Source organism: Schistocerca gregaria, chromosome 6 (genome assembly GCF_023897955.1).
Source record: "Schistocerca gregaria isolate iqSchGreg1 chromosome 6, iqSchGreg1.2, whole genome shotgun sequence".
Taxonomy (NCBI): Eukaryota; Metazoa; Arthropoda; class Insecta; order Orthoptera; family Acrididae; genus Schistocerca; species Schistocerca gregaria.
This window is the reverse complement of record NC_064925.1, coordinates 269,988,673-270,060,761: the sequence shown is the minus strand read 5'-3', so window position 1 is coordinate 270,060,761 and position 72,089 is coordinate 269,988,673. Positions and strand designations below refer to the sequence as shown.

At 41.5% G+C, this 72,089-nt stretch overlaps 1 protein-coding gene across 1 annotated transcript; it reads right to left on the bottom strand.

The window, feature by feature from the left end:
* Positions 1-25,680: 25,680 nt before the first annotated feature.
* Positions 25,681-66,735, bottom strand: LOC126278829 (odorant receptor Or2-like). The gene is made up of 6 exons (XM_049979105.1): positions 66,385-66,735; positions 55,945-56,393; positions 43,794-43,893; positions 41,384-41,488; positions 30,824-30,985; positions 25,681-25,743 (listed from the first exon to the last, which is right to left on the bottom strand). The coding sequence occupies exons 1-6, from the start codon at positions 66,733-66,735 to the stop codon at positions 25,681-25,683; spliced, it is 1,230 nt and encodes a 409-aa protein (XP_049835062.1).
* Positions 66,736-72,089: the final 5,354 nt, after the last annotated feature.

The following is a 72,089-nucleotide window of genomic DNA, read 5'->3' as shown; positions in this document are numbered from 1 at the left end:
TATCAACACTGTGCACTGCTATCGCCGATTTAGTAAAAGCCGGGTGTACCTACTGTGGCCTGCGCATCTCTCATGGACTGTACGTGTGGTCAGTCCGATGTATGAACAACCACACTCACGGGGATCTTGTAAACACTAGGCTTCCAAAGCACCAGATCATCTTTAACAGAACCCATTAGCCCCGCTGTCTTTGGTCGACGACGAAAAATCACTTCCGCTTTGTGCTTCTGAAGATGCTTCCAATTTTTGACCCTATGCTTCCCGCGTATGGGAGAAAAGCCATAAATTTTAAACTTTCCGTGTCTCCTTCTGCATTCTTTATGCATTGTGTCGTTGGTAACACGCTCTTGTGGTTAACATTTGTATGCTATATAAATGCTTTTATGCCATATGAATGCTTTCCCGCCTGCGTTAGTTTCCATTCATCCGTTATCAACAAGGCATTACAGTCCAACGCCAGAAACACAGAGATGATGACAAACTATGGCACTGAGAGAGATCGTGCAGCAGTTACGGCACTGGACTCACATTCTCAGGAACTGGAATTAGTTCCCCTTCCAGCTATCCTAATTTAGATTTAATGTTTCTCTTATTTATGTAAGGGTTAATTACAGTGAAACGGAAATGGTCGTGTCGCTTATCCAGCATGGCACAGGTCGATGTATCGCTCTGTCTCGAAAAGTCTAGTAGTTAGCGAGATGTTAAACATCAAATTTTCTTTCTCCCCTCGTTGGGAGTGTTGGAAATACACGCGTGAATCTAGTGTTAGGAACTAATATCAGGACTAGTGTGCGTTTCATCTTATCAGAGGGATAGAGATTTTATCGTTGGTAAAACACTCATGTTGTCGACATTTTTATGCCATATAATGAGACACGTGGATACATTTGATGTCCGTCGCACCCAGAAAAATGTAGACAGTTGTTAGCAGATTGTGTACAAGCGCTTCTCAGTCGGCAATGTTCCACAGGAAATTGGAATATTCAGAAAGATAGTGCACTAAACAGCGCCCCCTCCCCTCCCAGATTGTATTTCAGTTCTTCGGCGATCTCCCACTATTCCAACATTGTGTTTCACTTCTTCTATCATTTGTTGATGGAAATTTAGTCAACCTCTGATCATCGTCTTAAGCTAAATGTGAAAGATCTTGTCGAGGCTCCTATCTGCACACGGATTCTCCACGAACATTTTCCAAGAAATGAGATTGGCGGCCTTCACTTCAGCAACTATTGTGCTTCTAAGGAGATTTCTGTAGCTGAATCGATAATTAGTGTATGTCTATCCTAAAGCAGTGTTCCGCTTGGTATGATTCAAAGCTATATGACCGGAACGAACTCTATCATATCGTTATTATCAAACATGTATAAGATGTCCTTTATGATCTGGCCTTAAACGATAAACGTAAAAAATTTACCATACATGTTTGTCTGAAAAAACATTCAGTGCTTATATACAAAAATGTACGGCCAAACTTTTAGGAAACATTCCTCACACACAAATAAAGAAAAGATGTTATGTAGACATGTGTCCGGAAACGCTTAATTTCCATGTTAGAGCTCATTTTAGTTTCGTGAGTATGTACTGTACTTCCTCGATTCACCGTCAGTTGGCCCAGTTGAGGGAACGTAATGTTGACTTCGGTGACAGCTATTAAGTTGTAGTCCTACAGCGGGGCCGGTAGTTCACACAGTCGGAGGGTGCAATCCAGACAGAAGTCAGAGACTTCTAATCATCCTTGAAGTTACGAAGAATGGCGAAGAACGAATATTAGTCGTTCAAAACCTGTAAGAAAATAAAGATGTGTTAGAAACAATGTATTGTGTAATTTGGATTAATCATGAAATAGTGATATACCTTACTGCATATTTAAATCTGAAATTCTACACAGTTAAAAGAAACAGAAACGTAATCTTCTTAACATGGAGTATTTCTCGATACTTGTTACGTGGAGCTTCGTTATTTGCAAATTACCACCATAAAATTTTTCTTAACGCTTTAACTGCACTGGAGATGTTTACGCGCGCCTTTATATCTGTCCGCGTGTTCTCTGAACGTGTTTACGCATGCCACCAATCCTTCTACCTGGTACTCTGAACGTGTCTACATGCGCCGCCTTCGTGTCACCCGTGTTCTCCTGGCGTGTTGAGACGCGTTGCCGCGTCTTCCCCTGTGCCCTCTGGCCGCGTTAACGCGCCCAGCCGTATATTCGTGCCGAGCGCGTAGTAGCTGTTTAGCATTCCGCCGCCACAGTTGATGTCTCGTGAGCGTTTGCTTTTGTGTTCTTGTGTTGCTGTTTCGTCTGTGATTTTACTCTCTGTTGACGCCGTTAACGTTTTGAGAAGAAAATGGGACGCCGTCGTGGTTGTACAGACGAAGAAATTGTCGAAACTCTCACTAGAAGCGACAGTGAGAATGAAATTTTCGAAAGCGATGGGACTGATCACTCTTCGACTAAGTCTTGAAGTAATAGTCCTGTGCCGTGTACTTCAGCTGGAACAACGCATCTGTCAACAGGGGAAGGATGTCATTCAGAGTATGATGGGTCTGAGAGTGATAGTGAAGTGTCCGTGAAAAGAGCTCGCTTTACCGACACGTTTGACTGGAAGAATGATTTTCGTCGTTTGTGCAAGTGCTCGATGCTTTAGCTTCTTGACACAAGTGTGGTTTAGGGGCATATTCAAGTGTTTTCTCATATTTCCTGATGTTTTCAATGGATGAACTGATGAAATTTGTAGCACATGAAACAATCACATTTTCGTATGTACGAAAGAAAATACGTCAGAATCAGAGCATTGTCGTTTGTCCAGATCGAAAGAAACAGGTTTCGAGGAACTGCACTCCTCGTGTGAAAAAGCTGAAAGTTAGTGACTATTTGTCCACAGACATAGTCTTAAACACCAGTGTTTTCGACAAAATTATGTCCAGAGACCGTTCCCTGTTAATTTAAAAAACGCTTCATTTCAGTCATAATTCTGTCAGCAATGAAAGAGACAGGTTATTTAAAATCAGGTATATTGTTGATAAAACTCGCGCAACATTTCGTAGCACATTTCATCAATACCGAAAGCTCTGCATTGACGAAAGCCTGTTGTTGTTCAGAGGGCTATTATCGTTCAGACGGTACATTCCCTCCTAAAGCAGTAGGTTTGGAATAAAAACATTTGTGCTGTGCGACTACCAGACGGGTTACTTCCTGGATTTCATTGTTTACAAGAGCACAAGTGGTGACATACTAGCAACATTGATGAAACCATTTTTACGAAGGGGACTTACGCTCTATGTCGATAATTACTATTCAAGCCCAGACCTGTTACTGTGGATTCATAACCATGGAACAAACGCATGTGGTATTGTTCGCAAAAACAGAAGCAACATGCCAAAGTTACAGAACAAACTAAAACAAGGGAAAATACAGTTTATGTCCACTGACACAATCCTTGCGATGAAATGGTGTGACGAAAGAGAAGTTTGGATGCTTACCACTTGTAATACTGCAGAAATGGTTGACATGGAAGGGACAAACAGAAAGACAGGTAAGACAGGTGAAAGATTAATGTGTTCCATATTACAACAGGAGTGTGGGTGCTGCTGACTGCTGTGACATGCTGCTGAGTTCAGTGCAATCAGTACGAAAGACTGTCAAGTGCTACAAAATATTCTTTATCCACGTACTGCATCTGTGCATTTTAAATTCCTATGCTCTCCACAGAGTAGTAACAGGAGGAAACATGCAACTAGCGGAATTTCATTTGTGTGTGCTAAGAGAACTTGTTGAAGCTTACGTAAAAGAACGGAGGAAATTTGGCAGAGGAAGGCGCTCTGGAGACGAGAATCATCTAACATTTATTGGGAGGCGTTTTCCAAAGGTCATTGAGATGAAAAACTCGAAGAAACGTACGCCAATGCGTCGGTGCGCAGTATGCTCGAAGCAGAAATAGCGTCAGTTCAGAGGTATGTTGTCAATTCATGTGTGACTTGATGAGGCAACAACACCTTTTATTCGAGATTAAATGTTTGCTAGTCAAATTGTAGTTTTATTCAGTTAGTCGATTACGAATTAGTTACTCCAGAGTTTTGATTGGTTCAAATGGCTCTGAGCACTATGGGACTTAACATCTATGGTCATCAGTCCCCTAGAACTTAGAACTACTTAAACCTAACTAACCTAACGACAACACACAACACCCAGCCATCACGAGACAGAGAAAATCCCTGACCCAGCCGGGAATCGAACCCGGGAACCCGGGCGCGGGAAGCGAGAACGCTGCCGCACGACCACGAGCTGCGGACTGTCAGTAGTGCACAGCATCGGTGCACACCTGTAAAGTTGTTCACATTTGGGTCTATGGCTGTAACATCTTACGGCTAGGCTGAAGAAACGCTCACCGCCACAAAAGACTCCCTGGAGGGTGCGAAGAAGCCTCCAGCAGTGATGCGTAACGGCCGCTGGGCTCTGAGCATCAGAAGCATCAGCGATCGTTTGGTGGACGTCGGGCATTCCTGCAGGGAAGTCGAGAGCGCCAGCTTTTCGCTCTGGAAGGAATGGCCAGCGTCACCAACAAATAAAGTCGAGGCATATAACGATTTCAATCAGAGAGCTATTTCTGGGATCAAAGACAAGAAAAATTACAGATGAATGATGAATAGCTTCTCCAAGATTAGTTTAATTTTATCACTTCAGCACAGTTAATCTGTTGCTCAGTTTCAGAATGGCATTACTTTTAGTCATATGTCTAAGACGTTGACAGGGAGGAAACGCCCCTGTAAGGGACTAGTATCTCCTTCTTACGTGTATTTTTTGAGATAGGAGCTTATACGTTCCTATAGTATAGGAATGCTGAATGTTACGGAAATGTATAAAACGTAGTAAAGCTTTCACTGCAGAAGTTATACAGTATTACAACACGAACGTAGCTATTTTTTTATACTACGCTTAATAGTAAATACTGTACGACACGAAACTGTAATTATTTAGGTACTTTATAGTGGACTGCGGAAATAACTTCGTACCATCATGCAAAACTTGCTGTCCTATTACACTCACGTAGAGCGCAAAGGATAAATGAGTGTCTACATATGTCGGTATCCCTCCCAAGCTCTCGTTCCATATTCTCACACGATGCGGTGCTAGCTGAATGTTCACACAGTCAGTATCGACTAGAGGTTCTCTAAACTTACACAACAGGACTACACGAGATAAATGTCACCTTTAATTTTATAAAGATTATCACTTTTGTGTATGAAGATGGTATCTATTCTTTCGGACATGACCATGCAGCTCTATTAGAATGAAATGATAATTAAATCAAGACCCTAAGCTGTTGACATGTGTTGATACGCACCAACGGGGACAGTTGAAAAAGCCTTCGCCGACAGGGACTCGAATACGGGGTCTCCTGCTTACATGGCAGACGTTCTATGCATCTGAGCCACCGAGGGCACAGCGGACTTGTCCGAAAGAACAGATACAATCTTTATATAGTTAAGGCTAACCGGCCATTGATCTTCTTCTTCTGTGCGGGATGCACACGCATTGCCAAAACTCTTACGGGCTAAGGTAACATTGTCTGCCGCGAGTAACCAGTGTAATGGGCAGGTGCACTACGAATGTAGTGTGTCGACATTAAACTGGGTATGTGGGTCTCACGGGGAGCGTGCAAGGGATAAATCCCTGCAGTCGTAAATCCTCTGTGCCCTCGCTGGCTCAGTTGGATAGAGCGTTCGCCATGTAAGCAGGAGATCACGGGTTCGATTCCCATTTACAACTGTTCCCGTTGATGTATATCAATGACTGTCGACAGCTTAGGGTATTGACCTAATTATCATATAAACGTTGGAGTTTGGTCCCTGTAGCACTTTAGAATACCTTGCCATGGCCTTTGAGAATCCTATTATTGCGTCTCTGAATTCACTTGACATCTGTGGTAATTACGACTGAGTACGTGCTTCAAACGCTTGAGCTGTCTCGTAGAATTCGTGGTCCTAGTGTCCTGGATGCAGTTGCTTTAAAAGAACAACCCAAATTGTTTCAAACAAATCTTTTCAGTCGTCTTCTCTGTTACTGACTTCACGTGTACTTTCTCTTTCATAGCGGATTCCTACACAGTACAATGATCCGACAGGCTCCAGACATTTATCATTTACTTTTTAATAAGCCAATATCTAAATCACTTACTACTGTGTGCATTATCGTACAGTTACCTATTTTTAGGCACTTCTAGCATCAAGCATACCAATTGGAAGTAGTGTATAAGCCATTAATGTTTCGCTATCACTGTGGTTTGATTATACTTCCTTAGGAAGCGCAGACGTTTACCGGTAGTGGCGCACGAATGTTATAACTGATACACAGAACACAGCAGTGGGACTTGTGCTACTAAATTTCGTTGACTTGTTACCGCAGCTGATGTGAGAACGCTAAGATATCCACAGTACTGCTGGCAACAAGTTAGGGAATTAAGGTACCATCATCAACACACTGTTCTGTTCTACCATATCAATAACTGAATCTAGTATTCGAGAGAGACAAGCAGTTAAAATTTCTGCCACATTTGAAGACTGATAGTACGCGAACGATTTTCCATTTGTAGTCTCAATAATACACACCACATACACACGTAGAACAGCTACAAAATGAAATAAACAGCTTACACCCAAACATTAACTTCACATTAGAAACAGAAACTAACCACACACTACACTTTCTAGATCTCACCATACATAAAACAAACAACACACACAACTTCACATATTCAGGAAACCGACAGCCACAAGCACCACCATTCACTACCTATCAAATCACCCATTGACACATACGCATGAAAAATTCAGATTCATCCGCCACAGATTAAACAGAACACCCATGAACAAACTACACACAAGAACTAAACACAATAAAACTAATAGCAGTAGAAAATGGTTATACTACCCATATGGTAGACAATTTAAATCAAAAAAATTGCAAACAGTACAGAAATGACCACACCATACACACGCAAATCATCACCCAGCACAGAACAACACAAACACAAACATTGACCACACACAAGACACTACAGAGATACAGCACACGCACATAACTAAATGGCACATACTCACCTACAGTAAAAAGATTGTTCAGAGAATAAGCAATATATTAAAGAAACAATGACTCCAAATGGAATACAGGACATAGAACACAGCACAGAGAAAGATCAGAACACAAGGAACACCCATGGATAAATTTAACAGATCAGCAATGTATAAACTCACATGTAACACTTGCCAGTCAGTGTACATAGGACAAACATGCAGAAAGTTCAGAAAAAGATATACAGAACATCTAAGAGATTTAAAAAGCAACATCTCCCATAGCACATTTGCTGACTACCTTATAGCCAACAATCACCACCCATCCACTACAGAAACCGACTCAAGAATACTAAACCCCAGTCACAGTCTATACAACAAACTGACCATTGAGGAAAATTTCCTTATACACAAACCAATACCTTGTATACCTTGTAACCAACAATCACCACCCATCCACTACAGAAACCGACTTAAGAATACTAAACCCCAGCCACAGTCTATACAGCAAACTGACCATTGAGGAAAATTTCCTTATACACAAACCAATAGCAGAAGGAACACAGATCTTAAAAGAATACAGTACACTCGCAAGGGTACGCTATGTAACACATTAAAGTAACTTTACAAAAAAAAAAACAGCACAAACAGATAAAATCTACACACGCACACACACACACATACATGCACGCACACAAAGATCAAATGCAAACGAAATTCAAATTTGGCGCCGAACTCTCTGGTGAACAATCAGGACTGACTGGACTGGGACACATAACAAACAACAATCACACTGTGTTCTGGTGAAGTGAAATGTGTTTTACTACGTTATTTGTGGAACATATGTGTTATAGTTACGTGCACATCACAACACCTCAGCATGATGCGGAGAATGGAAGTACTTGCCACACGAAAACGTAAATAAAAACGAATATGGGCGCGAAAACATCGCGAAAAACTAAATTACACTGTAGAAGATACGTTAACTCCCAGAAAAAAACTTTCTCATCAACATCGTGTGATTGCATAGGACAAGCTACCTGCAGTAATTAACACACAAGTGATCCAGAAAATTAACGCTCACTAAATGTAAAGGTGATGATTTGTTGTTTAACTAAAAATGTACATAATTTTATAACCATTTAACCAAAATGTTCAAATTTCAGGATAAATAAAAAATGAAAACACACTGATGATGCCACAGTGGTGCCGAAACATGTTTGGGTACTGAGAAAAACTGTGTTTTGCATATCTGGTGGACTTCACATCCAACAATTTTAACTGCAAACACGGCGAATACAAAGAGCTACAAATCAAAATGTCAATGTCACACCCCCATGAACATGTCAGTGGAGGACCTTAAACAGGAACATTGGAAAAGTGTAGGAACACTTTGCTCCTTTGGATCACGTAAAATTTTCGTTGAATTGTTTTGAATGGTCGTAGATGATTCCAACCTCTATAAGAGTAGAAACCGTGGTCGCCCTGCTCTCCAAAGGGATGAGATCAAATTCTGTGAGGTTAGTAGCCCGCGATGTCTCTAGGGAAGGGCTGAAGTGTTTAGCGACATATCAGCAGTTATGCAAAGAGAGTGGTGGAGGGGAAGGTGGGTGAAGTGGTTAGCAGAAATGTCGGAACGTTATTGACCGTCTTACTACAAAATTTTACAAGATGCTCTTAGTAAGCATTCAGTTAGGTGTAGACTATATATATTTTTAAACGACAGTTTAGAGAATGTTTGTAAAAACCGTCTGTGTTAGAGTGAAAATCTGTAATTTGGTTCCATTTCTGTGAGAAAGTATAAACTAAACACAGCCCTTAAACCAGTGGACAAATTGTTTTTTCCTTATAATCCTTTTCTCATTATATATCATTTTAAACAAAACTTGGATACACAACAATATCCTCACTACTGGTTTTAACAGAAAACAGGACCATACGTCGGTGTCGCACAGAGAGGATGGTCCGCTTGTGAGATCCATTAGGAAGGATGGTGGCACGACACTTTGGAAACATTTCAGAATAATGCTGAGATTGACAGTAACTCACCATAAGGTATAAACTTTGTCTCCTGATAAACCACAAAACTCCTCCATTCACAGGCTAACAGGTGATGAGTACAGATCCTCGGACCTGCAGCTACAATTATGCTACTGAATCATCATTACCTATTGATGTGTTCTTTTTAACTTAATTTAAGTTGTGTTATATAGTTTATCAACATATATACAAGTCAAGATATTATACCCACCGCTCTAAAAAAGTCAATCAAGCAGCTCAGGGAACAAAATCCAATTTTTTAACGATTTTTAAAACTGGGAGTCGTTTTTCCAGAGACAAGCAATATACTATTTATAGGACAGTACAAATATTTATTCATTAATCTAGAAATAGTTATAATTTTCTTACTATTGCTAATTCTAACGCAGATTAGTTGAACAACAGTTACTGAAACACGAGTCCGTGCCTAGAAAACGCAAGCGAAACACGCAAAGAATGTATCAACTAACCTGTACAAATGCCTAACGACTGCGCTACAATCGGCTGAATTTACGATTACAGTAACTAAAACTCGAAATTGCACCTCCTATACGAAACTCACACGCAATTTAAATAAGAATCTACCAAGTAAACACTAAAGCGCGATGCTACAACTGTCAAATACTATAATACGCCCGAAATATGAATGAAACAATACAAGTACCCAAAAACACGCAAAGAAATTAATTAAACTATCTAACAAATAAGTAAGCTAGGATTATACGACTTGCTGCTGCAGCTGCTTATCCAACGGCGGCAGAGGGCACACTGGCTATGAGCAACCGACACTGGCTGTTCAAAACAAAAACAGAAGACAGACGACTACGTGAATTTACACTATTCAGGTACTAAGGCGCGATGCTACAACCCTCAAATACTATAATACGCCCGAAATACATGAATTAAACAATGCAAGTACCCAAAAACACGCAAAGAAATTAATTAAACTATCTAACAAAAAAGTAAGCTAGAGTTATACGACTTGCTGCTGGCAGCTGCTTATCCAACGGCGGCAGGGAGCACCTCTTCCTCTTTCGCTAGTAATATGACGATCAAAAAGCTTCAAATGTTTCCAACGCCTGCGTAGAATATTTATGCAGCCATGGACTACATCTATGGCTCAATTTTTTTCTTTTCTTTATTACCTATAATTACCTTTTCAGCTAAGAAGATCTCACAATGCAAATGTGCCTTTAAATACTCTGCATTAACCACAGTATTGGTTGTGATGTATTTTTAGTATGTTGCTGATCACACAACTGTAGCGGCAATACAAGGTATGTTGCCTGTTGGGTACAGGTTCATTAAAGAACGATTGTTAAGTATTGTTAGAGAATATTTTAAAACTCGCAGTCAGATTCTTGAGAACTGATTTCATTATGATTTGTAGTAAGAGTAATTTATTCCTGTTTCTCTTTTGTTGTCAATCAGAATTCTATCATTTTCATAGATGCAACGTTACATACTGCCATATGTATTTCAGCAGAACAAACGATAATTACAGATGTACACGATTCATTGAAATAATTACGATTCAGTTTCACCTGGCGGCTCTACCAAGATTCGAACCTGGAACGTTCGGATCTATGATCTGTGTTGTGTGAAGAAATGTACTTTTGAATTTGCTAAGCATAGTCTCAGAAGATGACAAGACAGTGGAAATAGACAGTTTAAGCTATAGGGTTAATTGTAATCTGGTAAACATACGCTATGGTGAGCATATGTGCCCTAGCTGTTGCATTGTTAATGTATGCTAGTGGGTTTACTGTAGTTTGGTGAACATAAGTAACGGTGAGCACAAGTGCACGAGCTGTTTCAGTGACAATTTATCCTGGGGTGTTTACTGTAGTTTGGTAATCATATGCAATGGTGAGCATAGGTGCCCCAGCTGTTGCAGTGGGTTTTTGTACCTTAGCTTTCAGCGCTGTTTCATACCCTTCAACGAATCTGTACATCTGTTAATGTATCTCTTCCTGTCAGTCTACTTAACAGGAATTTTCATGAACAGATGTGAAGAAAAGTACTTTGAATTTGCTAAGCATAGTCTGACAAGGTGATAATACAGTGGAAATAAACAATTTTTTTCATCTATATTTGCATTATGACAATAGGGAATTGTAAGCCACCTGTGAACAGTTTGTATTCACCTGGTATTGTTCTGAGGTTGCTGGTGGTGTATCTAGTTGAAATGTACTACTGTTATTTCATTTCATGAGTATGGAATTTCTCTTTTGATGTTTTCGTGTAGCAGAGTAGGCTTGGTTTTGAGGTTCTAAGATACCATTTTTTCTTCAGGGACTTGCACATATAGTGAAGCTTCTTTTGTGTTGTGGTAACTTCTGATAAGCATTTTGCTTTACTTTTATCAAAGAGAACACTGTGTTATTTTTTAAGGAAAGTGCATGAGATGGCTTTTTCTCTAAGAACGTATTCTGTAAAGCTGGTCATGAATTATAGAGATATAACTGCTGACTTATTTTGAATAAGAGACTGTATAAGTGGCTCTAAATTGAGGAAGACATTTCTGACGGGCAGTAGAGGACTAGGAATATTCCTCAGTGATTCCTCAGAGATAATTTCAGAGTTGTATGCATACACATGATGAATCTAGGGAATGCAGCGCTATATAAATATGGAATATCATGAGGAATTTTGCTTTAGCATTACCATGTAAGGCATATGATGTTATAATGGTTTATTATGTTGCAACTATGGTATGTTATGGTACAATTAAGGTATATTGTATAAAATGGATTACGATTCATAGGATATTATGCTGAAAATTAATGAAATGAGTTTTTCTGAGGAAGACAGGCCAGGCATTATAATCGATTTAATTAGGAAGCGTTTTTTTCCAGCTGTTTATGGAGCAAGACAAGGCACATTCTTTGAAAGAAGCAACCCACAGCTACACTACATACATGGAGGTTCTGTTTGTGCATAATTTATTGGAAGGTAGAATCACAAAAGAGATGTATTTTGTAATGAAAGGATTTCAGAGGGGATAGCGCTATTGAAGTTTTATTGCTACTGACGATAGGTATTGTGACGTTAATAGCTACCGATGTTGGTGTAAGAACATGAATTACCGTTTGAGTTAACCGGTGACACATGGTATACACATTGAAAATTCCAGAAAACACTAATCTTTTACCAGTATGAAACACCAACACTTGTAGATGAAACATTTTGAGATAAGAGTGCATGTGTGGATGTATCTGTCGAGTATTGAGCATGGATGGTTTTACAAACAAAGAAACTCCTGAACTATGTGAAGTATGTGTAAAATGAATTTCTAGCTTCACAAAGTTGTAAAATGAAACTGTCTTATGTGAGAAATTTTGTTTCTCTACTTGTTACTATTTACAGATACTATACTTCATTTTTGTGAGTAATGTGGATATAGTCCAGCTTTCTCGATCGCGGAAGTAATAAAAAACACCAAACTGTATGCATTATTATGAAGTAAACAGTATTTTAAGATCGGAGAGTAACATACGCAGTGAGCGGGTTACATTCTAACAATACGAATGTCGCAATGGTCTGTTATGGAGAACTAGACATTTCTGAAGTTAGAAACATTGATTCGTGACTTGTATATAAAGATGTTAAGTATTTTGACCACTTCTTTTCTTTTCAGCTTATAGTACTTTTACGCCTTGATGCAAGTAGAGCAGCTACATTTTTATGTGTGTCGTAAATAATTGTATAAAATTCAATACTTTGGTACCTTTCTGCTTTAATTATTTTAAACTCTGTAATATAGTTCTGCTATAGCTGTGATGTCATGCCGATTCTATTATGTTAAATTAATAATTGCAGGATGATGATTTTTTTCCTCTTGTCATAAAGCAACACTATAACTAACGAGAAGTTACTTGCTTCATTTTCGGTTAATAAACCATTTCTTTCCACTACTACTACACACTTCGAGAATAAATATTTTCTGTTTTGCCTCTTAGTATAAGTTATGTCATTATTATCTGCTTTAAAAGACATGTCTTTTAAATTTTGCATTTCTTCTCTCTTTTGATTAACTGTGCATGGCTGTACAATTAAGGCTCCATGAGATTATGGCTACATTCGATTCTCACTCCATATAATGCTGACCACATAGAAACAAGAGATTTAACATCTGACAATACTGATCTTGTGATGCTACAAACTACTTTCTATTCAATTATTATCATGTAAACATTACCATGATTTTCAAAATAATTAAGTAATTTTGTTGTAATAATAATGAAGTCTTTGTAATAATCACAAGCCCATATTCAGTGATTGAACGTGTACTAGGTTATGAGAACAAAACTGAATTTACAGTTATAAGAAATGACATTCTTTGCTAGTGTACGTTGACTGGAACGGAAGTAACTTATATTACATAAGAAGGAATTGCATATGAACTCACATACGTATTTTTTTAATATCTATCACAGAAATCCAATTATATGAACTTCACATTTTGATTATTTACCAGTTTTTTTACTGTGTATCGGAATGTATCTACGAGTAATGCTAATTTTCTGTTGTATGATAAATTAAATCACATGTAATTACTATGTATATTTCAAGTCTGGAACCTATAAGTAACTCTAACATTTAAAAAAAATATCACCAGTAATGTCTCTGGGCAAATCTGCAAATCAGTAAGTCATGTTATATGTCACACATTTTACATGTTCTGGATTAAAACATGTTTTTTATGGTACACTGCGTATTGTATTATCAGAAAGTGAAATTATGTGATTCGCCTAGTTCACAACTGTTAATAATGTGTGTGAAATCTTATGGGACTTAACTGCTAAGGTCATCAGTTCCTAAGCTTACACACTACTTAACCTAAATCATCCTAAGGTCAAACACACACATCCATGCCCGAGGGAGGACTCGAACCTCCGCTGGGACCAGCTGCACAGTCCATGACTGCACCGACTTAGACCGCTCGGCTAATCCCATTAGGCTTTACAACTGTACCTCAACAAACTTACTGCACAATACTTACTGCACTTATCTCATTGTCTGTGCTCATACTTATTTTAAGTCATTTACTGAACAGTCAGCACATGCACCTATGTACATAATATTACCATTTATATTCAAGCATATAGAACTTACTATTATCCATTTATATTCTAATGTTCATTTCTGTTATTGTGTCACAAATGACACTTTTGATCATCTGTGTCAGTTGTGGGAACCCATTTTCTCAAAGGGATACATTGTCAATCCTTTTTTTGATCTTCACGATTTCTTTGACACTCAACAAGATATATTAGTTCCTTATACTATTACTACTGATTCTGTACAATATCTTTATCTGAATATGAAATGGAATGATACACTAAAAGATTTTGGTGTGATTTTCAGTGGACATAATTACGTAATGACTATCTGAGTCTCCTTACACCTCAAACTTGTGTCTTCAAAATGAATGTTAGCATTATGCACTGAAAATCAGTGGACATAATGTATCTAACTAGTCTCTGACTCTACTTACAACTCAGACTTGTTTGTTGCCAAATGAATATGTTAACATTTCAGTGTGGTTGTCAGTATACATAGTGTGAATTGGATCTGAGCCTGCTGCACTTAAGACATATTCCCTTACCTGGTTTCCGATTGCCAGATCATTTTTACTCTCTCTAAGAACTGTAAACAACGTTTTGTTACCTTTTCAAATGAACTACAACCAATGTCGTGCAGATATGACTGCATACCTCCACAAGAATACTTGCATTTTTATTTTCTCTCTCTTTGCACTGTTTGCAATTCTATGTAATATTTGTATCTACACAGCTTACAAACGATTTTACACTCTTGGAGGACTACAAATAACAGCTTGTTATCCTGTCCAATGAAGTACTATTAATTTCAGGAGGAGACGAGTGCTTGTATGCACAAGATGATACCTGTATTTTTTTTTACTACATCACGCATTTAATCAGATTCCTGTTAGATACATAACTTATGCAATCTTATGATTATGTTTGTGTATTCTATCACATTTGTAAAACATCTGACGTTATTTTTCACAGTTTTGTTATGTAAGAATTTTGAGTTTGCTCCTTGACAACACGTTAGGCAAGAATCACCCTACAACATTCTTAAAAGTGAGGGTGAGGGTTCTGAATGTTGGACGTTAATACTTCCTTGTTATGAATCTTGGACATTAATACTCCTTTGACAAATTGATCAATGATTGTGTTTGTGTGCAGACACAAACTCTGAGTCTGAGATATTATTATTATGAGTAATAGCGAGCAAACAGTTGTTGAGGTGACTCACAAGTGGTCGGCCATAGCATGCAGTGGGAGAAACCACACATCATGAGAGACTGTGGCCTGTAGTGATTGTGATAGCAGCACCGGGGACAGTTTGGTATTAATTGAGGAGTTTTGGTAACTAACTCCTTTGTTGCATGCAGTTGTTGCTTGCACGCTCACTGGAGAGATTTTGACAGATTTGTGTATGCATACATTGAGAATAATACTCGTATATTTGCTGTAGCCTAGGTCTTGTTTATTCAGTAGATACATTGTGGAATAATTGAAACGTGTGTAAAGTTTGTCAGTGATTAATTAACCTATCTAGCAAATGTAGTAAAATTAAAGTCTTTATTGGTTACTTTCATTTTTTACACAGCTTAAGGGTTGACTAAACCGCACCTCATCATTCTATATATACAGGGTGAGTCACCTAACATTACCGCTGGATATATTTCGTAAACCAGATCAAATATTTACGAGTCGATTCCACAGACCGAACGTGAGGAGAGCGGCTATTGTAATTGGTTAAGACAAACCATAAAAAAATGCACGGAAGTATGCTTTTTTTTAAATGGAACCCCGTTAGTTTTGTTAGCACATCTGAACATATAAACAAATACGTAATCAGTGCCGTTTGTTGCATTGTAAAATATTAATTACATCCGGAGATATTGTAACCTAAAGTTGACGCTTGAGTACCACTCCTCCGCTGCTCGATCGTGTGTATCGGAGAGCACCGAATTACGTAGGGATTCAAAGGAAACGGTGTAGGACCTTGGGTACAGAAGAGACTGGAACAGCACATTACGTTCACATGCTAACACCTATTTATTGGTCTTTTTCACTGACGCACATGTACATTACCATGAGGGGTGAGCTACACGTACACACATGGTTTCCGTTTTCAATTACGGAGTGGAATAGAGTGTGTCCCAACATGTCAGGCCAATAGATGTTCAGTATGGTGGCCATAATTTGCTGCACACAATTTCAATGTCTTGCGTAATGAATGTCGTACACGCCGCAGTACATCTGGTGTAATGGCGCAGCAGGCTGCCACAATCCGTTGTTTCATATCCTCTGTGGTTGTAGGCACATCACGGGGCACATTCTCCTTTAACGTACACCACAGAAAGTAGTCCAGAGGTGTAAGACCAGGAGAACGGGATGGCCAATTTATGCGTCCTCCACGTCCTATGAAACGACCTTCGAACATCCTCTCAAGGGTCAGCCTAGTGTTAATTGCTGAATGTGCAGGTGCACAATCATGCTGATACCACATACGTCGACGCGTTTCCAGTGGGACACTTTCGACCAACGTTGGCAGATCATTCTGTAGAAACGCGATGTATGTTGCAGCTGTTTGGGCCCCTGCAATGAAGTGAGGACCAATGACGTGGTCGCCAATGATTCCGCACCATACATTTACAGTCCACAGTCGCTGTCGCTCTACCTGTCTGAGCCAGCGAGGATTGTCCACGGACCAATAATGCATTTTCCGTAGATTCACTGCCCCGTGGTTTGTGAAACCCGCTTCATCGGTAAACAGGTAGAACTGCAACGCATTCTCTGTTAATGCCCATTGACAGAATTGCACTCGATGATTAAAGTCATAACCATGTAATTGCTGATGTAGCGACACATGAGACGGGTGAAAGCGGTGAAGATGCAGTATGTGTATGACACTACTTTGACTCAGTCCACAGGCTCTCACAATGTCCCTTGTACTCGTGTGTTGGTTCATGGCAACAGCAGCTAACACATCAACTGCACCCGCTTCTCCTGTGGCGGGCCTGTTACGGACCCGTTTGCATGCTACGACCATACCTGTTGCATGCAGTTGGTGGTAGATGTTTTGCAATGTGCGGCACGTTGGATGCTCTCTGTCCGGGTACCGTTCTGCATACACCCTGCAGGCTTCAGCTGCATTTCGTCCACACTCGACATAGATGACTATCATCTCCGCCTTTTCAGAGTTCGATTACACCATGGTCACAGTTCCTACAACACTACACTATCACAGACGTCTGGTAACACGGTGTACTACAGTTGGTCTGCGTGCGGAGACGAATGCAGAATAACAATAGCAGCAAGCGCTACATGCGGACACTGCGACAGCTAGACCAAACCACAACAGTGCACTACAGCCACACTCGTAAACACGGTCGTCATCGTAAACATGTCCCTGCAGATGCAGCTCGCCGATCGTGGCCCGTGTTTGTTACAACACGCAACTGAACGTCGGAGGTGTCAAGCGTCAACTTTAGGTTACAATATCTCCGGATGTAATTAACATTTTACAATGCAAGAAACGGCACTGATTACGTATTTGTTTATATGTTCAGATGTGCTAACAAAACTAACATGGTTCCATTTAAAAAAACGTAGGTTTGTGTTATTAAACATACTTCTGTGCATTTTTGTATGGTTTGTATTAAACAATTACACTAGCCCCTCTCCTCACGTAGTCTGTGGAATCGGTACCTCAGTATTTGATGTGGTTTACGAAATATATCCAGCGGTAACGTTAGGTGACTCACCCTGTATGTATATACACGGTGTCCCAGCTGTCTTGTCCACCCAAAATATCTCTGGAACAATAACAGCTATTGGAAAAAGACTTTCACCGGTCTCAATGTAGTGCTGGGGCCCATGAATGTACATATTTGGGAACATTCTAAAACGAACGCATATATGTTTTCTAGCACAAACTTATGTTTTTTTAAATGGACCTCCTATATGTTTTCTTCAGCAATCCATAGCATGACGAAGCACATACACAATGGCGTTGATTGCATCGCAATATTACCATTACATCCCGAGATTTTGAGACGTGAAGTTGACGCTTGAAACACCGGACACGCGCTGCTAGCGCACGTTCTGAGGCTCAGGCGTGAACCCCATGCTGCCCGTAATCGCAGCAAGATGGCAGCAGAGCGTATTATTCGTTTCGGACCTCTTGATAAGTATGGAAGTGTGATTACGTACGTCAATCACATCGCGATTACGGGCAGCATAGGGTTCTCGCCTGAGCCTCAGGACGTGCGCTAGCAGCGCATGTCGGATGTTTCAAGCGTCAACTTCGCGTCTTAATATCTCGGGATGTAATGGGAATATTCCGATGCAATCAACGCCATTGTGTATGTGCTTTGTCATGCTATAGATTGATGAACGAAAAATATAGGAGGTCCATTTACAAAAGTATACGTTTGTGTTAAAAAAACACATATGCTTTCGTTTTAGAATGTTTCCAAATATGTACATTCATGGGCCCCAGCCCTACATTGATACCGGTGAAAGTCGTTTTCCAATGGCTGTTATTGTTCCAGAGATATTTTGAGTGGACAAGATAGCTGGGACACCCTGCATATACAGGCTGTTACAAAAAGGTACGGCCAAACTTTCAGCAAACATTCCTCACACACAAAGAAAGAAAATATGTTTTGTGTAAATGTGTCCAGAAACGCTTACATTCCATGTTAGAGCTAATTTTATTACTTCTCTTCAAATAACATTAATCATGGAATGGAAACACACAGTAACAGAACGTACCAGCGTGACTTCAAACACTTTGTTACAGGAAATGTTCAAAATGTCCTCCGTTAGCGAGGATACATGCATCCACCCTCTGCCGCACGGAATCCCTGATGTGCTGATGCAGCCCTTGAGAATGGCGTATTGTATCACAGCCGTCCACAATACGAGCACCAAGAGAATCCACATTTGGTACCGGGGTTGCGTAGACAAGAGCTTTCAAATGCCCCCATAAATGAAAGTCAAGGGGCTTGAGGTCAGGAGAGCCTGGAGGCCATGGAATTGGTCCGCCTCTACCAATCCATCGGTCACCGAATCTGTTGTCGTGAAGCGTACGAACACTTTGACTGAAATGCGCAGGAGCTCCATCGTGCATAAAGCACATGTTGTGTCGTACTTGTAAAGGCACATGTTCTAGCAGCACAGGTTGAGTATCCCGCATGAAATCATGATAACGTGCTCCATTGTGCGTAGGTGGAAGAACTTGGGGCCCAATCAAGACAACACTAACAATGCCTGCCCAAAAGTTCACACAAAATATGTGTTGATGACGTGATTGAACAATTGCGTGCGGATTCTCGTCAGCCCACACATGTTGATTGTGAAAATTTACAATTTGATCACGTTGATCGAGGAAGTACAGTACATAATGACGAAACTAAAATGAGCTCTAACTTGGAAATTAAGCGTTTCCCGACACATGTCCACATAACATGTTTTCTTTATTTGTGTGTGAGGAATGTTTCTTGAAAGTTTGGCCGTACCTTCTTATAACACCCTGTATATGAAAGTGTGTGTGTGTGTGTGTGTGTGTGTGTGTGTGTGTGTGTGTGTGTGTGTGTGTTTGTGTGTGTGTGTGTATAACTAGTTGTTCCAGTTATTATGACCATGCATTGCACTGCGCATAGATCTCAGTATTGCATTTGACATATTTTTAGCATTTTGCTGATCACACAGTTACACCAGACAAATTTGGTAATTTTTCTGTTGTGAACAGGAGCGCCACAGAGCAGCTGTTAGGAGTTGTTGAACAATACTTTTAATTTCACAGTCAGATACTTGAGAACTGATTTCTTTATGATTCCCAGAAAGAGTAGTTAATATATGTTTCGCATTTGTACACAATCAGAATTCTATTATTGTCAGAGATGTCAAGTCACATATTTCTGTGTGTCTTTCAACAGACTAAACAATCAATTCAAATGTACAAAAGTTTAAAAAAAATTACTTCCAGTTTGACGTCCTAACACTTAAATCTATACTGGATGTTAACAAATATCTTCTGTTCAGCAATGTTTTTCCTTACGTTGCTAGTCCATATTTATCCTCTCAACTTCGGCCACCATCAGTTATTTTCCTGCCGAAAAAGCGAAACCCACCTACTACTTAGTCTCGATGCCTAATGTGATTCTCTTAGCATCACCTGGTTTAATTTCATCCCATTTCATTAGACCTGTTTTGCTTTGATTGAAGTTCATCGTTTATACTGCTTTCGAGACGCTCTCCACTCCGTTCACTGCTTTTATAAGTCCTTGGTTGTTTGTGACGGAATTATAATGACATCGGCTAATGTCGAAGTTTTTATTTCTTGTCTCTGAACATTAATTCTTATTCTAATTTTTTCTGTAATTTCCTTTACTACCATTCTAAGCTACATGTGAATAACATCATGGATCGGCATCAATCTTGCCTCAGTCAATTTCCAACCACTGCCTCTCTTTCATATCCCTCCACTCTTAGAAGTGGACTCTGGTTTTTTTAAAGGTTGTAAATATATTTTTCTTCCATGTATTGTACCACTGCTACCTTCTGAATTTAAAAGAGAATATTCCCGTCAGAGCGTAGTCAAAAGCTTTCTTTACGTTTACAGATGTTATCAATGTAGGTGTGCCTTTCCTTACCTAGCTTCACTCCCAGCTCAACGGCGTTGTGTGGAGTGTGGCGCGGGTGGGAGTCGGGGGCTAGGGGTGGGGGGTCAAACAGGAGTACCTGCCGCTGGAAGCAAGTTCATTAGCAGCCGAACTCATAATCTTGAAGAGTGAAACCTTGCTTCGCAATGCGCCTAGCATCCAACGCACTTTCATCTATTGAGTATTCATACGATTTTGAAATTCATCCGTGTTGGTTTTCGAACATTTTTAAACACATTCTAAATTGTCTTTTGAATGAATCGTAAGTTGATTTTTGCATAAGTTCATAGTACACGTGATGTTTCTGCTAGGGTACCTCTGTCACATGTAGAAATAAGACTTTCCCACATACATCACGTGACGGGGGTATACGAGATGGGCTGAGTAAACTCGAATGGATGAATGAACGCGAATAGCTGTTGACTTACGTGGTTGATGTGGTGTGTCAATGGTCATCGTGGTTATAATTACTAGCGAAATCCATAGATTCAGACTACCAGAGTGAATATAAATAAACTAACAGGAATAACAGGTAAAAAGATCACATTATTATCTTCTCAGTGTAGCCAAGGAAATGAAATTTTGACAGAAAGTTTTTAGCAGACCTCTACACTACTAAGTGTCCATTGCACAGTCCCCTATTAGCAGCTGCTTAGATGTGGGTCTAGCAATGCCTTTTTTGCTTTCAATTTTGCCCATGTTCTGCGTAGTCAGTGCATACACAACTTTATTACTATAGCGCGCCCCGCTAAGCACAACAGCGCAGGCGCAGCGCTCGTCCATCTCCGCACTACGAGTTGGCACTGTCTTAGAGACGGACCAAATTCTGCTTCCGCCTATCCGCGTATTAATATGTAACGCAGCCAATGAGATTGCTGCTAACGTAGAACCTTTTCTCCTCGCGGATCACACTTGCGCAGTGATACCTGAACGCTCGTGGTATTATAACAAGTGTACAGACCTCCGATTAGTCAATCTGCATTAGTCTGTACCAGTCTATAGTCAAGTAAGTTTCAGTCTGTGCCTAATACGATTATCATATTCCTGTACATAGCCATGAAGAGAAATGTATAGACACTTTGTCAAGTATCAGAGATATGTGAGAATACGATTAACGTACCAAGACCAAAGGAACTTCAGATTGTCAATTGTACATAGCATCCAGAACCAAGTTAAGTTATTTTTATGCTTGTTATTATTTTAATAAATGTGTGTGAAAATGAATCAAGTTCTGTTTAAAGTTGGTCACCATCAATCTGCTACTCTAAGCGTGCAGGTGGCATTTCTATCATCTGACCAAACGGCAGAAGATAAACACGCCACGATAAGGCCACGAGACATATTGCTGACATTAGCCTACTTCGTTAGAGCGACAAGTCAAATAATCTGATGGTGTGTGTACCGTAGGTCTTACAGTACGCACACCACAGCGCAACTATGCATATGCTTTTTTGAATGCGTAATATCCTGGAAATGAAGGCCGTGAGTTAAACTTATTACTATTCACCTTCTGTGGGAGTCTTTGAGTTACTTAGCACACCACAGGCAGCCAGGTATCGTGAACGTGGTAGAGTAGTGTGTTGAGGTTATTCTGTGAAGTGATTTATGTGCAATACTGTCTGTTGACTGTGACGGAAGCACGCCGATGTTTATCGATGACCACAGACAAAAGTGAAAAGTATCGTATGGAATGCCGCTTCTGAAGATTATTTGAACAAACGTCCGAGATGTGTTACCGTGATCGCCACATATTGGATAATAAGCATGCGATAATATTTCTGTAACGCATAAGATACAGTAAGTTTTGAAGTAGAAAAACTGAGAAGCATAAACCACAAATTTATGAAAAGTGTACATAAAAACTGTGGACGAACATTCATGTTATGGCGATTTAAAAGCCCAACTAAGGACACTGAAATCTGAAGAAAAGGAGTGTTGGGGTAATTGTAACTCCTCTTCAATGTACTAAAATGGAAATGAAGCCTTCTTTCAAGTGGATTCTAGTGTCTATGAAATTTCCTAATTTCTCGAGTCTGAGGTCATTAATCTTCGTATTATATTTCATGATTAAATGCAAATGGTACATTAAAAGTAAATTAACCTTCACATAAAGACTAAGAAGCTCCCTTAAGCATTTACAGTTTCAGCAATAATCACTTTTAATTTAATTTATTCATTCTCTTTCCGTTAATCTAGTATATAAGCGAATTGCTTGGATATTGAATGAATCATAAAAATACATGAGAACATTACTTGTAGCCGTTAACAGATACAAATTGTAAAATTATGTACGAAGAAAATCTGTTAATAATTAGGACCTTATGCATTTGCTGCAGTGAAAAGAGGTATAAAGCAATCAAATACGAGGTTTAGAATTTTAATAGGGGCCACTATTTATTTTCAGCTCGTACAAAACAGAAACGTGTTTCAAAGTTTTACTGACCTTCAAACTAGTCACCACCATTGTGTATAACTCGTAACCAGCGATGTGGAAGTCGTAAGATACTCTTAGCAGTGCCAGTTACTTTGACAGTTGAGCGGAGCGGTGCGAATGCCGTCAAGTGGTTCCTTCAATTCAGAAATCGAGATGAACTCACGATGACTTACGTTAGGAATGCAGTAGGTGATATAACACTTAGCAGTACCATCAGTCAAACAAATCAGTAACAGCTTGCACTGTACTTGCTTGAGCATTGTCCTGCAACATGATTAGGTCCTGCAGAAATTGTCGTCACTTCAGTCCCAATGCTGTTCATTTATGGAACACAACCTACGACCAGATTAGAGACAGAAGTGATGGCGCTTTCTGCAGGACCTGACCATTTTGCAGGACAATGCTGAAGCACGTACAGTGCAAGCTGTTATTGATTTGTTTGACTGATGGGGCTGCTAAGTGCTGCACCAGCGACTGCACTCCTCTGACGTACGACCTCGTAAGTTGAATTCGATTTCTAAACTGAGGGAAACACTTCACGGCATTCGCTTCAGAACTGCTGCAACTTCGTCGGGAAATAGACTGCGCCGCTCGAACTGTCAACACACCTGTCACTGCTAAGAGTGTCCTACGACTTCAGCATCGCTGGCAACGGGTTATCCACAATGCTGGTGACTACTTTGAAGGTCAGTAAAACTTTGAAACACGTATCTACTTTGTACAAGCTGTATACAAATAGTTGCCACTATTAAAGTTCCAACCCTCGTAATTAATTTTATTTCACATTATAAGTTACAAATTTTATAGCACTGAAATTCTATGGTTTGAAACTAAGAATAAATAATTCAGGTGTGTATAAGTGTCTAGTTATTAGCTAACAAAATTTTACTGCCACCTTTATCGCTGCAGTTTTCCAAGCAGAAAAACGTTGTCGTCACTTTGTATTTCTCGTACCTCTGGTGTTTACATAATGCAAACGCAACACCAAGTTCCAAGCCAATGAGGCGATTTATAGCAGACTGCTTGCGTGATGAGGAACGTTTGAACACGCGAACGTCCGAGCGTACATACGTTCATTCCACAAATTTTTGTGCTTGCCCTGTTCTTTCCTTGCGTCCGCGACTACTCATGACGAGAGAGGGATCCTTTGAACATATCTTCCGTTCTATCTCTGAATAGTGCGAAAACGCGTTGTACGATCACGTAGTAACGCGTAACCGGAGAGTAAACGTAGGATAATTAAAGCGGTGATTCAGCTAGGGTTTGTGAAGTTCACCGGAGAATACGTTTTGACAATGGTAGAAATAGTTATAGGATTAGCGAAGACAAGATTGTTTATTAGAACAAGGAAAGAGATGAAATGGAGACATCACAGAAATTACATGGAAGAATATAACGATTTCAATATATATAAACTATTCGTACTACCACTTTCGATCTCATGCTTGAGAAACTGGAGCGTTTTTATGAAATGTGAACATAAAAACTTTTGCTTGTCGTAGACCTAATAGACATTTGATATTGGTATTTCGTGAATTATATTCTGTCAGCTACCTTTGTAGCGCAGCACAATATTCCAACTAGGAGCGAACTTTGAGAAGTAACTGCTAAGTGCTTTCGTGTTTGAGAACATTCCCCTGATCATTGGAAGCAGTCTGTTAAAAAACGCCTTTCCACGAAAAATATCATATATGAGCACTACTCACTGAATACGTTCCGCCTTAAGCGGAACTGCTATTACGATACATTTTCGTTTCTTTACATTCAAGTTACAGCCATTAAAATGCTGGGAAGCTCGAGACACATAATGCTGTTATGAAGACACCGAGATTAGTTACTCTGTGAATCATACTCTCCATAAGTATTAGGAAATGCACGCTATGATTTACACGCGCATGGGACGTCTTATCTCAACAAGAGAAGAAGCATCCACACATTTTAGTTTGCACTAGCATCATTGCACATCTTTATTATAATTGTGAACTACGTTAACACATGACAGATGTCACTTCATATCGTTCGTTGCGCTATGAAAGATTGATTGCTACCTAATATTCCGGAAGTCCAAGTCATATCAAGTTCCTATAGATTCGTAGGCCAAAATTTGGTATCATAAGTGGATTATTTTTGGGGCATTAATAATGATAACATAATGATAGGTACTTGGGCTGTGGTCAGACAGGTAATAGGCGGATTTCACTATTCGCAGAATTATTTAATAAATAAAGTCTGATTCTCAAACTGTGCAGACCAATACCCACTGTATCTGCTAAATGCTGCCCTTCTTGTTTTGAAACATACGTCTTATTTTTATTCATGCAAATATGCCCCAACTACCAGATTATTTTATAACATTACATAATGAAACAGATAATTTCATATGCATCTGTAACAGAACAGAATGTTGGAGAAGGGTTCAAAGACGCTACTGCTCTTCTTCCTTGAAATTTCGTAGAATGGCGAAGAATGAGTAAGACACATTAAGAACCTGTAAAAGAAGAAAATTGTCATAAGAGAATAGCTCCCACGTTTACTTGATTATTTGCTAGTACCTACAACAGAGGCTATTTTTATGTGTCGCATGTCTGTACTAGCTTAAAGTTATGTATACTGGGAACCAAACAACGAAAACGTAATGAAAATTCTAAACCAAAGTGGCGCTGATGCTGAAATTAACAGTTTATAAATCCTGGAGGAAAAAAGCACACATAAAATATCGGTGCTCTGACATTATATCCTACATCCGATGACCATACTGCCACACAATCATGGAATGATTCACTACATTAAAATATTAACTAATAAATAATAATTCATGTTGTGGCAAAGTTTTCTGTCAACATATTTACGCCCAGACGATTATAGAGAATAATGTAAAATAAGAAATTTATGATGGATGTATGTTCCGTCTTTGCATCTAAATGAGAGGCAGTGTGCTTCCTGATACACACCTTTCTCTTGATGAAGCATCTTCAGTGGCCCATAATACGTATTTGTTCTCACACATGTAACAAATGCATTATGCAGCAGTTACAAGTATGTTAATATGATACGTTTTCTCATCTCACTCACTTGCATTTCAGGTTAGAAACAACATTTGAAGCACAAATTATGAGAGTTTGGTATTGGTATTACTTACGACTTCCAATGTTGTTAGTTCATGCGTGTCTTCCTGCAAATGTGTTTATTCGGCCTCCATACTCCAGATGACCGGTATTCAGTGTCTTGCCACGCATATTGATTACAATACTTCACTTGCCGTTCTCACTGTATACCCGTATGTGTGTTTACAGATTGCAGTGTTGCCCACCGTCGTTATGTTTTTATCTTTCATCTTCTGTTTGAGTTGTGGCTTAATGTTTTACCATTTCTTGCCTGTGCATGTATGCGCGCGCATGTGTGTGTGTGTGTGTGTGTGTGTGTGTGTGTGTGTGTGTGTGTGTGTGTGTGTGAGAGAGAGAGAGAGAGAGAGAGAGAGAGAGAAAGAGCGAGAGAGATTGAGGGAGTTTTGGTATGTGTTAGTTATTCTTTGATTCTTTGTGAAAATGGTTTCTTCTGTATGTGTGTGTGTGTGTGTGTGTGTGTGTGAGAGAGAGAGAGAGAGAGAGAGAGAGAGTGAGAGAGAGAGGGGGGGGGGGAAAGATAGTTATTAATTATTTAGTCTCATTATGCTTTACATTTACTTTTGTTATTGTCTTAGTGCTTAACATGATCAATTACTTTCTTCCGTATTGCAAGGGCTTTGTAAAGTGTGGAGTTTATGTTGTAATTGCTCTCACTAGGAATTTTCTTGTCCTCCCCATGCTGTGTGGTTGATGGCCATGTCGTTTTAGGCGTTCAGCAATCGCAGAAAGGTTATTTTCGTACTATCAGCTTCTCGTATGTTCTTTACGCCTGATTTTGAAGTTCCTGCCTGTCATTCCCAGATACACTAACATTCTCAACAAACCTGCTTCTTGGTATTTACCTGGTTTGTATATTGCTGTTTCTAATTGTGACAGTAGTGTGTTTGCTGGTTCTGTAACAATGTGTAACACTAGTATATTCCCAATCTGTATGTTGATTCTTGGTTGTATGTTACAGTGATCCATTCATTTCTGTTAGTCATGTCAGCAGTGTTACTGTTTTGTGTTTTTGTGTGTATTATGGCGTCTCTATTGTTTTTGGGGTTCTGTGGTGTTTGCGTTCTCCCCTTGTTTTCATTTTTCTTTACTTTTGTTTTAAATTTTTTCTCAAGTATTTGTACTGTGTGCGTGTTACAACCATTAATCGTGGCTATTAGTTTTATTGGTTGTAATTGTTTCTCGTATTTCTCTTTGCTGAGTGGAGTATTATTTCGTCTGGATAACCTGTGACATACAGTTGCCAATTTGTGATTTTGTGGGTGGCTGAATGAGGCTTGCATAATTGTGACAGTGGCTGCTAGCTTATGCTATTTAACATATACAAAACATGTCATCACACAGAATAGCAATTTTACTAAAGAGACAACGGTTACACATTGCTTGCAGAACAAGAAAGACATTCCAATCACATTTGCAAACAACAGTAGATAAACTAGATAAATATCAGAGAGCAAGTATATTCAATTTAGAATTTCAAGAAACTGAATCAGTGCATCAGGGAATGACAAGCTAGTACTTTAGAATTATGTATAAAGGAGCTGGAAGTACGAAAATAGCCATACAGAAGGTGCTGAATGTCTAATATGGACATGAACCACCCAACATGAAACAGAACATGAAAATTATTAGAATTAACAACTGCTACCAAATACTTCTGACAATACAGGAAAACTTGCAAATACAAAGAGCTCTAGCAATAAAAAGGAATTTATTAATGACCAAATCAAGACAAGCAATAGTTCACTAATCACATTAGCCACTAAAAAAATAACAGACATAAATGTAAAACACAACCAGACTAAATAATTAATTATTCCACCCCCTCCTCTCTCTCTCAATATCTCTCTCTTTCACACACACAAACGCACGCACAGCAAATGAGCACACAAACCAATATCGGAAGATAAACATACAGCACAGTTGTTAACACTATACACTGTAAACACATAAAAATTCAATACACGGTGAACAGTGCAAGCGCAGTGTTGTAGTAAGTGATGGCCACAAAACACCGATAACTGGTCATCTGACACAACTTTATCTCCAGATGACACATATGAACTAACATTATTGGAACTCATGAGTAATACCTAACAACACTTAATGTCATGACACTTTTGCTGCAGAATTTGTTTCTAGCCTGAAAAACAAGAAAGGAAAAGAGAAAAAAGTTATACAGCAACAGTCTTGCAACTACTACATAATGTACTTATTATATACATAAAAACAATGATTTATTAGAGGCTACTGAAAACGTTTCATAAAAAACTGCAAAATGTGTAAGGCAAAAAACAATCTGCGTTTCATTTACTTGCCAAGATGGATCTTATATCCATGACTTTTAAAGCAACTAGGAACGATGTAATATGGAAAAAATGACAATAAAACATTTGTGGTCAAGTTATTAATATCATTTCATACCTTTAGATTTAAAAGCACATATTTGTTAAAAGAATTATGGGTACTCAGTGACTCTCTGTGAAATGCGTAAGAGAGAGCTGTTACTTTTGATATAAAATGTTGAAGGGGTCAGAATTAGTTTATCGAGATCTATAGTGCCTAATGTTGGAGAAATACGTATCATAACGTTTCCGACTTTGATAAAGGTTGGATTGTAGCCTATCGCGATTGCGGTTTATCGTATCACGACATTGCTGCTCGCGTTGGTCGAGATCCCATTACTGGTAGCAGAATATGGAATCGGTGGGTTCAGGAGGGTAATAAGGAACGCCGTTCTGGATCCCAACGGCCTCGTATCACTAGCAGTCGAGATGACAGGCTTCTTATCCGCATTGCTGTAACGGATCGTGCAGCCACGTCTCGATCCCTGAGTAAAGAGATTGGGACGTTTGCAAGACAATAACCATCTGCACGAGTAGTTGGACGACGTTTGCAGCAGCATGGGAAATCAGCTCGGAGACCATGGCTGCGGTTATCCTTGCCGCTGCATCACAGACATGAGCGCCTGCGATGGTGTACTCAACGACGAACCTGGGTGCACGAATAGCAAAACGTCACGTTTTCGGATGAATTCACGTTCTCTTTACAGCATCATGATGGTCGCATCCGTGGTTGGCGACATCGCGGTGAACGCAGATTGGAGGTGTGTATTCGTCATCGCCATACTGGCATATCACCCGGCGTGATGGTCGTTACATTTCAGATGTGTTACGACCCCTGGCTCTAGCCTTCATTCTATCTCTGCGAAACGCTACATTTCAGCTGGATAATGCACGACTGCATTTTGCAAGTCCTGCACGGGCCTTTCTAGAAACAAAATATGTTCGATTGTTGCCCTGGCCAGCACATTCCCAGATCTCTCACCAACTGAAAACATCTGGTCGATGGTGGCCGAGCAACTGGCTCCTCACAATACGCCGGTCAGTACTCTTGATGAACTGTCACATCGTGTTGAAGGTACATGGGCTGCTCTACCTGTACACGCCATCCAATCTCTGTTTGACTAGATGCCAAGGCATATTAAGGCCGTTATTACGGCCAGAGGTGGTTGTTCTGGGTACTGATTTCTCAGGATCTATGCACCCAAATTGCGTGAAAATGTAATCACATGTCAGATCTAGTATAATATATTTCTCCAATGAATACCCGTTTTTCATATGCATTTCGTCTTGGTGCAGTAATTTTAATCGCCAGTAGCGCACTGTATAGGGGTTCTGAGTATCTCCAGGCCTACCAATGCTTCTACTTGTCATCTTGTAGGCATCTTTTTAAGGAGTTAGGCAGTTTGATTTTGGATTCATGGTATATTTAATTCTCAATGAAGTTTGTTCTAAATGAAGCACTACAGGCCAAAGGAAAAGATGATGTACATATTTACAACAGTAGAAGAAAACATTACTTTCATTATTCCACATTAATGTTTTACTCAGCACAGATACAGGCGCATAATGGTACCGCATAACGTTTGATCACCTACTGAATAGTGTAAAATGTGTGGCAGAGAACGCAATAAAATCTCAAACAAAACTGAATAATTTTCCCCTCATCAAATCTTCCAATTCAAGGGACAAATTTCTGTTTATGTTAAATGTAAAATGTAATGTGTAGGAAATACTAAAGGAAAAATAAAAATAGCATCCAAATGGTGAGCATGCAGCCATATTTACACACGAATATATTTTGTCATGATAAAATGACACATTCCACATTACACTGATTAATCTTATAACTGATCCATGCAACACAGAACTAACTAGCTACAGAACCAATTTCTCTGTGAGGTGGAAGGAAAACAAAATAACGTCTCTTGTTCTCTAACTATCATTAGTTGTCACACGTCAAGGATACCTAAGTAAATGAAGTTGTTTGGAAGTGTTTGTGATAGAGTTATGTCTGCTGTACACCGAACCACGCCGTTGCCACCGCCGTTCTGCTATAGGGCAGTTAAACAACGTTCCTGAAACAAAGAGTGACTCTACTCACCGCGACAAAGGACTCCCTGGAGAGGGGGAAGAACCCACCGGCCGTGATGCACAGCGGTCGCTGAGCGCGGTGCATGAGCAGCAGCAGTGACCGTTTGATGGGGAGAGGACACCCCTGCAGTGACGTCACAGCGCTGTACGCCGCCATGGCTAGGTTCTCGCTCTGTACAGGACAACAGCACCCACAGGTACGTTATTGTGACTATCCACGACAATCGTATGGAATAGCTTCACACATTTAAATATCCTAAACCAGTTCATAACTATTTCACATTATGGTTTAAGCATTAGTAGCTACTATTTCACATCGTCAGAAACACAAAAACAGATTTTAAAAATCGTCATCTCGTCACTACATTACTACTACTCTTGTTCAAACAATTGAATTTGTGTCTGATGATATACCTTGTGGCAGACTACGAATGTTGAAGAGAAAGGTTCCCATATAGGTCATGTGGTTTGTAGTTGACCTGAATAAGACCCCATTTCCGTCTGAATCAGTTGGTAGAACGAGTTATTTTTCCAGTTGGCACATGTACTTCTGACTTATTCATTGTGCAGCAAGGAGTATTCTCATATTAATCTTTCCTGAAGATCAAAAATAGTTTGCTGGCCAGAGGCTTGAATCCATACCTTTTGCAGTTCTCATGCATTAACTAACCTATTCATGTCACAAGCCTACAATCTATCCATGTAAGAAGGTGGAGGGGGAATAGTGAGACAGATGGAGTTCTGACGGGAGCTCTGAAGTGTTGTTTTGAGGACAAAGTTCCAGTAACATGGAGTTCATCCCACTCTGACTCAAACTCAAGAAGAAGCATCAACAAAACAAGCTGATTATAGTGACTTAATTTTCAAATTTCCGTTCATTAATATAGAGTGATGGCTATTCACTCAAGAGGTAATGATTCACCGAATTATAGCCAGTCTATTTTTCCCCTGCCTTGTCCAACGTATTCAGAGGAACGAGTTGTTATTCTGGATCTAGCAGTGTTAATGATAGAAACCCATCCTCTTCCCCCTCCCAACCAACAACAGACAAAATTTCTGTACCTCATCTGTCTACTTCCAGTGTTATCCCATGTGATAGTGCGAGAATTTTTTAGGAAGGTTTGCGATTCGTGTATGTGAGGAGAGACGTGTGTGCCACCTGATATTCACCGGATATGGGAAAATGCCTAAGGCTACATCTATATTGGATCAATATTTTCCTGATGCGGTGTACAGGGGTTCTGCGCCCCACGGATGTTTTTAAGTTGGCCTCTGCTGGAGAGGAGCATTCTCCTCAATAAGAGACTTCATCTACAACTGCATCTACGTGCGTACATTGCTATTCACAATAAAGTGCCTGGCAGAGTATTCAATGAATTTACAGCCTTCAGATATGTATGACTTACCGCGTAATCGAAATTTAGCGGATTTCTTTAAGTAATCATGTGAATAACTTCACACTTTTCTTTATTCAGGGTTAATTGCCACTTTTCGCACCACACAGATATCTTATCTAAATAATTGTGCTATTCTTTTTGGTCACCTGATGATTTTACAAGACGGTAAAGGACAGCATCATCCGCAAACAATCTAAGATGACTACTAAGATTGTCTCCTATGTCGGTTAAATAGATTAAGAACAATAGGGGGCCATGACACTTCCTTGGGGAAGTTTCTGTTTTAATCGATGACTTTCCGTCTATCACTACGAACTGTGACCTTTCTGACAGGAAATCACGAATCCAGTCGCACAACTGATGCGATTTTCCAGAGGCACACAGTTTGGTTAGAAGACGCTTGTGAGGAACGGTGTTGAAAGCCTTCTGGATATCTAAAAACATGGAATCAATTTGACGTCCCCTGTCGGTAGCACTCATTACTTCAAGAGTATAAAGAGCTAGTTGTGTTTCGTAAGAACGATATTTTCTGAATGAGTGCTGACAACGTGTCAATAAATCGATTTCTTTGACGTACTTCATAATGTCCGAACAGAGCATGCGTTCCAAAACCCTACAGTATATCGACGTTAGTTATATGGGACTGTAATTTAACGGATTACGCCTACTTCCCTTTTTGGGCACTGGTGTGACATGAGATATTTTCCAGTCTTTAGGTACAGATCTTTCTGTGAGGAAGCAACTGTATATAATTGCTAAATACGAAGCCATTGTATTAGCATACTCTTAGACGAATTTGACTGGTATACAATCTGGACTGGAAGCCTTTCTTTTATTAAGTGATTTAAGCTGCTTCGCGACGCCTTGGATATCTATTTCTTATATTTCTCATCTTGACCATTCTTCTTGATTGGATTTCAGGAATATTTACTTGGTCCTCTTTGGTGAAGGAGTTTCGGAAAATCGTGTTTAATAATTCTGCTTTAGTGGCACTGTCATCAGTGACTTCACCGTTGTTATCGCGCAGTGAAGGTATTGATTGTGTCTTGCCACTGGTGTGCTTTATGTATGACCCGAATCTCTCTAGACAAATGGTGTACATACATCAGTTTAGCAAAGATAAATTTACAAGACAGGCCGGCCGCGGTGGTCTCGCGGTTCTAGGCGCGCAGTCCGGAACCGTGCGACTGCTACGGTCGCAGGTTCGAAACCTGCCTCGGGTATGGATGTGTGTGATGTCCTTAGGTTAGTTAGGTTTAAGTAGTTCTAAGTTCTAGGGGACTGATGACCACAGCAGTTGAGTCCCATAGTGCTCAGAGCCATTTGAACCATTTTTACAAGACAGTTTTCTGAAACCTTCCAATGTTTCTGAAATTACCCAGAAAAAATCATGGACTATTACCATATGGTTGTAGAAATATTGGACCAAATTTTTGAAGGCGTAAATAACGATATGACTGGTAAGAAGAGCAGGTTTGAGATCCGAGCAATTAAGTGGCTGCGTGGAGGAACTAGCTGAGAGGTACACCATAGTAATCAGAGACACCCAACTAAAAGTAGCAGTTACCGAAGCTGTGACATGGCAGAAAATATGCGGCAACACTGTTAGAAGAAGAAACGTGTCAGTAAAAGGGAAGTCTGTGAGATCAGTGATAATCTGTGGCTACAAGCCACCGCCGAGCGGACGGTTGTATATGATTGTTAATTATGGAGCTAATGCATCAGCATACTACGAAATGAACCTAATTGGTGAACAGTTTGGACCAGAAGACTTGCTTTTATTAAGTGATTTATGTTGTTTCACTACTCCGAGGATATTTACTTCTACGTTACACATGTTGGCAGCTGTTCTCGATTCCAATTCTGCAATATTTACTTCGTCTTCTCTTGTGAAGGCATTTCGAAAGGCAGTGCTTAGTAACTCTGCTTTGGCAGCACTGTCTTCGATGGTATCTCCATTGCTATCGTGAAGAGAAGACATTGATTGTTTCTTGCTGCTAACATACTTCGCATGCGACCAGAATCGCTTCGGAATTTCTGCCAGGTTTCGAGACAAAGTTTAGTTGTGGAAACTTTATAAACATCTCGCATTGAAGTCCGCTCTAAATTTCAAGCTTCTGTAAAAGATCGCCAATCTGGGGGATTTTGCGTAAGTTTAAATTTGGCATTTTTGTTTCGTTGTTTCTGCAACTGTGTTCTGACGCGTTTTATGTACCAAGGAGGATCAGATCCGTTGTTTGTTAATTTATTTGGTATAAATCTCTCAATTGCTGCCGATGCTATTTCTTTGAATTCAAGCCACATCTGGTCTACAGATATATTATTAATTTGGAATGAGTGGAGATTGTCTCTCAGGAAGGCGTCAAGTGAATTTTCATCTGCTTTTTTGAATAGGTATATTTTTCGCTTATTTTTCAAGGATTTGGCGATTACAGTATTCAATCATGCTACCACAGCCATGTGTTCACTAATCCCTGAATCGTTTTGTTGCTCGTTATTAACTCAGGATTATTTGTTGCTAACAGGTCAAGTGTATTTTCACAGCCGTTACTAGGCGCGTGGTTCACGAACTAGTTGCTCGAGCTAATTTTCAGCGAATGCGTTTTGCACAATTTCGGATGATATTTTATGCGTACCTCCGGAATTATACATGTATTTTCTCCAACATATCGAGGGCAAGTTGAAGTCACCACCAACTACTATCGTATGATTCGGGTACGTGTTTGAAATCAAACTCAAGTTTTCTTTGAACCTTTCAGCAACTGTATCATCTGAATTGGGAGGTCGGTAAAAGGATCCAATTATTATTTTATTCCGGTTGCCAACAATGACCTCTGCCCATACTAACTCACAGGAAGTATCTACTTGAATTTCGCGACAAGTTAAACTACTTCTGAGAGCAACAAACACGCCTTCGTCAATCGTGTTTAGCCTATCCTTTCGGAACACCGTTAGGTTCTTCGCAAATATTTCGGCTGAGTTTATATCCGGCTTTAGCCAGCTTTCAGTGCCCTCAGTACTAGTTTTGTATAAATGTACTGGAAATTTAATCAGTAGCTTGATTCTCGTTTAAATGGGAGAAAATATCAAGAGCTACCAGAACAAGAAATGTACAGTACTACGTCAGCGCGTTACTTGACTTGTATCAGTTTTGCAGTAGATGGCAAGAAGTGGGGTATTTGGTAGGTCCTAAGTATCATACTATAATCTTAGGCATTTGTGAACATAAAGCCATAAACTTATAAATCGATTTGTGATTGAATTATAGAGGTATTCTTCATTAAATTCGTCAACTTACATGCCCAGTTTTCGTCATTGACGGGAAGTATAAACTTTTTGCTGCTGTAACATGAAGACATCAGCGACTGAGGCTCACAAAATGCTGAGTAAGACCTATGGTAAGACATTTATTAGTTACAGTGCAGAGAATGATTTCAACGTTTCAACAGCGGTGACTTTGACGTAGAAAACCGGCATTGGAGATGGAAGAGAGAAAATTGTCGAAGTTAGAGAAATTGTTGGAAGCAATCACGGGAGATCATTATCAAGTACTGAGGCGAGCACTGAAAGACAAGCTGCCTCAGTACAGCGACAGACATGAAAAGGTGATCTACGGCATGACAGTGCTTGACCTCATTACACTAAACCCGTAAAAACATACTTGGAAATATTGAAATGGGAAGTCCTATTACAGCACCCACCGTATTCTACAGACACTGCTCCCTGTGACTACCACGTTTCTCGATCATTGGCGTACGGCCTGGCTGACCAGCACCTCTGATCATATGAACAAATGCAAAATGAGGTCGATTCATGGATGTTCTCAAAAGACGCCCGGTTCTTCCGCCACGGGATTCGTATGCTGACGTAAGAAAGTAATGGCCATCGATGGACAATACGTTGAATCGTACGTTGTTTGTAAGTTTTTCACAACAAAGCCTCGAACTTTGACAATAACCTGTGGAAGCAAAATTGTAAACCTAGTATTACTTTATACTCGTGCTTGTTAAAATACACTCCTGGAAATGGAAAAAAGAACACATTGACACCGGTGTGTCAGCCCACCATACTTGCTCCGGACACTGCGAGAGGGCTGTACAAGCAATGATCACACGCACAGCACAGCGGACACACCAGGAACCGCGGTGTTGGCCGTCGAATGGCGCTAGCTGCGCAGCATTTGTGCACCGCCGCCGTCAGTGTCAGCCAGTTTGCCGTGGCATACGGAGCTCCATCGCAGTCTTTAACACTGTTAGCATGCCGCGACAGCGTGGACGTGAACCGTATGTGCAGTTGACGGACTTTGAGCGAGGGCGTATAGTGGGCATGCGGGAGGCCGGGTGTACGTACCGCCGACTTGCTCAACACATGGGGCGTGGGGTCTCCGCAGTACATCGATGTTGTCGCCAGTGGTCGGCGGATGGTGCACGTGCCCGTCGACCTGGGACCGGACCGCAGCGACGCACGGATGCACGCCAAGACCGTAGGATCCTACGCAGTGCCGTAGGGACCGCACCGCCACTTCCCAGCAAATTAGGCACACTGTTGCTCCTGGGGTATCGGCGAGGACCATTCGCAACCGTCTCTATGAAGCTAGCCTACGGTCCCGCTCACGGTGTTCTTATTTCAATTTCCAGGAGTGTATGTTTTCACAAGCAGCCCTCACATTTTATGCACTACTGCACTCGTCTCCGTAATGAATTAAGAAATCTATAGAAACATCAAGATTATCTCGTAAATACTGGCACCACTGTATAATTCTCTGCTTCATTTCTCTAGATGTATCAACGGGAGTGCTGCACACTTCACTTTTAAAAAGACTCCACACAGATTACTTTTAAAGATCTTATCAAGAGGCCCTTACTTTTAAGGGAAGCAAGGGGTCGTATGGGCGTCAAATAATATATAGTTTGTGGGGGAAAACTATTCTAGAACCTCAGAGTATGCATAATTGCAGAATAAAATCTTTCCATCATACACTGAAGTGACTAATGTCATATGAATCCGATATGCACATATAGAGATGGATGTAGTATCACGTATAGAAAGTATAAAACTGCAATGCGTTGACGGAGCTGTATTTGTATTCAGATGATTAACGTGAAAATGTTTCTGATGTGTCTATAGCCGCACGACGTGAATTAAGAGACTCTGAACGCGGAATAGAAGTTGGATCGAGAAGAGTGGGACATTCACTTTCGGAAATCGTTACAGAATTCAGTATTTCGGGATCCACAGAGTCAAACGGTGCAGAGAATACCAAATTTCAGGCATTGCCTCTCACCACGGACAATGCAGTGGCCGACAGCCTTCCCTTAACTATTGAGGGCAGCGGCGTTTCCGTAGAGTAGTCACTGCCAATAGACAAGCAACACTACGTGAAACAACATCAGATATCAATGTTGGACTACGACGAATCTGTAAGACAGTGTCGCAAAATTTGTCGTTAATGGGCCCATTGCAGTAGAAGACTCAACGCCAGCACCCTCGCTGACAGCACAACATCGACTGCTGAGCCTCTCCTGTGTTCGTGATCATGTTGCCTGGACCCTGCCCGATGCAAAACCGTCATCTGGTAAGATGAATCCCGATTTCAGTTTGTTAGAGCTGATGGTGGGTTTTCTAGAGTGGCACAGACCACACAAAGACGTGGCCCAAGTCGTCAACAGGGCACTGTGGAAGCTGGCGGTGGCCCCATAACGGTTTTGGGTGGTTTTTATATGGAATGGACTGGGTCACCTGGTCCAATTGAATCGATCATCGACTGGAAATGTTCGGCAACTCACAGATTATTTTCAGCCATTCATGAACTTCACGTTCCCAAACAGCTATTTTTATGGTTGACAATGCGCCCTGTTAACAGGCCACAATTGTTTGCGATTGGTTTGAGGAACATTCTGGACAATTTGAGTTAATGGTTTGGCCACCGGGATCTCCAAGCATGGGACGTAATCGAGAGACGAGTTCGTATGCAAAACTCAGTACTGGTAACAATTTCCCAGTAAAGGATGGCTCAACATTTCTGCAGAAGATTTCCAGGGACTTCTGAGGTCCATGCCAAGTCGTGTTGCTGCACTTCTCCAGGCGAAAGTAGGTCAATCTCAATGTTAGGAGTATCCTATGACTTTTTTTCACTACGACGTTAAAGGTCTTGGTTTCATATCAATTGGAAACAAATGAACTATATAGAGTATCTTGAGGTGTTTCCCAACTAAACAATTGATGCGTAGCCCTGGCCTGTTTGGCAGTGTGTGTGTGTGTATGTGTGTGTGTGTGTGTGTGTGTGTGTGTGTAGTCAGTGGGCAGGGCTATGAAGACACTTCGCAGAAACTGTGACGCGCCATAAAGCCAAATGATCATGCATGTTATCGGAAAGAATTAGCTTGTGTAAGTAGGCTGTTTAGGTTTTTTTATTGGTAACGCCGCTGCCACGTAGCGCTCCGTATGAAAATCACTGTCTGTGCTGTGTGCAGTCAGTGGCTGATTGGCATTGTTGTAATACTCGCCATTGTAGTGTTGGGCAGCTGGACGTTAGCAGCGCGTAGCGTTGCGCAGTTGGAGGTGAGCCGCCAGCAGTGGTGGATGTGGGGAGAGAGATGGCGGAGTTTTGAATTTTGTAAGACTGGATGTCATGAACTGCTATATATATTATGACTATTAAGGTAAATTCATTGTTTGTTCTCTATTAAACTCTTTCATTTGCTAACTATCCCTATCGGTAGTTAGTGACTTCCGTAGTTTTGAATCTTTTAGTTAGCTGGCAGTAGTGGCGCTCGCTGTATTGCAGTAGTTCGAGTAACGAAGATTTTTGGTGAGGTAAGTGATTTGTGAAACGTATAGGTTAATGTTAGTCAGGGCCATTCTTTTGTAGGGATTATTCAAAGTCATATTGCGTTGCGCTAAAAATATTGTGTGTCAGTTTAAGCACAGTCTTGTAGAATTGTTTAAAGGGGACGTTTCATATGTAGATCCTTAGCCGAGGATTCCTCACTGGAATCTTCTGATTTTTTTTCTTGTAGTTTGTGTAATTACTGTAGCTTTTGTTTATTGCTAGCGCGTAATCGTAGAGAGAATCTCCTCTGTAGTTGTAGTTTTTCATTGCTGTATAGTAAAACAGTTGTGGCATGCATGTAGATTTGCACCAAGTATTTTGCAGCTGCCCTTGCCATTAACTAGATATTATTTTCAGTGCTACGTTAATGTGTTCTCTTATTTTTTCTCTTCAAATTGTGTTTTTGTGTGTAATCGTGTGAAATATTGTGACATAGAAAAATTATACACGACTGTGCTTAAACTGACACACAATATCAATAATCCCTACAAAAGAATGGCCCTGACTAACATTAACCTATACCTTTCACAAATCACTTACCTCACCAAAAATCTTCGTTACTCGAACTACTTCAATACAGCGAGCGCCACTACTGCCAGCTAACTAAAAGATTCAAAACTACAGAAGTCTCTAACTACTGATAGGGATAGTTAGCAAATGAAAGATTTTAATAGAGAACAAACAATGTATTTACCTTAATAGTCATAATATATATAGCAGTTCATAACATCCAGTCTTACAAATTTCAAAACTCCGCCATCTCTCTCCCCACATCCACCACTGCTAGCGGCTCACTTCCATCCAACTGCGCAACGCTACGCGCTGTTAATGTCCAGCTGCCCAACACTACAATGGCGAGTATTACAACAATGCCAGACGTTTCACTTGTTACTTTCGATCGGACGAAGGCTGCGCTTCAGCGAGTTGGTTGAAAAACCGAGCAGTATTATCCGTACAGCCAAGATTGTTCAATGTGCGATTTTCACCTCTTTGGAGACCTGAAGAGAGACATGCGTGAACGTCGGTTTCAGTCGGACGAGGAAGTGTAAGATGGGTGCCGTTCTGGATCCGTCAGCGACAGACTGCGTTCTACAGTTCTGGAACTGATCGTCTCATCTCCCAGTTCGATGTGTGTCCTACAGCGGGTGATGACTACTTCTGAATGGATTCATTGCACGGTCCCGTTGTGGCGGATGTTCGGTTTTCATATCACTGTCCTTCATAAGTTCAGCCATCCAGGGTGGCTGGCACACCGGCCTTCGTCGTTAATCCGCCACCTTTGTCGATAATCCGACAGATACACTCGACCAAGCACCAGCTCAGCTCCCAAGATCCCAGAAGAGGCCTGCTAACGTGCGCTACTATACGGGCAGATCACTTAATTTTTATAATTACCTCACTAATTGTCTAAAACGTATCGCAATAGCATGCTCTAGCTAGACAAAATCTGTAACACTGTCAAATAAAACACAAGAAAGGGAAAAAATATTATCACAAACCGCTTCTCAACGTGACTTACTTCAACTAAGGAGTAAACAAATCAGCCAAAGCATAAAAGTGTTAGGTAAGTTATCCATTGAAATTACTGTTCTGGCTGACGGAAGTTCATTTCTTTTAGGAAAAATTTAAATCTATTACATTTTTGAGACTTCATCCATTCTACTCACTGATAAGGTCTGTGAGAAATATATGAAATAGATTCAAGAGAGTGAAAATACATTGAGGAACTCTACAGTTGTTGCACAAAAGACTCACACGTCATCAAAAGTTTATCGCAAATATGGTACGTGAAACTCACTGACAAAAGCCCCCTAAGTGTCGTTTCTCTCCAGAGGTAATTATAGTTTCTAAGTGTCGTCTCGACCCAAAGGTAATTGTTTTTTAATAGTGTCATAACAAATCAATCGCCTTAAAATAATAGACTCTTCAATTCTTCCAGGCAATCGACCAGACAGACATTTATCATCGTTCCGCTTTCACATCATCCCCATTATTACGGGGTCTATGTGATTGTGAATAGTAGTTGATTAACAGATAGATGTTTTTCTGGCAGTAAAATGGATTTGTGGCAACTCAGACACAGTTTTTTTTGTTTTCTACTTGGCTCATTGTATAGAAATATTTTAAGTAGGAATCTGTGCAGTTGTGATTATTTTTAAAACGTCTGATGTACTCAAATGCCTCATATGAAAATGAATTACTGAAAGTGTAAGGTATGCAGTTTCATGCATTCCTTAACATGCTTCCTTCTATGAACTAAAATGTATTCGGAAATGACGTTTGGTGATGAATTAACGCTGTGTGATTTCTCATGTCAGATTATTTTCTGTTATTTACTCACTTCTGTAATAAGGTCGTCCCCAAACCAGCAGTAAATGAAGAGCTCAGCCAGCATAGTAGACAAGTAACAGCCAAACTTTCCGACCTGCTGCATACCGTCCGCACTCTGGAACAACATAAAAGGAAATGTTATACAGGCTGAAACGACATTTCATCATCTTTGAACATTATGAGTGTATATGTACAGTGAACAACGAAATGTAAACAAAACTGAAGCTTTGAACTACTATCAAGGTATAGTACTCTTTCAAAATGATTCTGTCTTTATGTTGCACTCAGTTAAGTAAAAAAGAACATACTTGTGTAAAAAAAATCTTTGGTGATTTATAACCAACGGGAAACACGTAAAAACTTATATAAATTTTATATTATATATGCTCGCCCTCAAAAGTGCAGTAATGTGTTACTGATTTGTAACGTGGCTGATCTTCTTTTGAAAGTGATTTGCTAGAGAATGTTCAGAAATGCCACCATAAATGGAAAATTCAGAAACTGCCCAATTCTCAAATTCGTGTGTATCGTAATTATGATTAATGGTGGTACAGTTTCAACAGTTGAGGGAACACGGTCAACATTCACAAGAACAAACAAATGAGCTGTTTAAACAGACACAAGACAAGATACAATGTTTATCAGCTGAACTCTGAAGAAATAAAAAAGGATTATCAACCAATATTTGAGATATTACCAACCGATTACAAGTTTTAGAAATCGACACTGAGCAAATCAAAAACACACAAAAAACCGACCTTTCAGAAATATTGGCGAAAATTAAGAAGGCCTTCCCCTACGAAAAAAAAGAGCAGACTGCATAATTACAAAAGCATGTCAAAGAAATTTCCGAAAAAATTTAAGCCTTACACTTACGACAGAAGTACGGAAAGAACAAAGAAGTAACAGCTCCCAACAAATAGACGAACTATGCACAAAAATGATAGAGATTCCGATGACGACAAAGTGCCTGTGCACTTCACGGAAACAGCCGAATGCTAATGCTTGAAACATTTCAAGGAAAATCAGCAAACAACAAAAGAATGACTATACAACCATAGTCGCAACTTTCGCATATAATCAGTACAAAGCAGTAATGAACTTTAATGATGCAGAAATTAATCTAACAATCTTGGATCAGCATGTTTTAAAATTTGAAATTTGTTAAGTTCCCAAGAAGAAGAGATCAACAGCCTCTGTTTTAAGTGTAACGATTCTTTTCAATGTTCACCCGATTATGTTGACAGTAGTACAGCTTATCATTGCCCAGACATCGACAGTTACGAGACGGTAATCAATTTAAGTACACGAATCTAGCAAAAGATTGAGGAAACAGAGAATGGTGATGAACATGAGAGGAAAGAACACAGCGAAATTTTACAAGAACGTGGGGTAGTGTTTACAGTCGTTAATGAAACAGACAATTTTCAACGAGCGTAAAAATTCATATTGGACAAGACGTTAATATGTTATGGCAGGTATTATGGTGCTCAATGAATGACTTCTTGTAACGTTACTGATATTGAAACGTCACCACTGCTGAAAACGTTGGTCGTAGTTGACAGAAGCCAATATTCCATGACGGTCGCTTGGTCAAACTATTGTTAATGTTTCACTCCAAGAGGAGTTTCTTTTGGTCACTTGTCCCGACTCCAAACACTATTTGACGTTTCACTTAAAGATGAGTGCCTAAAAAGGTGATCATGTTGAGATAAACTGTGAAGTAAATCAGTCTCACAATTACTGCTGGGCATTTTAAAGTTTTCTATATCTACTCCTTCCAGTCGAACTTTTGAATGGTTCCTTCTGGTGTAGTTTCAGCGAATGTCGACAGTAAACAGACACACTTACTATCTTTCCATAACTAGTTCCTGACTTGCGTGTTTTCATTTCTAGTGCAGTACTAGACAGAAATCTTTTTCTTCGTTCTTCACAGTATCAACATTTGGAAGGTGCGCTGGAGAATTATGTTCTTTTAACAGTGAACAAATAGTGTGTGGCTTGGTGAATCATCTATGACAATAGAGGCAGCCTTGTACGGTAATTAGAAGAGTAAACTTGGTGAAACCCACCTTTTACAATTTCTCTGTACAGTATGACAGTTGCATTTCTGTAGGTCCCAAGTGTAGTTCATGGTTCAAATCAAATGGCTCCTAGCAGTAGGGGAGTTAATATCTGAGGTCATTAGTTCCCTAGACTTAGAACTACTTAAACCTAACTAATCTAAAGACATCACACACATCTATGCCCGAGGCAGGATTCGATCCTGCAACCGTAGCAGCAGCGCGGTTCCGGACTGAAGCGCCTAGAACCGCTCGGACACAGTGGCCGACTGTAGCTCATGACCAGGCCTCTTTTTCAACAACTTTTCAGCTCTAACATATACTTATATCTTGCAGTGACACGCCGCGTTCACTCACCGTAGCAATCTGGAACATCTGGAAGCAGGCGGCGGCACCAATGGATATGCTCTGTGCCAGCAACATTACCCCTAGGCGCCGCTCCAGCAAATCTGAGTTCCTGTTACAACACATAGCAGAAGACTCTCGTCAGGAGCCAACTGAGGAGCGTTGTAGATTAATGGACTAACAAACAGCGTCCGCACTAGGAAAGAATTACACTCCTGCAAATGGAAAAAAGAACACATTGACACCGGTGTGTCACACCCACCATACTTGCTCTGGACACTGCGAAAGGCTATACAAGCAATGATCACACGCACGGCACAGCGGACACACCAGGAACCGCGGTGTTGTCCGTCGAATGGCGCTAGCTGCTCACCATTTGTGCACCGCCGCCGTCAGTGTCAGCCACTTTGCCGTGGCATACGGAGCTCCATCGCAGTCTTTAACACTGGTAGCATGCCGCGACAGCGTGGACGTGAGCCGTATGTGCAGTTGACGGACTTTGAGCGAGGGCGTATAGTGGGCATGCGGGAGGCCGGGTGCACGTACCGCCGAATTGCTCAACACGTGGGGCGTGAGGTCTCCACAGCACATCGATGTTGTCGCCAGTGGTCGGCGGTAGGTGCACGTGCCCGTCGACCTGGGACCGGACCGCAGCGACGCACGGATGCACGCCAAGACCGTAGGATCCTACGCAGTGCCGTAGGGGACCGCACCGCCACTTCCCAGCAAATTAGGGACACTGTTGCTCCTAGGGTATCGGCGAGGACCATTCGCAACCGTCTCCATGAAGCTGGGCTACGGTCCCACACACCGTTAGGCCGTCTTCTGCTCACGCCCCAACATCGTGCAGCCCGCCTCCAGTGGTGTCGCGACAGGCGTGAATGGAGGGACGAATGGAGACGTGTCGTCTTCAGCGATGAGAGTTGCTTCTGTCTTGGTGCCAATGATGGTCGTATGCGTGTTTGGCGCCGTGCAGGTGAGCGCCACAATCAGGACTGCATACGACCGAGGCACACAGGGCCAACACCCGGCATCATGGTGTAGGGAGCGATCTCCTACACTGGCCGTACACCTCTGGTAATCGTCGAGGGGACACTGAATAGTGCACGGTACATCCAAACCGTCATCGAACCCATCGTTCTACCATTCCTAGATCAGCAAGGGAACTTGCTGTTCCAACAGGACAATGCACGTCCGCATATATCCCGTGCCACCCAACGTGCTCTAGAAGGTGTAAGTAAGTCAACTACCCTGGCCAGCAAGATCTCCGGATCTGTCCCCAATTGAGCATGTTTGGGACTGGATGAAGCGTCGTCTCACGCGGCCTGCACGTCCAGCACGAACGCTGATCCAACTGAGGCGCCAGGTGGAAATGGCATGGCAAGCCGTTCCACAGGACTACATCCAGCATCTCTACGATCGTCACCATGGTAAACTAGCAGCCTGCATTGCTGCGAAAGGTGGATATACACTGTACTAGTGCCGACATTATGCATGCTCTGTTGCGTGTGTCTATGTGCCTGTGGTTCTGTCAGTGTGATCATGTGATGTATCTGACCCCAGGAATGTGTCAATAAAGTTTCCCCTTCCTGGGACAATGAATTCACGGTGTTCTTATTTCAATTTCCAGGAGTGTAGAAAAACAACTGCAACCGCTTAGCAGTGGAAAGGCATTAGGACCAGATTCTACAAACGTTATATGAAAGAACTAGTTCGCCTTCTAGTTTATGTAAGATCGCATGACCAACGAAAGGTACGGAGAGGCTGGAAGAAATCGCAGGTCATTCCCGTTTATAAGAACGGCTGTAGCACAGATGCACACAATTGTAGACCTGTAGCACACACGTCACACACGTCAATCTGTCATGAAATTATGGAACATGTTTTAGGCTCAAGAATTAGACGGGTTCTGGAAAATTAAAAAGTGCTAGACAAGATTCAACTTGGATTGCACAAACAGAGATCCTGCGAATCTCAGCTCGTTCTGTTCCTTCACAAGATCTACGGCGCCGTAGACAATGCTCATGTTAACGCCGAATTCCTTGACTTCAGGAAGGCATTTGACACCGCCTCGCACTGTCGTTTTGTGAAAAAAATACTTGCTTGTCGAATGTCTCAGCGGATTTGCGGCTGAATTTAAGACTTCCTTACAAATAGAGCTCAACAAGTTGTTCTTAACGGAACAATATCGACGGACTTAAAGATAATTTCCGGAGTGCCCCAAGGTAGTGTAATACGACCGGTACTGTTGTAGATGATGCGGCTGTCAATAACAGGGTAGCAACGCCTGAAAATAGTAACGATTTCCAGGATGATCTCCGAAGAACTGATGAATGGTGGAGGCTCTGTCAGGTGACCCTGAACGTAAGAATGTAGTATATTGAACATACGTAGGGAAAGAAATTCACTACTGTACTGCTATGCTCGTGATGACAAACCGCTGGAAACAGTATCTACCGTAAAATATGTAGGAGTGACTATCCTGAGCGACCTTAAGTTGAATGTCCACGTAAAACAAACACCGGGAAAAGCAGATGCCAGACTCAGATTCATAGGAAGCAAATATAGCCCAGCAACGATGGAAGTGGCTTGAATGGTGGTTGTTCAACCGATTCTTGAATATTTTTCCACTATCTGTGATCCCTACCGGATAGAACTGACAAAGGCAATAGAGGAGATCCAACGAATAACTGCGCGTTTCGTTACGCAATCGTTTAGCAGGTGCAAGAACGTTACGGAGATGCTCAATAAACTCCATTGGCAGACGTTACAAGAGAGTTGTTGTGCATACAGAGAAATTAAGTACTGAAATTTTGAGAGAGCAGTGTCCGGGCAGGCAAGGAGAACATATTACTTCCCCTCACACACGTCTCACGTAGTGCCAGTGAGGGCAAAACGCGAGAAACGAGAGCAAATACAGAGGCTTACCGACAATTATTCTTCCTAAGCGCTATTCGCGAGTGGAACAGAGTAGGAGGGCTCAGTTAGTGGCACCAAAGGTACCCTCCACCACCGATATCTAACCGTTCCAGAACTATGCAACAGTTTTCGTTTCAATAGAAATCATTTATCGCTAAATATAATGTCTTACACCTCTCTGCATCTATCTGCGAGCAGGCTTCAAACGGTATGAAGATTGTGTGTTGATAGAACCAGGCACAGAAAGTCACAAAGGCAAGGTCGGACCGGAAGGTTCCAACATATTTTTTGACCGTTCCCGGACATTATGATAGTCGTCAATCAAAAAAACTTTCCTGAGGTGTTCTGTTCCTCTCTGTCATAAGCATTAGTGACCTCTGGAGGCACATCTACAGTCCGACTGTGTTCGGCTCCCTGGAAATTTTGAACGTCATAATTTGCTTCCAATAAATATCTTAAACTATCGCTTTTCCACCTGGCTGTATCATCTGTATCACTAGGATGTCCTCGACTAAAAATAAAAGAGACATTCATAAATCAACTAGGTATCGCAGTGATAGGATAAACCAATTTTAGTGCAATTTTGATATCAAATTGGTATGCAAATTAATGAAATTAATCAATTAATCAACAGAACATTGTAGCCTTAGGAGTGCATGTGTTTATGTTTCCTCTCACCAGTACCTTCTTGGTCATGATCCCAGACTCTAGAACCATATTGTAGAATTGATAGCGCACTTGATTTACGTAAAACGCAACAAACTCCGTCCATCTGGAGCTCGATCATACATTTTTGTTCGTAACCGTCTTTTTATCATCACAACATCTTCATATCAACGGTACACCGATATAGGGTGCTAACCTCCTCGACATTCACGCATGTGGAGAAATCTTCTGCTCTTGGATGGGTGCGGGACAGCAGTTACATCCCTGGTTCACACTCTTCCTACATCAAACGCGGAAGGTAGCGGTTAGCGGTCTACTTCCAGTCAGCTGCAAGGAGCGTTGGTCAAGACAATGCGAGGAGATCTTTCGGTCTCTAACTTTATCCTAAGAATGCTAGAATGCCCTGTGACTCCCATACACATAGAGAAAGATCGTAAGATACGCACTATGATCGAAGTGGTAGAGATAGGTACGCCGCTGTCTGGTATACTTTGGTGTATATGTTCGAGAATTAACAATGAATCAACATACTGCGCAGTTATCTACTTACATTCGCGATGGTACTCGCAAAGTAGTAGAGGGGCTGTTTAGAGATGATACACAAATTGGTAAGCATGCTGCTGCGTCATTGATCAGTGCTGAAATTGCGATAAAATTTCTAAAATTGATCGCACTATCAGCTATGATGCTTATTATTACAGTACATCGGCGGTGTTGTTTCCTCCCCAACAGTGCAGGTACGCTATTGCTTACCACATAATGTGATTTACACTGTCTTTCCTGGAGGAGTCAATGGACCAAACGTGTTAAGGTCAGTTCATAATCTGACACAGACGTCGAAGTCGTGGCAGAAAAATTATTAATGACGGCGTACAAAGCGTTTTACAGCAGGAAAAGCGGTGTATCGAATAACGAAACAGGGTCCCCCTCCTGCGAATGATAACATGTGGGAGACGTTTCTAGTACAATACAGGCGATGATACTTTACGTCGGTCTCTACAAGCGACGTTGATCAATAACCACCTGCTCCAATGGATAAATAGCTGTACATTTAACAGGATCGTCACATATGTTTGGATGATAGACATGAATGCACCCCGAGAGACACACATCTCCTTCGGACTACCTGTATGTAGTTTGGAGGTACGGCATCTTTCCCCATGCCATGTATGATGTGTAGTTTTCTTAAATTTTACAATGAGAAACAGCACCGTAACTGCTGTTACTATCTCTTCTACTACCTAGTGTTGCAGCGAAGTCTTTGTTTGCCGCTGGCCTTACACAATGTACACGGTTGGCGGAGCTATGACACCATGTTCCCATTTCCACCAAGTGGTCAAAACGCGCTCCTGTCTCATTAACCCAGATCATCCTGTTTCCCCAAAGAATGCAGAAGGTCTCAGATATAGTGCTGTCCTACTTCCGTAGATGTAAGACTTAAATTGGGACGATCACGTGGACAAAGTTGCAGGGAGGACGGGGCAGAGACTTGGAAGCAGTTATAAGATGGACTGTCTGAAAACAACGCTGGGGTTCTTGGTATATGGGATCCTTAGCAGATAGGTTCTAAAAAAAGGGTGACTCGTTTCGAGATATGACTGTGGCACAAATATGATTCACCGGTGGCTGTAACCATTGTAAGCCGTCTCTACAAGGTACAACTTGCATACGTGGTAGAATGGAAAGACTTGATTCCAAATGGCAGACAGCATTTATACCTGAAAGCGTAGCACTGTCAGCGACTTGTGTGTGTGTGTGTGTGTGTGTGTGTCTGTGTGTGCCTGCAGATTCAAAACCGCTTATTATACAAGGTGACGATGACGTAGGCATTATGATCGTGTTTTAATTGCGCAGTTCTTTTGCGAAAAGTATGTTGTGGGCGGTAGAATCCCTTTGTGGCCAGCTTCAGGTGTCATTTCTCAATAGTGTTCCTCGAAATGAACGTTTTCCATCGATTCCCAGCGGTCCTAGCTGGTGAATTTAATCCGACTGCTGAAAAGAAAATAATTCGCCATGCAAAGTTACTTTCATCACCATATAAATTAATTAGCCTATCAAACTGATATCAATGATATGCCGCCTGGCAGGTGGAAGAGATGGCTAGGGCACCGCGAAATGATTGTAGAGATCTTTTTTTTTTGTTTTTTTGTTTAGAGACACCTTTTAACGAAATTTAGATCTCCCACCTTCACAGGGCGCGACAGGCTCTCATTATTTGTTTCGTAAACGCTAGTATGAATAGCATCGCACTGGTACAAGGAACCCTGTCATGGTGTACAAAAAATCTACTTTCTCCAGAATTACAGCTTCTTGTTGGCAAACGTAAAATGAATGTGCCAATGGCGTGAGAGATTATATGAAATGTTTGTAATACACACATGCCTGACGCTGAACGGGAGAGATGCTCTCAGGTCGTGTGATTTGTTCAACAAGCTGGAATCATCATCATCTGTGTTCTGCCAAAAGGCAGGTTTTCACATGGTAGTTCTCCAGGCTGTCCGGCCTTCTGCCATCCTCTTCAGGTCTGCATAATTTCCCCTTTCCTTTATGTCGTCTATAATCTTGTGTCTCCTTCTTCCTCTCATTCTACTCCCACAAACCAATCCTTCCAAAGCATCTACTAGCAAGCACTCCCTTCTCAATAAATGTCCCAACCGGTTCTTTTTCCTTTCTCTTACAACCTTCAGCAGACATCTTCTCTCACCAACCCTTTCCAATACTCTTTCATTACTCAATCTTTCCATCCAGCTTATTCTCTTCATTCTCCTCCACATCCACATCTCAAATGCTTCGAACCTTTTTTCATCCTCTCGTCTCAGCGACCATGATTTTGCCCCACATAGTGCTACCCTCCAGACAGAACATTTGCCATGCCTTTTCCTTAGTCCTTTATCTAATTTGCCACATAAGAGTCTCCTCTTTCTGTTGAATGCCTCCATCGCTATGGCATTTCGAGTTTTCACCTTCTGGTGACATCTCAAGTCTTTAGTTATTTTGATTTCAAGATATTTAAACTCACTTACTTGGCTAATGGTAGATTGTCCTATTTTAATAATGGACAGTATGCGTCTTGTAGAGATGACCAAACTCTTTATTTTTGCTGTGTTTATTTGCATCCCATGTTCCACTGAAGTCTGTTAACAGTCTTTTCTAAATCTATAAAAACAGCAAAGATTTCTCTAACCTTTTCCATATATCTTTCGCCTCTAGTTCTTAGCAGGGCAATAGCATCTCTTGTTCCTTTTACTCTTCTAAATCCGAACTGCTCCTCTGCAATCCCTCTATCCAGCTTGTCATATAACCTTCTATTCAACAATCTCAGCAAGACTTCAGCGGCATGAAATATTAGACATATGGTAAGGTGCTCTTCACATTTTTAGTGTTTCTCTTTTTCTCTATTGGTATCATAGCTATCGCAAGGAAGTCCTCGGGCCATTCCCTTTTGTCATATATCTTGTTACAGAAGTAGACTATTTCTTTTCTTGCCTTGTTTCCTAGACCGTTCAACAGTTCTGCTGGCAAATCATCATTCCACATGCCTTCCTATTCTTCATCTCCTTCAGCGCCTTTTCTGCTGCTGCTTCCAGGATGGTAAATCCCTTTACATCTACCGGCACGTATTGCTTCTCTTCAACCTTAATTTCGCTTTGCATTTCGTCCCCCTTATACAGACATTCTAGCCATCTGTTCAAATTCTCCTGTGGTTCTCCTGCTAGAGTACCATCCTTTCTTTCTATTTCCAAGTTATTCCTCTTTCTTACACATTCAAAAACTATCTCACTAGCCCGTTTATACATCATTTTAAGCTTTCCCTCTCTCTCCATTTTCTCTAGTTCGTTGCATTTCGGTTTCATCCATTTTTCTCTTGCTTCTTCAGTTTCTCTTGTTAGTTCATTATTCAGTTTTCTGTACCTCTTTTTGCCTTCTTCAGTTTCTACACTTTCCACTTTCTCCGCTCTTTTTCAACATATTTTCTGTTGTCCATTCTTTCCTGGTGCTTTGGGATACTCTAATACCTAGTACTTCTTTGGCTGAGTCCATGAGTCCTTCCCTCATTTTTATCCATTTGTCATTAACACTTTCATCAACACTACCTCTTTACCATTTTTCCATAAATCTGATACCTTTCCTATCTCTTTGATTCTTTCTATGTTTAGACTTTCCTTTGCTTTACCTCTTCAGACATTTTTCAACTTCATTTGTATTTCTCCTATCACTAGGTTGTGGTCTGAATCTATATCCGCTCCTGGATAAGATTTAGCATTCTTCAAACAGTTCCCAAACCTTTTTTGTATCAGGATGTAGTCCAACTGATATCTTTCCCTATTCAAATTTGATATACATGTGTAACGTCTCCTTTTGCTGGAAGAAATTGCTTAATATAGCTTTCTTTCGTTGGAGTTTAAAATCACTATACTTCTTTACTCCGATGACGGTTTCGAAATAACAAGAACTTACTGCAGTGAACGGTAGTTCTCGCATCAAAATGGTCCAAGTTTCTATATTCCTGATTTTACGCAGGGTGAGCATGCCACTGCTGATGATTTGTGATCGGTGGCGGTACACTTCGCTGGAATTCACTAAATAATGAGATGCGACTGCAGTAAAATCTATAACGATTATGCTCATAAAACTAAAAGGAAATGGATTTTATCTATTTTTCTGGAAAGAGGACATTTATTATGGTCGCAAATGTGTTTTCCTTTTCTTATAGATACTTTATTATATATGTATTGACTTTAAATAAAATCGTTCTCCATCACTGAATGGCAGGCTGCTGTGGGCAAGAGGGTGCTGGGGGCGTCCCTGCTGTGGTGGAAACCGCACATAGCCTGTATCTCTCCAGGGTGGAGGTGGGGGGGGATGGCGTATGTGGCTGTATCGCTGTATTTTAGACGAACAAGTTTCACTTGAGGAGGCCGTCTTTTTATGTCTTATTGTTTAGTTGCCTATACACGTTACTGTGTTGGCATAGGAGCGTCGTGTTAAGACGGCGGCCAGATGCTGGAAAGCCGAGTGCCGATCTGGACCGTTCTCCAGATGGGCGGAGTAATGCTGCTTAAATTCCCTTTTATGTTGTCTAGGACGCTCCTTAAGGAGGCGGCGAGATAGTAGAAAGCCGAGGGTGGAGAGCGACAGCTGAGGTTGGCTGCAAAGGGCGGACAGCGGCCTGACCGCGTCGCGCAGAGCAGCTGGCCTATTGAAGGTGCTTGGTCCCCCCCCCCCTCCTCTCCCCCGTAGGTGGGTGTAGGATTAGAGTGATCGAGGGAGGGAGGAAGGGGACCTCGATTTTTGGCAGTTTGTTGACGCCAATCGAGGAGAACGCACATTCAACTACCACCTTCTCTGCAGTCTTTATGATGACGGTTTTCCAAATTACATGTGTTGCTTTATGACCTATTCATTACGAGTGCTGGCTTTTTCACGACAATTTCGAAGTGTAATCACAACTGTGATGCCTTTTTTTTTTCATCAGTTGTGGTAGCGTGTATTGGTTTCGATCACCGCAGGATGGTTTTTCAGCTGACATCTGTAGCGAATTCTGACGTCAAACAACGGTAGATACTGTATGCTTAAAGGTAATACACTTTTTAAACTCCTATCTCTCCAACACCAGTATCTTTTCAGTTGAACGTATTTCCGGTCGAAAACAATAAGGGCAGTATCTTACACCCCAGCCTTTTTCCTGCCAGCTTGTAGGTGTAAGGTAGAGTTACAGTGTGTCTGTCTCTAGTTTCGAGTGGTATTGGGAAATTTTTTAACAGCAGGATAACACCAGCAGTATGGCATCATTAGTTTCTAAGTTCGATTGCGATTTTATGTCATCCTTGTGTAGCACTATGCATATGGCTGTGTAATGAAGCCAGACCTTTGAGATCAGTTATGTAATTAAGATTGATCTTTGTATCAGTTTCCTGATCAAAATAAATAAAGTACACTAGCTTAACCTTCCTCTCCCGTATCTGGACAGTTCCCATGTGTTGGGGGAGAGCCGGCCGCGGTGGTCTTGCGGTTCTAGGCGCTCAGTCCGGAACTGCGAGACTGCTACGGTCGCAGGTTCGAATCCTGCCTCGGTCATGGATGCGTGTGATGTCTGTAGGTTGGTAAGGTTTAAGTAGTTCTACGTTCTAGGGGACTGATGACCTCAGATGATAGGTCCCATAATACTCAGAGCCATTTGTTGGGGGTGAACTTTGTCTTTCCACCCTTGGGACAAAGAAATTCCTACGAAACTTCGAAATTTTCGCCAAAATTCGAAGCTCCCACCAAAATTCGTAATTTCAACCAATAGGGGAGGTTGTGAGGAGGGAAGTTGGGGAGCGGCATGGAGAGGTTGGGGATGGGGCACACATGCAGCTGAGATAACATTTGACGTCATCTGGGGGCGGAGGTTGACATGGCTGCGGGTGGGGGTGGGCGTGGTCGGGACCGAGGATGGGTGGCCACACAGGTGATAAATTGATCAATTTCATTATTTTGCATATCAACTTGATCTCAATATTGCAATAGGAATGGCTCTATCTTACTGCTTATCGCTTCCTGAATCATTTGGCACTTACACTTAGGGTCCCTGTAAACCTCCGTCTGTGGGTTGCGATATATGTACTCTACTGGACATTAAAATTGCTACACCACGAAGATGACGTGCTACAGACGCGAAATTTAACCGACAGGAACAAGATGCTGCGATTTGCAAATGATCAGCTTTTCGGAGCACTCACACAAGGCTGCCGCCGGCGGCGACAACTACAACGTGCAGACATGAGGAAAGTTTCCACCCGATTTCTCATACACAAACAGCAGTTGACCGGCGTTGCGGGGGAAACTTCGTTGTTATGCATCGTGTAAGGAAGAGAAATGCGTACCATCAGGTTTCAGACTTTGATAAAGGACTGATTGTAGCCTATCGCGATTTCAGCTTGTCGTATCGCGACATTGCTGCTCGGGTTGGTCGAGATCCAATGACTGTTAGCAGAATATGTAATCAGTGGGTTCAGGAGGGTAATACGGAACGCCGTGCTGGATCCCAACGGCCTCGTATCACTAGCAGTCGAGATGACAGGCATCTTATCCGCATGGCTTTAACGGATCGTGCAGCCCACGTCTCGTTCCCTGAATCAACAGATGGGGACGTTTGCAAGACAACAACCATCTGCACGAACAGTTCGACGTCGTTTGCAGCAGAATGGACGATCAACTTGGAGACCAAGGCTGCCGTTACCATTGACGTCGTATCACAGATAGGAGCGCCTGCGATGGTGCACTCAACGACGAACCTGGGTGCACGACTGGCAAAACGTCATATTTTTCCTATTAATCCAGGTTCTGTTTGCAGCATCATGATGGTCGCATCCGTGTTTGGTGACATCGCGGTGAGCGCACGCATGATGTTATGGGTTGCCATTGGTTACACGTCTCGGTCAGCTCTTGTTCGAATTGACGGCATATTGAACAATGGATTTTACATTTCAGATGTGTTGCGATCCCTGCGAAACCCTACATATCGGCAGGATAATGGACTACCTCCTGTACGGGCCTTTCTAGATACAAAATATGTTCGATTGTTGCCCTGGCCAGCACATTCCCAGATCTCTCACCAACTGAAAACATCTGGTCGATGGTGGCCGAGCAACTGGATCGTCACAATACGCCGGTCAATACTCTTGATGAACTGTCACATCGTGTTGAAGGTGCATGGGCTGCTCTACCTGTACACACCATCCAATCTCTGTTTGACTCGATGCCAAGGCATATTAAAGCCGTTATTACGGCCAGAGGTGGTTGTTCTGGGTACTGATTTCTCAGGATCTATGCACCCAAATTGCGTGAAAATGTAATCACATGTCAGATCTAGTATAATATATTTGTCCAATGAATACCCGTTTATCATCTGCATTTCTTCTTGGTGTAGCAATTTTGATGGCCAGTAGTGTAGTTACTCGAATGGCATCGTTATCCAGTCGGTGACACCATTACGAGATGAACTACAATATGTGGGAGAAACAGGAGAATTAGTTACTTCATGTGATACCACTTGAATTGTGTTACATGTGTCACTTTGAACATCTTTTTTCTTAGGCTAACGATTTTCGAATATTCTATCGTTACTTGAAGGAACATAGACATATTAAAAATTTATAATTGTAATTCTTGTGGAACAGTAATAGTTCGTATTTAAGTTGTTAATTCTTGTAATCTCAATCATATTGTAGTGTTGTATAATAAATGCTTATTTCAGACTCACACTTTCTGACACGAGTTGACCTAAAATCCATTGTTTTTCTTCTATTACATAAATAATGCTGCAATGTTTGTTGATCCTCATTAAAACTTGGTACATTTTGTGTGTTATTACTCTTAATAAGATTTTTTTATCTTTTCCTTCTTTTACGATTTTAGAAGGCGATCTAAAAATAGCTTGAAAATAGGTCAAAATGTGTAAAGAGTGGTGGAATCTGAACCAGGATATAAGGTGACACTCATAAATGGTAGGTAAATTTCCTATACAGTTGATTACTGCAGCTACATGCATGACACTGTACACAAATATGCAGGTAATATAGTTGAAATTTCTTACTTGATAATGGCTTGATGATGAAGGATGCATTTCTTCAGTCGGTAATGAAGCTCGCCGTAGGAAGGCGATTCTGAAGAGTGTACAGGTCTGTCAGACATCTCTTTGGCGAGAGAGACAATTTTGCTGCTGAGCAGTGTGAGTTGTATACGTAGCTGCGCGATGAGGCTGACGTTGAAAGAGTCGAGCGCCATGGTCATCACCACGGCGTGGAGGCACACTACGGTGCAGAAGAGCCACGAGACGGAAAAGCCCAAGGGCGTAGACGCGTCGTAGGGCAGAGCCAGTATGAAGGGCAGGCCCTCAGCACTCACAGGGGAGACCAGAAAGTAGGAACAGGCGGACAGGCCGAACCACACGAAAGTCAGTGTGAAACGGCGCACCAAGCGAAACTTCGAGCGTATCACTGGAATGTCGTCCCAAGTCAAGAACTCAGCGAAGTCATCGCCTACCTGCAGACAAGTAAGAGAGTTATGTAACACTTAACACGTGACATAAGAAAGAATGCCGCTGATAAGGAAAATTATGGAGCTTCTTAGCTAATACTACCATTATTAATTTCTTCAAGAAAGCGGACCTGTAGGAAATCTTGGAACGAAAGAAGGCAAGATTAGTGTTACGTATTGCCATAATGAGATCAAGGTCATTAGGGGAAAGTCTTAGCAGTTCGTTCGTGGTAAGCCCACTAGATCTAACTATAACATTTGTGGTCTCAACATCAAAGATACATATTTGATACATTATGAACTGTAACAGGGAAAAGGTTCTAAATATAATGCTGTCTGCGAGTAGTTTTTTGGCAAGGTGGCAATTCGTTTACTTCCTTTGTCAGGTGAAATTGCACAATAGATTTTCAGGGACGTCACTGTTTTCTTTCTGCAGTGTTGTGATTACCATGTTGGCACCGATAGAGAAAACAGAATTCCAAATAAATATCGACTGGAAAAGAAGAAAATTATTCGCAAATGAATATGGTAAATATGTTGCGACAGGAATTGAGAAAAAGTCGACCAAGTCAAGCTGTCTTCGAAACTAAAAAGCAAAATGTAATGATTCCCAGACCAAAACTCGTAGCCAAATATAATAAATAATTGAGGGGTACAAATCAGATTGATCAGAATCTAGCATACTACCGTACTGGAATGAGAAGCAAGAAACGGTACGGGTCTATCTTCACATGGATGTTAGATGTCGCACACAAAACAGTTGGACTTTGTGTAATAAAGGAAAAATCCAAAACATTTCTCAGATGGAACTCAAGAGGGAAGTGAGCCGTGCCGGCTGGTATTTATTGATCGGTCGGGTCGGCATGGTGTGATGTTTGGGATCGGCCGTTTGACGTGGCTTTTAGCCGCGACGGGCATGTGGCGCTAGAGAGAGACAGCCGGAGAGCCGAGCGGCGCTGGGGGAATCAGGGGGAGTGTGGTTGGGCAGGCCGGGGCACGACGCAGTCAGTGGTTGTGATGTGTTCGACACGTTTGCAGGACCGAACCTGGCTTGTAGTGTGGGAACTGGACTCGGCCACATTACCCGAATCCAGTCGTGTGGCCCTGCCCTGATTTGGATCTGTAAGGGATTTCAAAAAGGATTTGGTGAGAATTGCTTGTCATGCTTATGGTGAGCATGTCATACTGATCATTGCTTCCTCAGTACCGGCACCATGACTGTTGTCTTGTCAACCAAAAGGTCCCCTCTATGTAGTGCTGTTTAAGTAAACACTTGTTATTGTGCTTGGATAAAGGTTTATCTGGATTTTGTGGAGTGATACAGTCAGAGTAAGCAAGGTATATTAATTGGTACTATTGCTGTTCGGAGTGACGGCCGGCATAAGCCAGTATGGTGAAACTGTAATATTTTTCCTGTTACACTGAGCTGTGGGGCGGCTGTTATAGTTGGTTTAAAGCACAGGCCTACCATTCAATCTGTACGTTCTGTGTAATCTAATTGCATTACTTGTTCACTCGCAAATAGTGAAATGGTAGTCTCACTTGACTGTTTATCACTATCCGTTAAGGGGTAATTTAAATGAGCTCCACAGTTTCAGTGAGCATATGCTAACCTACTTGTGTAGTTTAAATTTCTATGCTGATTTGGTGGTATTATGCTACTTGCCCTCGTCCTTTAAGGCTACGTCAGGGGAATTAATGTTTGCCATTTTCTCCCCCCCCCCCCCACCCCCCACCCCATCCTCTAAAATTGGGTAGTAGCACGGGCTACACCTTTTTTAATTAACTTGCCAATCACTTAATGTATGTTTAAAGATTAATGTTGTTGTTTGGACAGGGCGCTTGCCTGTGATTGTAAGGATTCTTTGCTAACTTACCATACCACAAAAATTTTGAAGATACAATTTTATTTCCTAAAGAAAAGTGTATTAAAAATGTTGTTGTTATAAACTGTGAATGTGGCTTATGTGGCCCGGCCCTGCCGCTCAACAGCAGTTGCCTGATTAGGGTGGACTGTCCACCACAGGAAGTAGCAACAATGTACTTGCAGAGCTACCGAAGTTTAACCAAAGGACCCTTCTGCATCAAGGGAACCTTCTGATAGTCGTATATCAGATTCTGTTAGATCTGATAAAACTGAGCACGTCGTTCAAGGAACAAGAGGAAAGAAGGATTGTAAATCTATTGTGCGAACAGTGAGTCCCAATGGTTAGTGAGATTGTGTATAGATTGTTTTATTCCGTTTCACATGTAGTAGTGTTGAAGTATTTGCTTATTTTAGGCATGGAATCGTTATCAGTTGTATTATTTATAAAATATAAATTTTATGACGAAGAGTTTATAATAAATTCATACAAAATTTCTATATGTAGGAGTAGTAATAACTTTTAATAACCTATTTAGTCTGCCGAAGTGGTAATCTTTATACATTTAGGTAGTGAAAGCACCTTGCGGTATCATAAGTCAACACCAATTATCTCGCTAAACGCGCAAATGGCTTTCGTGAGAATAATTACAATGTGTCATTTATACATTTTAGAGACATAGCAACAAAAAGAACACAAGAAAAAAATAAATACAGGGGCTAATGGGCTAAGAAACTCACTTCAATTGTGTCTGAAAGAGATTTATATAATACAAAGAGTATTTCTTCAGATTACTTGAACGAAGTCAGAAGAATAAACTCGGTAATTCAGATGTCCCTACCGCTGAGTTTTATGCAACCTTTAAATACCGTTTGCAAGATTTTCATATTCTGCTCCTTGAGAACTATTAGTCCTACAGAGAAGGTGAACCATACCTATTTGTAGTTGTATTTTTTACTGGATTACGATTTTACTAGAGGCCACGGTTACTGAGTTATACAAGTAAACTGTTTTATAGGTCAGTTTTGCATGTTTTTGTTGAATAATTTGTAAACTAAGGCCTATATCGAAAACGCGTCCGAGTACAAAGTGTTACTTCATTAAATTTTCTACGAAAAGACCTGTTCTGTTAAAGAAATAGTTTGTGTGTAGCGAGCGAGAAAATATGAAACTTCCTGGTGGTATTTGAAGGCAATGTGGACTGCACAGAAAGCAGCAGTAGAGGTAGCTGTATCAGCCTGCTTTGAGATAACAGCTAGGCAACCTCCACTCTAGGAAATTAATGTGGTAGCTCACTTACTTCTCAGCCCTTTTCAATTACTTCTAGCTGCAACAGTGTGGAAGTGTGTTGTAAATCATCTCCTTTTTTGACTGATTTCACATTACCGATATCCTCCACCCGATTTAGCTACGACTGACCTAATCTGAATATCTAATTTCATATCCCAACACGTTAATACGACCAGGTAGTTACAAGTGTTGGCTACTACTTATGCATAATCGATATCATAGAGGTATGCTACAAAATCTTGCGTTTTGTGAAATTAACTATTTTACATATTTCCTGTGTTTTTGAGAACATCATTAAGAAAAACATTACTTTCTTTCACTGGTTTCGATCAGTCAATGGGCATTCCCAGACTGTTTCAGTACACGTGCCGTTGCGCTGTCAATCACTTAGTCTCTGTTGACAACGTGCCATTCTTTGTAAATTGCGTGCCAGAACAGCTTTAAATTTCAGACTTAAAGCAACGTTACAATCGTTGTACCACTTTAAAATCAGATTTAGTTACAACTGAATATCTGCACAGCTTTTTGAGATAATGCTTCATTATCTGCCAAAGTCTCGTGCAGTTTCCAGTCATGTTACACAAAGGTGTCTTGGCTTCAAAGTACTGTACAAGGCTGCCACAGCAGCCAAAACAAAGCGTAACAGAAATTGACAGATTCGACTATTGTGCATTCAATAGTTTTCAGTACATGAAAGAGGAAGGAAGGAAGATTAGGGCACAGCGTCCCGTTGACAATGAGGACATTAGGGACGAACAACACTGCAACACTCCATGTTGCGTTGGCGGAAGCGTAAAGCAACAATGTACCGGCAAGAGACAAAGTGCCTGGGGGCCATAGAAGATTTCAGTGTAGCCCGGCAGATGTGAATAACGTAGAACACAGATGCAGACTATCTCTCTGTGAAGAACTGGGAATCAAAAGGAAGAGGTCGCCCCTATTCTTGAAGATCAGTGGAAAAAGGGAAAAATCAGTCACGGGTTTGCGACACCTTGAGCAATATTTTGAATAGGATACAGGTTGCCGTCCGCTATTTTCACTGACACCTCAAAACGAATTAAAAAGCACGCCGAACTGAGGGACTAGCCAATATAACTTACTCACCCACTGGTGGGTGTGTGACTGTGACCCCCAGACACAGGAGCCAACCCGGTAGTGGAATGTGGCGATTCTCCTCTGCCGAAAAAGGTGAGGACCAAACTATCATCCGAGAATCAGATGCTGAGAGTTTTTTTTTTATTTTTTTTAGGAATACCACAATGAGGTGACAGATTATGGCCTTTACATGCAAACTGTTAAGAAACTATGCCATTAAAATCTCTTGACGAGGTCACAAGTGTTTGTCAGGACAAAGCTTCGAGTGAAGCAGACCAAAGGTGGATTTTTGTTCTAGGAACATTCCAGCTCGTATTATACATGTCGTACAAATACTCCCTGTTTGGACTACCAAAATGTTTTATAACACCCTCGGCCCGCCCCATGTATTTCGTTAAAAAGCTGGCCGGCTGGGGTGGCCGAGCGATTCTCGGCGCTTCAGTCTGGAACCACGCGACCGCTACGATCGCAGACTCGAATCCTGCCTCGGGCATGGATTTGTGGGATGTCCTTAGGTTAGTTAGGTTTAAGTATTTGTAAGTTCTAGGGGGCTGATGACCTCAGAAGTTAAATCCCATAGTGCTCAGAGCCATTTGAACCAACCATTTTTGACCTCTTTCCACTATGTCGATGACATTTTTGTCGTGTGGGGGCAGACAGGCGCTACATTAGTTTCTGAAGCACCTCAACAGCATCCACCCGAATATCAAATTTACGATGGAAATGGAGGGAAGTGTATGCCTCCCCCCCATTCTTGACATACTAATTAAAAGGAAGGCAGATGGTTCATTAGGCCGTACACTTCATAGGGAGAAGATACACACGGATCTATACCTTCATGCAACAAGCACAAAGACAGTGGTGACCACCCTGGTACATAGGGCGCGCGCTATCTGCGACAAAGACAGACTACCATCCGATCTGTAACAGCTAAGGAGGGCCTTCCACCAAAATGGCTACAGCGAAACGCAGATCAACTGGGCGCCAAAATGGAAGGAAGAAGCTCCCAGAAGAAGAAGAAGAAGAAGAAGAAGAAGAAGAAGAAGAAGAGAAACCACTCGCGTTGCTTAAGTACGTGGGTTCGTTCTTGGACAAAACTGCACGACTTCTGGGCAAAAACAATACCAAAACCGTTTTCCGCCCACCATCGAAGACGAGGGAGCTCCAAGGTTCTGCCAAAGGCCAGTTGCAGCTTAACACGCCAGGGACATACAGCATCCCATGTGAATGCGGGAAACAGTACATTGGACAAACACTATATATCTAAAAGCTGTGAAGAATATATCAGATGTGTTCGACTAGGACACACAGAAAAATCAGCCACAGCAGAACACAGCATAAAGGAAGAACCCATTCAAGTGCGGAAACACGATGGTATTGCGGTAAGTATCTGACTTTTGGGAAAATATTATCATCGAATACCCAGAAATAAGGATTCACGACAACCTGCTCAACAGGGATCAAGGATACCAATGAAGCACAGAGTAGAACCTGTGGAGCGGTGGGTAAAATTTAGAACTTTAGTTGTTGATAATTTATGTAGTTAGTCAGTGTTTCTAGTTATCTGTCTTTCTCAGTCGAGCCTGGCAACTATTTTTGTGGTCATCCAGAAAGAGACGAAGAATATACTGACCATAGTTTCCAATCTGCACGCCCTAATTCTTGTCTAGCCCACAGAAGGAAATATTTCTATTCCCTTTCCGCTTAGCGGAATCGTGACTATGATTATACATGAAGGTGCAGAGTACTAGTTCATCCATATATTTAGTAAAGTATCTCAAAGCACAACAATTTGAAAGTCACTATGTTCAACTGAAAGTGAATCTTTCTATCCTAAACAGCAGAATTATCAGTTCAGCGGCTATCTCTATGGTACGTTCCTACCAAATTGTTCTTCGCCCTGACTGCTAAAACTCAATTAGATGTTCGAATTAAATACTGGCCACAAAAATGGAAATAGTAGTCACCACTCGTCACGCGGATTTGAAGAAGTCATGGACGGCATACTAACAAGTACTTTAGCGAAACCTAAGCGACCCAGGACGGGGTACAGTCATCGCGAGTTCACTATCAGTTATTACAGAAAACACTCGTTTTGTCACAGTCTGTCTCTGGCGTCATCCAAGACTGAGCGCAATCCGGTGTTTGACAGACCTGGGTCTTACAGTAGCTGAGTGCGAAGTAAACCAACCCGCTGCCTCTCGGGCTGTATTTCTGTATGTGCCACAGCGGACAGCCAAGGGAACACCAGCTGTCATCTGCCTTATGCGCAAGGCAGCAGTTCCTAAACGACCGCTTTCTCGCTCACATAAGGTTTAATAACAAAGTTATGAGTCAATTTAGGAACGTCTTAATTTTTTCTTGCCTTCAGGTAAGTTGGCTGAAATCACAGAAAAAGTTTCAGCTTGCTTGAGCAACAACTTTGCTTTCTAGAATTTGTAGAGTGAAACTGGTGGTACATCGTTACCTCTGAACTGTAACTTTAAACGACCTTGTATTTGTTGTTATTAATATTACGGTCCTAAAATTTGTTATAGCTCTATTACTTAATAAGTTTTCTCGTGTGCTGTAACCAAAATTTTCGAGCACTAAAATTACAAGTGCTTAATCTACTACAAATGGGTATGTTTTACTTACAAATTTGGTTTTCATTAAATTACTCGAAAACCGTTAGAGGTAGCTTAACGTGGTCTCTTAGTTATTATATTTAGGTTGAACTGAAGCATCACACAAATATTTAGATTTCTAAGTCTAATACTTAGCTCCTTCAATTTTTCTCAATAACGTGGATTCTGACTATAATTTTTGTTATATTATGTTGAAACTTGCACCATTTATTTTTGAGATGAATTTGCACATTATGACCAAAGTCTGGCTTCCTAGCCTTATTATTTACCGCCACTTATATTGTTGATAAAACGTTATTTTGATGAACACTATTGATTTTGAGACTTCACGTTATTACATTAAAGTGTATGTTGACAAATTTCGAAAAAGGAATTTTTACTTTTAATTTTATACTTACTTATGGTACAATACATTAAGGTCACGTGACGCTACTAGCAGTGAACTGTGTAAGTACCGGCACATGCGCTGGCCTCTCTATCTCATAAACGATAGAGCGCTTGTTTCGCTTCAAACGCTGCGATAGCGGCAATCCATCAACAGTCGAGAGCGCATCCACCAACATCCTCCGCCACAGACCCAGGATTGCCACACCACCGCTGCGTAACGTAGGTGTGGTGGTGGTGGGGGGGGGGGGGGGAGGAGGGGAGGGGGGGGGGGGGAGAAGCAGCGCATATGAAGACACCGCTTCCCGCGAATCTCGACACTTCGGGATAAGATGGCTATCATGACACTTCCCGCAACGTCGCGATATATCAGCGCCACCACCCGCCTGGAAACTTGAGAAACCTTCATCAGCAGTTATATGCACTGACATTACAAATCATTCAGCAATCTCTACTGAATAAATTATTGTGTTTATGGAAAGGTTGTTTGTGTTACACACTTTCTTTCCACATTAAATGAAAGCTTGTGTAAATTTAGGTCTTAGGTTCTATGGACTGGCTATTAGACATAGCATATAATATACTGAAGCGCCAAAGAAACTGGTATAAGTCTGAGTTTTCGAAGATATGTAAACAGACAGAATAGGGCCCTGCAGCCGGTAACCTTCTATAAGACAACAAGTGGCTGGCGCAGTTGATAGATCGGTTCCTGCTGCTGAAATGGCAGTTTGTCAAGATTTCAGTGAGTCTGAACGTGGTGTTACACTCGGCCCACGAGCGATGTGACACAACGTGTCCGAGGTAGCGATGATATGGGAATTTTCCAGTACCGCGTTTCACAAGTGTACCGTGAATATCAGTAATCTAGTAAAACATCGAATCTCCGACATCGCTACGGCCGGAAAAATATCTTGCAAGAACGGAACTAACGACGACTGAAGAGAATCGTTCAAAGTGACTGAAGTGTAACCTTTCCGCAAACTGCCAATGTTGGGCCATCAACAAATGACAGCCTGCCAACCATTCAACGAAACATCATCGATATGGGTTTCCGAAGCCGAAGGTCCGATCGTGTACATTGATGACCTCACGTCGCAAAGGCTTACACCTAGTCTATGGCCGTCATCACCGACATTGGAGTGTTGATGACTGGAAACATATTACCTCGTCGGACGGGTCTTGTTTCAAATTGTGTCGAACGGATGTACGTGATCGAGTATGGACAGCATCTCATGAATCCATAGAGCCTGCATGTCACCAGTTGACTGTTTAGGCTGGTGAAGGCCCTGTGAAGGGGCGCGTGAGTTGGAGTGATATGGGTCTACTGATACTTCTAGATGCGACTTTGATAGGTCACAAGCAAGTAAGCATCCTGAATGATCACCTCGATACATTCATGTCCATTGTGCATTCTAAAGGACTTGGGCGATTTCAGCAGGATAATGCGATACGCCACACGTCCACAACTGCTACAGAGTGGCTCCAAGAACACTCTTCTGCTTTTAAGCACTTCCGCTGGCCACCAAACTCCCCAGATGTGAACATTATTGAGGACATCTGGGATGCCTTGCAACGTGCTGTTCAGAAGAGACCTCCACCATCTCCTACTCTTACTCACCTGTGAACAGCCACGCAGGATTCTTGGCATCAGTTCCCTCCAGCACTACTTCAGACATTATTCGAGTCCGTGCCACGTCGTGCTCGACACTTCTGGGTGCTCAATGGGTGTCTTACACGATATTAGGTAGGTTTACCAGTTTATTTGGCCATTCAGTGTCATTGTTAGCATGTATGTTAAAGGTGTACCTGGCTCACAACTTCTTTTCACTAGGACAAGACAGATTTTCCTACACAGGGTGACTTCATAGTACCACTCTGTGCCTCTTCTTTCAGATAAAGAATCCATGGCATGGCCGTGAATTCCAGAACGAAGACGAGGCGATTTTCCAGTTAGGATATAAGCTGAACAGTCAAAACGTTATGTAGACAGGAGTGACAACACCAGCAGTCGACCAATGGTGTAAACGCCCAGAAGATGACCCCTACGTCGGGTTGAAACCGGTTGGCGGTATTATAGCAATAATAAATGCGACTAAGACTGTTCTTGAATTATTGACCTGTTCATAATGCACGGCCTGTGGCCGAGTGCTTACTCCACAGTAGCTCCTCTGTAATGGACGGGCCTGCACAGAGTTCTCACCTGAACCGCACGGAACACTTTTGGAATGTTTTGGAACGCCGACTTCGTGCCAGGCCTCACCGACCGACATCGATACCTGTCTTCAATGCAGCAGTCTGTGAAGAATGGGCTGTCATTCCCCAAGACACCTTCCAACACCAACATGAACGTATGCGTGCGAGAGTGGAAGCTGTCATGGAGACTAAGGGTGGGCCAACCCCATATTGAATTTCAGCATTACCGTTAGAGGGCGTCACATACTGTTACGTCATCTTCAGCCAGGTTCAAAAATGGTCAAATGGCTCTGAGCACTACAGGACTTAACATCTAGGTCATCAGTCTTCTAGAACTCAGAACTACTTAAACCTAACTAACCTAAGGACATCACTCACTTCCATGCCCGAGGCAGGGTTCGAACCTGCGACCGGAGTGGTCACGAGGTTCCAGACTGAAGCGCCTAGAACCGTTCAACCAGGTGTCTGAATACTTTAGACCACATAGTGTATGTGAGGCAGCGCGTCATTAACAGCATCCATTATAATCGTCGCACCACTAACCTGAAGAGCGAGCTTGTGAAAGTCGCGCTCGAACACAGCAGTGTGCACCATACGGAAGATCCAGATGGTAGCAGTGTCTACGGTACTGATCAGCAGTATGAAGACGTCCACGTCCTCAGTGCCCAGTTGGATCAGCGCGGCGCTCTCGGAGCAGATGAAGCACAGGGTGAAGGATATCATCACTGCGGTGCACAGCCGGAAGAGGAGAGGTGACCTGGCGGCGGCGTGAGGGTGTCGCAGGACAGCGGTCCAGTGCAGGGGCCGCAGTAGGTGGTTCATGTCGCTGGCCGCCGCTGCCGCCGCTGCTACCGAAGACTCTGCTGCCGCCGCCGCAGAAGGTGCAATTCCCATCGTGACCGGAGGGTGGTATTCCCTGCATAGATTCACATGACTATGGGCATTCATCGAGTGTTAATATCATATATTCTGTTAAAAGATCAGATATTACGAAATTATTGGAATAATCGTTTCCCAAGCTAGTTCGTTTGGCACAAGACAGTAAGGTAGTAACCGCGCGACCGCTACGGTTGCAGGTTCCAATCCTGCCTCGGGCATGGATGTGTGTGATGTCCTTAAGTTATTTAGGTTTAAGTAGTTCTAAGTTCTAGGGGACCAATGACTTCAGAAGTTAAGTCCCATAGTGCTCAGAGCCATTTGAAGCAAAGTACGGTAGTACAATCGTCGTTGATCGTGACACACGCGACGTTTTTACATATCATATATTGTTCTTTCCTCTATGTTAACCCTGTTTGATATTCGATGACCATTTTATCATTCCGCACACCTACAGCCTGCTGTGCACAGGTACCTCTGAAGATCGCTTGGAACAGGTAGAGAACTGAAGGAAACGTGCTGGGACACCAAAGAACGAGCTCACGAGAACTTTACGACTCAATTACTGTGGAGAGGGACAGCGCTGATCGTAAGATTGATATAGTATGGATCTTACAGATTTTATAGTACAGCAGTACACAGGCATCAAATTGCAGATTATCCGAGTATTGAACGTAAGCTATTGAGGTTTGAGGATGAAGATGAGTAACACAAATGGATAAAATCCAAAGGCGTTGTATAATGCACTTTTACTGATGTATCTGGAACGAGGTTGTGCGTACTGGAAATACTCGCCATGATTCAGTCACAGTGCTAGAACGTTTTTAAACCGTATCATCTTCATCTTTGCCTAGGTGTGGTGTATCGACTTCCGGAGCCTTGGCTTTGCTCTGCCGCGATTGGTCCGTTTTCTTTTAAATTTCGGAGGGCGCTGCGTTCTGGGGAGAGACCTGTTGACGACGAGAGTATCGAGTGCTGCTGCCTGAGAGAGACAGGGAGTTTAGTTTCCGGTAGTGTGGCAGCACAGTGTTGCGTGAAAGGTGGTATAACTACCTGTGAACGCACGTCATTGCTAGGAGCGTGTGTACTCGGGACGGCGTGAATCGTTCTGGACGGGCTGTGTGATACGGAAGCTCGGCGTGGCAACTGTTGACGCAGCGTGTCCGCGTTGCTATGGCGGAACTGGGGCGATTGACTTAACTCCAATTGGTGCTGGTTGCAACATGTCTCCGAATGCTTGTCTGCCTTCTGGACTAACGGTGAGAATTTCTTGACTTGATGTGTCTCGCTCAATTTCTGCCACTGTCGTCGCGTGTGTTTTGCTCTAAGGTCGTGTGCCATGGTGTTACGCAATTTTGGTAGGCTCAGGAGTGCCCGAAATCCCGATTCAATGATCTGCTGTTATATTGCCAAGTGTAACTATCACTAGAAAGGAATGTTAACTCTCTATGCCTTAATAACTGAAACTAAAATATTATCAGTGATTGAAATTTAATTCTGACCCAAGTGAAATAACGATCTTCTATTTTACAACTTTTTGATTATTATTATTATTATTATTATTTAGTACTGGCCGTCACATTTACTAAATCGAAGATTTATGAAGGCCAGTGGGCGTCATTAACAGTTCCTGCCTAGATAGGCGTTGTAATTTGAACCATGTGTTTCATTGTTCAGTAATTTTTATTTTATGGTTGCTGTTATGCCCTACGTGGACGATTCGCCGCGTTGGTGAAGTTTCTAGTTGTTCTGCTGGTCTGTGACATATTGCTAAAGCAGGAAGTCCTAGCAGAGCTGATTGTAAATTTTTCCTATCGGTGAAGAGCAATGGCTGGTTTTAAGTCCTAATTCACTAACTTCAACCATTCTCAAATATTTATTACTACTGATACTCAGGCCCTGCAGGCCGAGTGCCGACTTCACTACCCCTTTTTGGTTATTAATTTTATCTTGTTAGCTTGTTTCATTAAAAAGAACCTTTGGTATATGTATTTGTCTTTTGGTCTTTACAGCTCCTTTGGGCGAAATATACTAACTGTTGGTTTTGCATCCGTGAAGCACTATCAAAACAGAATTTGTGGTTATATTTGATTAGCCCTTCTGGCCGAATTATTAAAGTCATTCCTTTCAGTAACTTATTGTATTGGTCAACAATTACACAAAGGTGTTGGGTCCTTCAGACCGTGAATATCTCTTATGTGGAATCTTAAGGTTGTCATTCTGACATTACAGTTGTCAATGTTCAGCGGCCCTTCAGGCCTGGAGTTTAAAAAAAATTATATTTGTACCAGTGAACAATGTTTTTTTAATGTTTAATAAAATTAAATTGTGTTTGAAACTGTAACCTCATTTGGGTCTACGATTTCACTCCCTTCAGCCTTTGAGCTCTGCTTACCTTCCGTTTTGGTTAAGTTTTCCCATACCACGACGTGTCAGTTATAATGGAAACAAAAAGGGCATAGTTTAGGTGAGAAGTGAAAATTAAACTATAACAAAATGACTTTAATGAGTGCCACACAAGAAAAGTTCAGTGTATTTTAAATATATTTTTTCCATCCTTTTCGTCATTTTGAGTCATCATTGTTCTGATAGATTTGATGCGACCCGTCACGCCAAGCTGCATCCTCAGTTATTTGTTGGATTAAATCAACTTCTGTTTCAACCTCTGCTGCTCCTTTTAGTATCATGGAAATTATCACCTTATGTCTTAACATTTGTCTATTCGTCCTATCCCTTCTCCTTGTCAGCGCTTTTCATATGATCCTTTGCTTACCAGTTTTGCTGAGTACCTCTTCGTCCCTCACCTTACCAGTCCGTCTAATTTTCAACATTCCAGTGACGCACCACAGCTCAGTTGCTTCGATTTTCTTATGTTCCAGTTTTCCCGCAGTCCATGTCTCACTAACACGAAGTATTGTTCTCCAAACGAACGTTCTTAGGAATTCTATTCTCCAAATAAGGCCTATGGTACCAGCAGACATCTTTTGGTCAGAAAAGCCCACTTAGTCTGTGCTCACCGGCATTTTACGTCCTCTTTGTTTCGTCAGCCATGGGTTATTTAAATAACTTTATCTATTTCGTGATCACAAATTTTGATGTTTCCTTTCTCGCTGTTCCCATTTCTGCTACTTCCATCGCTTTCCTCTTTCTTTGGTTTACTCTTAGCCCACATTACTTACTGACTAAACTCTTCTTCTAGAACATGTAATACTTCTCAGCTTCACTGAGTAAACCTTATCATTGATATCCTTTCGCCCTGAATTCTAATCTCGCTCTTGAGCCTTCCTTTCACTTCCGCCATTGGTACTTCTATGCATAGACTGAACAGTAGGGATGACATGCAGTAAACCCTTTTAAACCTATCTCTTTGTTCTAGATTTCCCGGTCTTATTGCTCCCTTTTCGTTCTTGCACATAGCCGTATGTCACTCGTCTCTTTCCTTATAACTTAGCGTAAGTCCAGGAGAGTTGGAACACTACTCTCCTTCAGGATATATGTATTTTTTTAATTCTTACAGCTTGTTCGTATAAAGTGTCATATAAACTGAGAAAGGTACGGGTAAGCTGTAGGGTGTGACACGTAATATACAAGAGCTGAGAGGGCATAATAACAGTGGACGACCAAGAATGATTTGCTCCGATTAAAAAGGGAATAAGACAGTGATGTTATCTTTCGCCCCTACTGTTCAATCTCTACACTCAAGAAGCAATGATGGAAATAAAGGTCAGCACTAGGGTTAAAATTTAAGGTGATAGGATATCAACGATACGATCCGCTAATGACGTGGCTGTCCTGAAAGAAAGTCAAGAACATTTACAAACCTGCTGAATGGAATGAACAATCCAATGAATACAGAATATGGGTTGAGAGTTAACTGAATAAAGACGAGAATAATGAGAAGTAGCAGAAATGAAAACAGCGAGAAACTTAAGATGAGAATTGATACTCACGAAGTAGATGAAGTTAATGAATTCTACTACCTAGGCAGCAAAATAACCAATGACTGACGGAGCAACAAGGACATCAAAGCAGACTAGTACTAGCAAAAAGAGCATTCTTGGCCAAGAGAAGTCTACTAGTATTAAACATAGTCTTTATCTTGGGGAATAAATTTCAGAAACTACGTTTTAAGCATAGCATTGTACGGTAGTGAAACATGGCCTGTGGGAAAACCGGAACAAAAGAGAATCGAAGCTCAAATGGTTCACATGGCTCTAAGGACTATGGGACTTAGCATCTGAAGTCATCAGTCCCCTCGACTTAGAACTACTTACATCTAACTAACCTATGGGCACAACACATACCCATGCCCGAGGCAGGATTCGAACCTGCGACCGTAGCAGCAGGGCGGTTCCGGACTGAAGCGCCTAGAATCTCTCGGCCACAGCGGCCGGCAGAATCGAAGCATTTGTGATGTGGTGCTGCAGACGATTGTTGAAAATTAGATTGAGTAATAAGATATTGAATGAGAATGTTCTGGGCAGAGTCTGAGAGTAAGGGAAAATGTGGAAAACACTGACAAAGGAGAAGGGACGGTATGATGGGACACCTGTTAATGCGTCATTGTGCCGTGGTGGCTCTAATCGTGGCTGAATGGCATTCCATTCGCACCACCATCTGGCCGCTATCGATTCGGTCGTGTGTTACAAGCTAAGGTCTCTCGCGTCGAGTTGTGTGTGCTGGTTTGGCGGGGCTTGGAGATTGAGGTATCCCGAAACCATGTGGCTGGCAAGTTGTTGCTTTTGGGGGACTCCGGCTGTTCAGCGCTGGTCTCGAGAAGCCGCGAAAGATTAAACCGGTCGGGAACAAGTATTCCCAATTCGCTAAAGGATTGGTAACGGCGGGATGCGGGAAGACCTAGGGACGTAGCGTTCACCCGGTCGGCAAAACTCCCTGTCTACTGTGCAAGCTAAAATTTTAACTCATCTACATCAACGCCTGTAGGGAATGGAGGAGATAACACCATGGCTGGAATCAATCCTGCAAGTCATACCTCCTTCACGCGTGAATGGAGTTGTGTTGTTATGTTATTTTTGAGTACTTGATACTGTAAGGCCTTGTCTATGCTCTGTGGAATTTCACTTGTTATATTAATGTGCCTTAGAGTGATTGAGTGAATGACAATCGGTCAGTGTTACTAATCGCTATTTGTGTTCCAGCCCGTATATCGTACAAGTGTACGAATATTCCCTGTTATAAGTTACATGAAGTGAATTAAATTGTAACATAAACTTTGTGGGGCGCAAAGCAATCCCGTTACATGTGTATGCTTGAATTTTTGCTTCAACAGGCGCTGATATCTTCACTTGTGAAGTATAGTAATTTTAAGGAGTATTAACTTGGAACCGGTACTGGTAGCTGCTTGTGTCATT

What these genes read in the sequence shown, in the direction of transcription:
- LOC126278829 (XM_049979105.1), bottom strand. Translation starts at nt 66,735, where the DNA reads ATGGGAATTGCACCTTCTGCGGCGGCGGCAGCAGAGTCTTCGGTAGCA. An exon ending in AGATGTTCCAGATTGCTACG is followed by an intron (nt 41,489 to 43,793) that starts GTGAGTGAACGC and finishes ATGTTGTTCCAG; the next exon opens with AGTGCGGACGGTATGCAGCA. An exon ending in CCAGGGAGTCCTTTGTCGCG is followed by an intron (nt 25,744 to 30,823) that starts GTGAGTAGAGTC and finishes CTTCTTTTACAG; the next exon opens with GTTCTTAATGTGTCTTACTC.